Source organism: Pongo pygmaeus, chromosome 20 (assembly GCF_028885625.2).
Source record: "Pongo pygmaeus isolate AG05252 chromosome 20, NHGRI_mPonPyg2-v2.0_pri, whole genome shotgun sequence".
In the NCBI taxonomy this organism is placed as follows: Eukaryota; Metazoa; Chordata; class Mammalia; order Primates; family Hominidae; genus Pongo; species Pongo pygmaeus.
In genome coordinates, this window is record NC_072393.2 from 43,148,027 (window position 1) to 43,201,998 (window position 53,972).

Consider the following 53,972-nt stretch of genomic DNA (forward strand, 5'->3'; position numbering starts at 1 on the left):
GAGGCCGAGGCGGGCAGATCACCAAGTCAGGAGATCAAGACCATCCTGGCCAACATGGTGAAACCCCGTCTCTACTAAAAATACAAAAAAAAATTAGCTGGGTGTGGTGGCGTGCACCTGTAGTCCCAGCTACTCAGGAGGCTGAGGCAGAAGAATTGCTTGAACCCGGGAGGCGGAGGTTGCAGTGAGCCGAGATCATGCTATTGCACTCCAGCCTGGGTGAGAGAGTGAGGCTCCATCTCAAAAAAAAAAAAAAAAAAAAAGATAGCTTTGGGGTGGGGCACAGTGGCTCACACCTGTTAATTCCAGTACTTTGGGAGGCCGAGGTGGGAGGATCACTCGAAACCAGGAATTCATGACCAGCCTGGGCAATGTAGAGAGACCACGTGTCTCTAAAATATATATATAAACTAGCCAGGTGTGGTAGCACACACCTATAGTCCTAACTACTTGGGAGGCTGAAGCAGGAGAATTCTTGAGCCCAGGACATTGAGGCTGCAGTGAGTTATGATTGCACCATTGCACTCCAGCCTGGGTGACAAACGGAGACCCCATCTCAAATCTCAAAAAAAAAAAAAAAGTTTCTCCTTAATTTGTAACATGGAAAATCTTTTACCTCAATTTTCTAGTGAACAGAGAGCATTATTAAACAGAATAGTCATTGTCATCCTAGAGTTATCAAACAGAATAGTGATTGTCAACCACCTTTTAGCAGAAAACCCACATGTGTGTGGATATATATAAGATCTGGAAAGATTTTTCGTTGTTGTTGTACTATAGGTAATCTTTACTTTGTGATTTTCCATATTTTCTGAATTTTTGCATTGAGGATATACTATCTTTTACCATCATAAAAAACACCACTAAGCCCAGGCAACATGGTAAAACCTCATCTCTACAAACAATAGAAAAATTAGCTGGGCATGATGGTGCATGCCATAGTCCCAGCTACACAGGAGGCTGTGGCGGGAGGATGGCTTAAGCCCAGCAGGTCAACGCTGCAGTGAGCCATAATCGCACCACTGCATTCCAGCCTGGGAGACAGAGTGAGACCCCATTTCCAAAAAGAAGAGTCAAAAAGTTTTAAAAAATCAAGAAGTTCATAAAGTAAAAAAAGTTACAGTAAGCTAAAGTTAATATATTATCGAAGAAGAAAATTTTCACATATTTAGTGTAGCCTAAGTATACAGTGATTATAGTCTATAGTGGGGTGTGGTACTGTCCTAGCCTTCACATTCACTCACCATTCACTCACTGACTCACCTAGAGGAATTTCCAGTCCTGCAAGCTCCATTCATGGTAAATGCCCTGCACAGGTGTACCATTTTTTACTTTTTATACCTTTTTTTTTTTTGAGATGGAGTCTTGCTCTTGTCGCCCAGGCTGGAGTGCAATGGTACAATCTTGGCTCACTGCAACCTCCGCCACCCAGGTTCAGGCGATTCTCCTGCCTCAGCCTCCCAAGTAGCTGGGATTACAGGTACCTGCCACCACACCCAGCTGATTTTTGTATTTTTAGTAGACACGGGGTTTCGCCACATTGGCCAGGCTGGTCTCAAACTCCTGACCTCGTGATCCGCCTGCCTTGGCCTCCCAAAGTGTTGGGATTACAGGCGTGAGCCACTGCGCCTGGCCTATACCATATTTTTACTGTATCTTTTCTGTATTTAGATATATTTAGATACATAAAATCATTGTGTTGCAACTATCTACAGTATTCAGTACAGTAAAATTCTATACAGGTTGGTGGCCTAGGAGCTCTAGGCTATACCATATATCCTGGGTGTGTAGTAGGCTATCCCATCTAGGTGTATGTAAGTCCACCCTCTGATGTTCACACAATGATGACATCACCTAACAACAACATTACCTAACAACAGAAGAATGTATCCCTGTTCTTAGGTGACGTCTGACTGTACATCTAACATTAAAAGTTTATTTACAAAAATAAACTTTATTTACAAAAAAAGTTTATTTAAAAATTACATGGCATAAGGCCGGGTGGAGTGGCTCACATCTGTAATCCCAGCACTTTGGGAGGCCAAGGTGGGTGGATCACCTGAGGTTAGGAGTTCAAGACCAGCCTGGCCAACATGGTGAAATCCTGTCTCTACTAAAAATAGAAAAAAAATTAGCAGGGCATGGTGACGGGTGCCTGTAATCCCAGCTATTCGGGTGGCTGAGGTAGGGGAATTGCTTGAATCCAGCAGGTGGACGTTGCAGTGAGCTGAGATTGCACCACTGTACTCCAGCCTGGATGACAGAGAAAGACTTAGTCTCAAAAAAATAATAATAATAATACGTGGCATAACGCTCATGACACAAAATCTCTTTATCTCCAGAGTTTCTACGTATTCAAGATGGTTTTCTCATAAAATGGCAGAGGTTACTGTGGTCAGAATGTCACCTTCCCATGAGCCCACAAGGAAAAGCATCTGTGTTTCTCTAGTTCCTGTCACACTTTAATCTATTTCTGTATAGATTATATGTCCCTTGCTAGATTGAGAGAAACTGAACTAGGGCTTTCTAATCACTTCATTTCTCCCAAGTATTAGTATAGAGTCATTGATATTCCTGGCATTAATAAATGCTTAATATTTTACCTAAAAATTCTATACTTGGGAAGTTATCAATAAACGAAACCTAGAAAAGTGCAAAATTTAGTGAACACAAGAATATATCACAGAACAGTTACATGACAGATGACTGCACTACCATTAACAGCTATGACCAAACATTTTAAGTAAAAAGGAAAGATATACAAGACAAATTACTACGTTAAGGGGGCAGGTCTTTAAAAGAACCTATAATTTGACTGGGAGCGGTGGCTCACACCTGTAATCCCAGCACTTTGGGAGGCTAAGGCGGGTGGATCATGAAGTCAGGAGATCGAGACTATCCTGGCTAACACGGTGAAACCCCATCTCTACTAAAAATAAAAAAAAAATTAGCCAGGTGTGGTGGCGGGCACCTGTAGTCCCAGCCACTCCGGAGGCTGAGGCAGGAGAATGGCGTGAACCCAGGAGGCAGAGGTTGCAATGAGCTGAGATAGCACCACTGCACTCCAGCCTGGGTGACAGAGCGAGACTCCACCTCAAAAAAAAGAAAAAAAAAAAAAAAAAAAAAGAGATCGAGACCATCTTGGCCAACATGGTGAAACCCTGTCTCTACTAAAAATACAAAAATTAGCTGGGTGTGGTGGCATGCACCTGTAGCCCCAGCTACTCAGGAGGCTAAGGCAGGAGAATCACTTGAACCCGGGAGGTGGAGGTTGCAGTGAGATTGCGCCATTACACTCCAGCCTGGTGACAGAGTGAGACTCCGTCTCAAAAAAAACTATAATTTTAGAAGAGCATATAACACAATAATTTAAAATGCAGCTTGGAGGCCAGATGCATTGGCTCATGCCTGTAATCCCAGAATTTTGGGAGGCCAAGGGGGGCAGATTGTTTGAGCCCAAGAGTTTGAGACCAGCCTGGGCAACACAGTGAGACCCTGTCTCTACAAAAAAAATACAAAAATTAGCCATGTGCAGTGGTGCACACCTGTAGTCTTAGCTACTCGGGAGGCTGAGGTAGAAGTATCACTTGAACACAGGAGGTAGAGGCTGCAGTGAGCTGTGATTGTACCACTGCATTCCAGCCAGGGTAACAAAGCAAGACCCTGTCTCAAAAAAATAATAAATAAAATAATATAAAATAATATAAAATAAAATAGAATAAAATAAAATAAAATAAAATATAAAATAAAATAAAATAAAATAAAAAATATAAAAAATAAAATAAAATAAAATAAAATGCAGCTATGCTTATAGATGCCTGTGATGTGACTCTTGATAAGTGGATTTTTAGAAAGTCACCAAATGAAGAAACAGAGAGCACAGTGGGGAAGGGCTCGAGTGAAGCCAAACTGCCTGGTTTGCACTCCAGATCTGCTGTGCACCAGCTTAGGCAAGTTACTTCATATCTTTGTGTTAAATATTCTAGCACATGAATGGACAATAATTTTTCTAATTCTTTTCATTTGGGAGGCACAAATTTTTTGTAAGGTCACATCTATGGTTAAACCAGGCATCTTTTTAGGCCACAGAGGTATACCTTTGAAGTCAGAATAAATTCTACACCTCTTTCAGGAAAAAAATTTTCAAGGGATTTGTGGCCAATATATGAAGTAAATGACCTGCAGATTAAAAACTCCTGTTTTATACTACTTGAGCATCTAGCTCTTTTTCTTATTTGCAAATATCTATCACAATTAATTTTATATTTTTGTTTTTCCTGATCCATAGATAACTTAGTACAAAATATAATCATAACAGTTCATGTATTAATAAATTGAATATATTTTATGTGCCAATATACTTAAGGGCTGTACATGTATCAATGTAGTCATTCTAACAAACCTACAGGTGAGTGCTATCATTCCCTCCATTTTACACATGAGGAAACTGAGATGCAGAGAATTACATTTCTCTAGAACACACAGATATTAAGGTCCCCACATGGCCTAGGAGGTGCTTGAGTAAAAAAAGAAAAGCATACCACCTTTTATGGTCCAGGTAGATATATGGCCTAAAACAAATCATGCTGGCAAATCTCAAGCCAAACTTGATCATTATAACAAAGTGGAAAGTGCATTTCCAAGAAAAAACAAACAAGAAAGTAGTTAACAGAAGAAAGAAATCTCCCCTCACCTTGAACATGGCTTTTACATCCACAATAGCCATGCTTCCCTGCTCCTCAGGGCACCTCTGGAAAAACACAGAATGGAGAAGGAGAATGGAATTAGGAGAAACCAGTTTTGTGTCAACATAAACTGAGGCCTGCTCTCCAGGTCCTCTGCCTGTGTACACAGATAGAAGTCAGAGAGAGACCAGCATCTTTTACTTATCTTTGTGTCAAAAAGAAAAGTCAGGATGGAAGCTACCTGGAGCTGCCACTTCTCAGAGGTCTCAGATACCTAACTGAGATAGTCCAGGCATGGTCAGGCTTCTAGGAAGTGTAATTTTCTCCACAGAGCTTCCAGAAGGATTCATGACAAGGGAATTCCGATTTCTGGTGACTCTCAGGTGTCTCCCCTTCTTTTCTTTTCTTTTCTTTTTTTTTTTTTTTTTTTTTTTGAGATGGAGTCTTGCTCTGTCACCCAGGCTGGAGTGCAATGCACGATCTCGGCTCACTGCAACCTCTGGCTCCTGGGTTCAAGTGATTCTTCTGCCTCAGCCTCCCCAGTAGCTGGGATTACAGGCGCCTGCCACCACACCCGGCTGTTTTTTGTATTTCAGTAGAGATGGGGTTTCACCATGTTGGCCAGCCTGGTCTTGAACTCCTGACCTCAGGTGATCCACCTGCCTCAGCCTCCCAAAGTGCTGGAATTACAGGCGTGAGCCACCGCTCCCAGCGTTCTCCCCAAATCTCCTCCAGCTCTAAAATTCTAGCCCAAGACCAGAGCTGTGGGTCAGGGTTAATCAATCACTATTAGCTGTTTACTTTCACCCTGTAGATAATGATCTTGAGAGTCTCCCCTACCCCACAGCATCACCCTACCCGATATTAATCTATCCCCCAACCCTAACCACACCCTACACACCCATACCTCATCCCATGCCTCCCACCCCTACAGAGACAGTAATCTCAGGGTGCCACTGACTGTAGAGAGCTTTCAACATTACCCTAAGAGGTTTCTCTCTGGATTTGTCCACCTCATAGAAATAAAAAGGAGGACTGGATCTCCCTGCTGATTTCAGGTCCTACGGCCTCTGTAAACTATAAACTCACGCACATAGCACATAACAACTCTATCCAAACCCCTATGCTAAGAGACTTGCCCAAATTCTAGAATAGTTTCCAGCAGTTTAAGACCATGTTCCTAGGCTGACCCCAGTCCCCCTTGAAATGCCTGCCTGACAAAGTTTAATGCTGCCTGGAGAATTTACTATTTGTTCCAGCTAAAAACCTAGTGCTAGGCAGACAGGCCCCTAAACTCCCTTTTAAAAGTAACTGGTCTTGGCCTGGCGTGGTGGCTCATGCCTGTAATCCCAGCACTTTGGGAGGCTGAGGTGGGTGGATCACTTAAGGCAAGGAGTTCATGACCAGGCTGGCCAACATGGTGAAACACCATCTCTACTAAAAATACAAAAGTTAGCCAGGTGTGGTGGCGTGTGCCTGCAGTCCCAGCTACTCTGGAGGCTGAGGAGGGAGAATTGTTGAACCCAGGAGGCCGAGGTTGCAGTGAGCCGAGATTGTACCACTGCACTCCAGTCTGGTTGACAGAGCAAGACTCTGTCTAAAAAAAAAAGTAACTGCTTAAAGAGGGAGTTCAGGGGCCTGTCTGCCTACCACTAGGAAAGCTTATAATTATAAATGCTTTCTCTGCCCTTTGAGATGTATATCTACCATGTGCCACTCAAAACTATTTCCTCAAGGACCTGAGAGTCTCTTCCAAATGCAAACATTCAGAGACATAACTCCCAGACCCTCTGGAAGAATAACGGCCTAACTTTGGTGGGTGCAGCGTTCCAAGCTGCACCACTTGGCCTTCTGTCATAAAGATTTGAGAACTTTGCTTGATAATTATGAAAAAACAGACAAATAAATAAAAAATTAAAAAGATCTGAGAACTGGCTGGTGTGGTAGCTCATGCCTGTAATCCCAACACTTTAGAGAAGCCGAGGTGGGAGCATCGCTTGAGCTCAGGCGTTTGAGACCAGCCTGGGCAATATAGTGAGATTACCTCTACAAAAAAAAATTTTTAATTACCAGTTTAGTCACACTTACCTGTAGTCCTAGCTACTAGGGGGCTGACATGGGAGTATCACTTGAGCCCAGGGTCTTGAGGCTACGGGAAACCAAAATCACACCACCGCACTCCAGCCTAGACAACACAGCAAGACTCTGTCTTAAAAAAAAAAAAAGTGGGGGGGGAGCTGGGCATGGTGGCTCACTCCTGTAATCCCAGCACTTTAGGAGGCCGAGGCAGGCGGATCATGAGGTCAGGAGATTGAGACCACAGTGAAACCCCGTCTCTACTAAAAATACAAAAAATTAGCTGGGCACGGTGGTGGGCACCTGTAGTCCCAGCTACTTGGGAGGCTGAGACAGGAGAATGGTGGGAACCCGGGAGGCAGAGCTTGCAGTGAGCCGAGATCGTGCCACTGCACTCCAGCCTGGGCGACAGAGGGAGACTCCGTCTCAAAAAAAAAGAAAAAACCCTGTTTCTTTGTTTCTTCTCCAGATAAATGGCAATTAACAAACTAGTTACATGGACCAAACTCCCCTTTGCACCCTTCAGTGGCTTTTCCCTAGCACACCCCAGCCTTTAAAAGGTCTCCTTTTGGCTGGGCACAGTGGCTCACGCCTGTAATCCCCGCACTTTGGGAGGCCAAAGCGGGCGAATTCCCTCATGTTAGGAGTTCGAGAGCAGCCTGGCCAACACGGTGAATCCTGGTCTCTACTAAAAATACAAAAATTAGCCGGGCATAGTGTTGTACACCTGTAAGCCCAGCTACTCGGGAGGCTGAGGCAGGAGAATCGCTTGGACCCAGGAGGTGGAGGTTGCAGTGAGCCGAGATCATGCCACTGCACTCCAGTCCAGTTCAGTTCACTTCCCCATTGCAGTGGCTATTACAGGTTGAATTTCCCTTATCTGAAAGGCCTGGAATCAGAAGTGTTTCAGATTTCAGACTTTTTCAGATTTTGAGATATTTGCATTATACAGCAGTTAATCTTCCCTAATCCAAAACTCCAAAATCTGAAATGCTCTGAAAACTTTCCTTTGAGCATCACGTCAGTGCACATCAAGTTCTGGATTTTAGAGCATTTTGGATTTCAGATTTTTTTTATTAAGAATGCTCAATCTGTACTGAATAAAATCTCTTCTCAGCTGGGTGCGGTTGCTCACCCCTATAATCCCAACACTTTGGGAGGCTGAGGCGGGCGGATCACCTGAGGTCAGGAGTTCCAGACCAGCCTGGTCAACATGGCAAAATCTCCTCTACTAAAAGTACAAAAATTAGGTGGGTGTGGTGGCGAGCGCCTGTAATCCCAGCTTCTTGGAAGACTGTGGCAGGAGAATCAATTGAACCTGGGAGGTGGAAGTTGTAGTGAACGGAGATCGTGCCACTGTACTCCAGCCTGGGCAACAGAGCAAGACTCTGTCTCAAATAAAATAAAATAAAATCTCACTGTTTTAGTGTCTGTTTATCTTTGAATCACATAAACAGAATCATATACTATGTAGTATTTTGCATCTAGCTTCTTTCTCTTAGAATTTTTAATGTTCATCCATGTTGTAACATGCAGAATTGCTAAGTAATATTCTTTATTTAATGTTTTTAGAGACAGGGTCTCACTCTGTCACCCAAGTTGGAGTGCAGTGAGCTGGGACTACAGATGCATGCCACTGCACCTGGCTAAACTTTTTTTTTTTAAATTATTTTCTGTAGAGACAGGCTCTCGCCATGTTGCCCAGGGTGGTCTCAAACTCCTGGGCTCAAGCGATCCTCCCACCTCGGCCACCCAAAGTGCTGGGATTACATGTGTGAGCCACCGCATCCGGCTAAATATTGTCTTTCATTACATCTTTTAGTTGGCTTTAAAAAATACATAAATAAAAACTACAAATTTCCAGATCTTAATTTTGTACTCAATTTCTTAATAATTTTATCATTGGGCCGGGCGAGGTGGCTCATGCCTGTAATCTCAGCACTTAGGGAGGCCGAGGCAGACGGATCACGAGGTCAGGAGTTCAAGACCAGCCTGGCCAGTATGGTGAAACCCCGTCTCTACTAAAAATACAAAAAATTAGCCAGGCATGGTGGCACGCGCCCGTAGTCCCAGCTATTCAGGAGGCTGAGGTAGAAGAATCGCTTGAACACGTGAGGCTGAGGTTGCAGTGAACTGACTTCATGCCACTGCACTCCAGCCTGGGCAACAGAGTGAGACTCCACCTCAAAAAAAAAATTAATAATAATTTTATCATTTAAATTTATGTGCAAAGTCAATGTTTTGAAATACTTGGAGGATCTTTGAAAGAAGCATAGGCTTTTTTACATCCCAAAGACACTTTGGCCTGGGGAAACTGGAACAAATTAGCCGAATGAATCTGGTACTAGGCTCACTGAGGAATGGTGAAGCCTTAAAAGTCTCCAGGACTTCTCTGAGCCAAGGTTTGCTTTTCAGAAAGTGGAGTTATAGCGCCTCACCTGGAATCTTGAACCCCAAATTATGATCTCTCCACGGTAGTCAACAGGGCTTCATAAATTATTCCTTAATCCGAGGCTTCTCAAATCTGTTGTGTTCCCTAAACAACAGAATAAATGCCTACTCTGAGGGTCTGACACAAAAGCAGGAGTCCCACAAAATAAGTTCCTTTAAAATGTTTCTTCCTGTATTTAAAAGTCACACTGATTTGGTATTCTATACAATAATAAATTTATCTTTTATACAGAAATCCTGTTTTATAGTATTTATCAGATCAATTATTTAGCCTTTTCTTTTCCAAATTTTCGAGTAAACTGACGTCGTGGAAGAAGCACCCTTATTTTCACCATTTTACAGTCGAAGAAGGGAAGATAAGAGGCGGTGAATCCCAGACTTTCATTCAGGTGACGATCCCTCGCGGGCACTCACTCTCGCTCACACTACAATTAGATCCTCCATGCGGCTTTCATATACTCTGTCACACTCGCAGCCAGAATCCCCTCGGATGGACTCTTGCAAACTTCCAGCCCCATCCCGGGATCCGTGCGTCTTCTACAGCCACCACGCGGGCCAGCGTCCAGGACGCCCAAGCATAACCTCCCCACTCTAAACCGTTAGGAATCAGTGGCTGGACTCACCGCGTCACAAAAGCATAAACTGTGACTCGATGAGTCTGCGCACTCGGAAAACAAGAGAACGCTCCCACGTCTCCGGGCGCAGCTTGTGCCAGCGACTATTAGGTCAGGGGGCGCAGCTGAGAGAATTCAAGCAACCTCCCCTCAACCGGTTCCGCCATGTTTGTGGGCTCGTAGCCCGGAATACATTTCCCAGAGGCTTCGCAGCCGACGTGCTTCGCGCAGGAACGCAGCCGCCTCCCAACCGGAGGATGCGTTAGCGGAGCTGCTCAAAGCGCGGTGCTCAGCCCTGGGAGGCTCAGAGCTGCCCGAGGGGCTTAGTCTCAGAGCCAGTGCTGTCAGGAGCTGAGCCTGTGAATAGGGCAGTCGGAAGACCGTGTGTGTCCGTGGCTTTTAAATACACCCCGAACGTCTATCTCTTTTAACTGGAGTATTTAATTTATTTACATTTAATATAGCCACTGATAGATTTAAAGCTGCCATTTTATTATATTTTCTTTTTTGTGTGTGCTAAATACACAGCCTTTTATTTATCTTCTTCATATTCAATCTTTTTATGAATTTAAAGATGAGGAGGCCGGGGGCAATGGCTCACGCCTGTAATCCTAGCACTTTGGGAGGCCGAGGCGGGCGGATTGCCCAAGCTCAGGAGTTCGAGACCAGCCAGGGCAACACGGTGAAACCCTGTCTCTACTAAAATACAAAAAATTAGCTGGGCATGGCGGCGTGCGCCTGTAGTCCCAGCTACTCGGGAGGCTGAGGCAGGAGAATCGCTTGAACCCAGGAGGCGGAGGTTGTGGTGAGCCGAGATCACACCACTGCACTCGCCAGGGCGACAGAGTGAGACTGTCTCAAAACCACAACAACAACAACAACAACAAAAACTATATTAACACTTTAATACCCTAAAGATAATGAGACAAACGTGCATTTGTGGAACTGCATGTCAGTCAGGCCAGTTCCCTGCAGAGGGAATTCCCAGCATGACCTCATTCATCTGCGAGGACACAGAGCAGTCCTTGTTTAGACACACACTTTCATCTACTGCTCCAGCATGGTCAGCACTCCACTTCTTAATGGTTTCCTTCTGCTATGAATATGCATGTCCAGTTGCTTCTTAGAGCAGACATTTACCTTCCTCATCCACCAGCCATTGGAGGAGGACTGGGGCCACCCAGATGATTGATTGGACCCATTCTTCCGGGAGGGTTTCCCGGTGGCCCTCTTCCATCATCATCGTATCTGAAATCAGATGAGTTTCCATAGCTTCTTCTTTTTTTCAAATCTTGCTGAAGCAGAGTTTTGAAAAACAAAACCACAAACTCAGCTATTCCCCAGAAGAAATCTGTTATCAAAGATAATCTCCATGGAGACTGACTCCAGCTGTCCAACACTTGTGCGTTTGAGATGTAAACCATCTTGCCCCCATTCTCCGCTTCGGAGCCTTATTTATTACTTTTTAAAAACGGGGTCTCCCTATGTTGCCCAGGCTGGCCTTGAACTCCTGGGTTCAAACGATCCTTCCGCCTATGCCTCCCAAAGTGCTGGGATTACAGGCGTTAGCTCCTGGCATTTTAATTTGTTTTCTTTTTGTTGCATGTTTCCTTTTTCTCTCCTTTCTTTATGTTGGATTGATGTATTACTATTCCAATTTTCTCTTTAATAGCTTGTAGGTTGTTTTAGTCATTACTCCAGGAATTTTAATAAGTCCAAATTTATCAATACTCTGACTCTCCTCTCACAGAATGCATTCAATTTCATATACCCTCTTAGATTTAAAATACAAGATATCAGTTACATATTCGTTTTGTTTAAAAAATCTCTCTGGGCCGGGAGTGGTGGCTCACGCCTGTAATCTCAGTACTTTGGGAAGCTAAGGTGGGCGGATCACAAGGTCAGGAGATCAAGACCATTCTGGCCAACATGGTGAAACCCTGTCTCTACTAAAAATACAAAAATTAGCTGGGTGTGGTGGCACATGCCTCCACACCCAGCTAATACCAGTAGAATACCAGCTACACAGGAGGCTGAGGCAGGAGAATCGCTTGAACCAGGGAGTCAGAGGTTGCGGTGAGCTGAGATTGCACCACTGCATTCCAGCCTGGTGACAGAGTGAGACTCCATCTCAACAAACAAACAAAAATCTCTCTGATGTTATACTATTATTTTGTCAGTATTCATTTACATTTACTCAGAACATTAACATAAATATAAGTGGTGTTCAAATTAACAGAATGTTTAGGTTTTGTCAAAGAGAAATACAGTGGGGCTGGGCGCAGTGGCTCATGCCTGTAATCCAGTGCTTTGGGAAGTTAAGGCAGCTGGATTGCTTGAGGCCAGAAGTTTAAGAGCAGCCTGGGCAAAATAGTGAGACCCCATGCCTACAATTTTTTTTTTTTTTTTTTAATTAGCTGGGCCTGGTGGTCTACACCCATAATCCCAGCTACTCGGGAGGCTGAGGCCAGAGGATCACTTGAGCCCAAGAGCTATGATGACATGATTACACTGCAGCCTAGGCCACAGACCTAGACCCTGTCTTAAAAAAGAAACAAAAAGCCCAGACGCAGTGGCTAAAACCTGTAATCCCAGCATTTTGGGAGGCCGAGGTGGGCAGATCGCCTGAGGTCAGCAGTTCAAGACCAGCCTGGCCAACATGGTGAAACCCTGTGTCTACTAAACATACAAAAATTAGCCAGGCGTGGTGGTGTGCACCTGTAATCCCAGCTACTCAGGAGGCTGAGGCAGGAGAATGGCTTGAACCTGGGAGGCGGAGGTTGCAATGAGCTGAGATTGCACCATTGCACTCCAGCCTGGGTGACAAGAGCGAGACTCCATCTCAAAGAAAAGAGTCCAGGTGTGGTGGCGTACACCTGTAATCATAGCACTTTGGGAGGCCAAGATGGGTGGATTACCTGAGGTTATGAGTTCAAGCCTGGCCAACACAGTGAAAACCCATCTCTACTAAAAATACAAAAATTAGCAGGGTGTGGTGGCACATGCCTGTAATCCCAGCTACTCGGGAGGCTGAGGCAGGAGCATCACTTGAACCCAGGAGGCAGAGGTTGCAGTGAGCCGAGATCATGGCCACTGTACTCCAGCCTGGGCCACAGAACCAGACTGCATCTCAAAAAAAAAAAAAAAAAAAAGAAAGAAAGAAAAGAAAAGAAAAAGAAACAAAGTGAGACAATAGTAAAAGGCAGTAAAGACAGATTTTATTCAGTAACAACTACTGCATTAGGGAACAGAATCCAGTGTGAACTGAGCTCCACTTTGGGAAACAAAAATCAGGAGTTGTTGAAAATGCTGGGGTGTACTAAAGGAGACACTGAAAGGTGTTAAGGGGGAGTTTGGTCCATATGACTAAGGCATCAGGTTTTTTTTTTTTTTTTTAACTAATTGATATTTATCCAGAGTAGAAACAAACTTCTTGTATCTTTACGACTGAGGTAGTTGTGAAAGTTGGAGCAAGACAGCCACCAAAGTTAGGCCCTTACACTTCCACAGGAACTGAGAGGCTGGAGCAAGACCTGGCTCTCTGAATGTTTGCATTTCAAACTCAGCTCTCTGAGGAGACAGCTCTTGGTGGTAGATTTACATCTCAAAGGGGCAGAGAAATGGTTTATAATTGCAAGCTTTCTAAAGTAACTGCTTTAAGAGGGGGCTTAAGGACCTATCACAATTTACAGGTTTTGGCTGGAACAGTATGTTTTCAGAACAGTATTGAGCTTTCTCAGGCAGGTTTTTTTTTTGAGATGGAGTCTTGCTCTGTCACCCAGGCTAGAGTGCAGTGGCGTGACCTCGGCTCACCGCAATTGCCGCCTCCCGGGTTCAAACAATTATCCTGCCTCAGCCTCCTGAGTAGCTGGGATTATAGGCGCCTGCCACCACGCCCAGTTAATTTTTGCATTTTTAGTAGAGATGGGGTTTCACCATGTTGGTCAGGCTGTTCTTGAACTCCTGACCTCCAGTGATCCACCCACTTTGGCCTCCCAAAGTGCTGGGACTACAGGCGTGAGCCACACTGCCCAGCTTACATCTGAATTTCATTCCAGGATTAAGTGTCTGATTCACCTAAACAGATCGGAATGAAAGCCCTCTTACGGTTTTTACTTATTATCTGTTTACCCAGAATGAATTCAAATTTAAAAAGCGTAAAACTTTTTTGAATTCATTAAACTTGAATGGTTAATGGTTTTCATTTCATCAAAATGCACTAAAAATAACACAAGTAATGATATTATTATATACAGAAGCTAATGTTTATTGAACGTAACAGTATATTTCATGTAGTTTCCCGTAATTTTTTCATGTACTAACTCATGTAATTCTTTTTTTGTTTTTTAGAGATCTGAAGTGATTTTACCTTTACTTCCTTCACTTTAAGCCAATCATGAAATTTCAGTGATTTCTGGGGTGAGGGCGAAGGAAGGTGGTGTTACGAATCATCCGGGCTGTGGCCCAGTTGCCTCACGGAGGTGCAGGTAGGCTGGGCCCTCACTAGGGCAGCTGGAGGAGCATGGACTGCCCCGCCGGCAGGCAGGTGATGTTCCGAGAGCATGAGAGCTGGTATGCAATGTCTTCCGCAGCTTCCAGCTTGCACAGCTCGCTCTGGCCGTCCCCTGCAGTGGCCGAGTTGGCAAATCAGCTCAGCTGCCTTGGAGTCACCCTCAGCAGAGATGATGCCGCCTTTTTCTGCTGCTCAGCCTTTTCCACCACAAATCTGGCGCTCTCTGCTTCCTGGGAGGCCACCTGTTTGGCTTCCACCACTTCTGTTAACTCCTTCAAGGTCAGATGTGTCAAAGACACATCATCCAGAATGAACCCAAAGGTGGCTGCTCACTCCATAAGGTCGTTGCTCACCTGGCTGGAGACCAGCTCCCTCTGGGTGATTAGTTCTCCAGCATCAAAGCGAGCCACCAGTGACTTGAGGATCTCCGTGGTGATGAACAGCAGCACACACTCATCACAGTCCTCTCCAATGCCAGTGAAGATGCGAGGAAGCTGGCTAGTGACGGGCCAGAAGAGGATGCACAGTGTGATGTTGACATTCTGTAAATCTTTGCTACCAGTGATGACCGGCGCATTACGTGGTTGAGAACAGCAGTCAAAGACAATTGGTTTTCGTACCCATAGGATGAGAAAGTGAGTCCCTTCCCCTACCACAATGTTCTGTACTCCACGGAATCGGTCAAAGATGGCAGTTCTGTGCCCAGCATCCACATTACTTAAGGCAGAGTTCACCATGCCTCCTGCAACAGCTAAGGCCAGGCCAAACTTGCCGATGGACTCAAACACTTTGGCAGCCATGTTTTCTTCTGCGGGATCCTCTCACACCTGCTTCCACTCTGACCTCCACATCTAACTCATGTAATTCTAACAGCACTATACTGTAGGTACTACTATCATCATTTATATATGATCCCCAGAAGGGATAAATATCTTCCCCAATATCATCCCAGCTATAGGAAGCGGATGTTGATCATGAGCATTAAATATGCAGAGTAGCTAAATAGCCTTTCCCATCAGCGCTTATATTGACAGAGCTTTCCTGTGTAATGGCTTTTCCCACGTTTAACAATAAATGATTGTTGCTGGAAGATGTTTACATGCAAGTATAAAGAATGGTTTCCTACGTTCTCTGTTTTCCTCTACTATGAATATTTTGGCAATCCAAAACTAGAGGAATATCAGAAAAGTTTTATGTTATTAAAAAAATACATTATAAATTCTCTGAATCTGAGTTAACACAGGTCATACCAAAGAAACTGCATATATTATTTACATTTTGAAAAGTTCACACCAATACAAATTGATGCCTAATAAAAACTGAACTGTATCTCAAAGCCATTCCACATTGTCTTCGTTCAAATTGTTCAGTGGGATAAATCCATTGACACAATGTGCTTTCTTTACTACCTGTATATGCCACAATTTCTCTATCAAACATGAATTCTCTGATGTACTTCAAGGATGGATCTAAGCCTAAAGGACCTTCTGCATTTGTTACATTTAAAGGGTTTCTCACCAGTATGAACTCTATGATGTATACTAAGTTCATGGCTACTATTAAAAGCTTTCCCACACTCTTCACACATATAGGGATTTCTATCAGCATGAACGCTTTCATGTCTAACAAGATATGAGGCACAGTGAAATGCCTTCCCACATCTTTTACATTCATAGGGTTTATCACCGGTATGAATTCTCTCATGAATAATAAGATGTGAAGCATGACTAAAAGTTTCCCCACATTCTTTACATTCATAGGACTTTTCACCAGCATGAGTTCGGTCATGATATATGAGGCTTGTGGCATGACGAAAGGCCTTGCCACATTCCTTACATTCGTAGGGTTTCTCAGCACTATGAATATTCTGATGGGCTTTAAGTACAGAAATGAACTTAAAAGACTTCCCGCATTGGTTGCATTCAAAGGGTTTCTTACCACTGTGAATACTCAGATGCTGAGTAAGTTGTGCAGATACACTAAAGGCCTTCCCACATTCCTTACATTCATAAGGTTTCTCACCAGTATGAACTCTGCGATGTATAGTGAGTTTATGGCGATAACTAAAACCCTTCCCACACTCTTGACATACATAGGGTTTCTCTCCCGTATGAATTCTCTCATGTATAACAAGATATGAGGCACAACGAAAGGACTTCCCGCATTCTTTACATTCAAAGGGTTTGTAACCAGTGTGAATTCTGTTATGATGGGCAAGGTGTGCACGCTGACTGAAGGCCTTCCCACATTCCTTACATTTGTAGGGTTTCTCACCGGTATGAATATTTTGATGTATTTTAAGGGATGAATTGAGCCTAAAGGACTTCCCACATTTGTTACATTCATAGGGTTTCTTACCACTATGAATACCCTGATGTCGAGTAAGTCGTCCATGCACACTAAAGGCTTTCCCACATTCCTCACACTTATAAGGTTTCTCAACACTTTCAAATGTATGAGGTGCAGTAAGTTGATGGCCACTACTAAAAGCCTCCCCATTTTCTTTACATTCATAAGGTTTCTCCCCTGAATAAATTCTCTGATGCATGGTAAGTTGATACCTACATGTAAAGCCCTTCCCACATTCCTTGCATTCATAGGGTTTTTCTCCAGTATGAATTCTTTTATGACCCACAAGGTGGGCAAACTGACGAAAGGCCTTTCCACATTCCTTACATTCATGTGGCTTCTCTCCAGTATGAATACTCTGATGTACTTTAAGGCCTGCTTTGAGCCTAAAGGACTTCCCACATTTGTTACATTCAAAGGGCTTCTCACCAGTGTGAATACTCTGATGTCGACTAAGTCGTCCATACACACTAAAGGCCTTGCCACATTCCTTACATTCGTAGGGTTTCTCACCATAATGAAATCTATGATGTACAGTAAGTTGACGGCTAGTCCTAAAAGCTTCCCCACACTCTTTACATTCATAGGGTTTCTCAACATGAACCTTCCCATGTTGAGCAAGGTTTGCAGGATAACTGAAGACCTTCCCACATTCTTCACATTCATAAGGTTTCTCACGAGCATGAATTTTCTGATGCTTTCTAAGGTCTGTAAGATGGCTAAATGCCTTCCCAAACTCTTCACATTGATCAGGTTCCTCACTAGTATGAATTGTTTGATGTACCATGAGTTCTGTAAGATGACTAAAGGACTTCTGACACTCTTTACACTCATATGGTTTCTGTCCATTATGAATTCTCTGATGGAGAGTAACAGATGAGTGTTTCCTATAAAGCTGCATTTTCCCATCGCTGATTATTTCACATCTTGAATCCAAATCTAGAAGACATAAAATAAAAACATTTTGTTTATTGGATGAGAAAATGTCAATGTATTGTAGAATTAAGAGAAATTCTCACCTATTACAGATACTAACTTGAAAATACAGTTATAAAATATAAAAAATGAAAGGAGAGCTCAAAAAATGAGTTTGTGCAGTGGAGTGCAGCCTTACACACACATGCACACATACACAAAGACACACACACACACAGAGGCCTGTTTTGTAGTGTTTGCCAAGATCTCTAGTGTAAATACTTCCACTGAGGGCAATTTCAAGCTGTCAATTTAATGCAGATTTATTAATATACGTGCATAACTGGCTCTAGAATGACAGAACTGACCAGCTGTACCACACCCCCTGTATATAAATTTATATCCTATGCTAAGAAAACAGGCAAGTATCGATATGGAAATAGAAGAGTAAAATGGAAGAATTCCAGCAGATTGAACATCTGTAGGACCAGAAGTAATAAGAAAATGTCAGGGTAAGATAACTAAATAAAAACTCAGTATATTATTTAATATATAGAGAAAAGTAGTATATATGGTCATGCATAGAAAGGAATAAACTACAGTTGTGGGAACACCCATATTTCAGGGAAGATTGTCATTGAAGAATGATCAGGTTTACAGCATATGTCGATGTGATATACATGGAAATTATAACATAAAGGGTAAGCAAATCACGATGGAGAAAATGGGTACACATCATAATCATGGGCATTCAGTATCAGCAGGCAGGGAGTTCAGGGCGAATATTTATCTCAATAAAAAGGAAAGAAAATAAGTAAAAGATCACTACCCAACATTTAGGAATTTAAGAGCAAGGTACAGGAAAGCAGGAAAATAAAGATAAAAGCAGAATGTGATGGGTTAGGAAATAGAATAGTGTCAACACCTAAATCAAAGACATGGTGTTTACAAAAATCACTGGGTGAAATATGAGCTAAAGCAACCAAAAAAGAATAAAAAATAAAAATAAGAAACAAGGGAAAATAAGAAACAGAGATTGTATTTAAATTGCAAGAGTATATATACATATTTTGAAAGTATTAAAAACAATGAATGATTTTGCAGGAATATTCTTCAAAGGTGACCCTAAAAGTGAAAAGTCTAAATAGTCAATTGTCATAGATGAAATACAAAAAGCTGCTAAAAATACAGTTATAATGAGCACATTTTACCACCTATCTTATAATTTCTCAATATCTAAATTTTAAAAATATGCACATAAGATATTCCAGAGCAACAATTCAGGAAGGGAACAGGTAACATGAACCTGAAAATAAAATAAAAAAAAGAAAGGAAGTCTTCAAAGACTTAGAGTTGTGAGTAAACAAAACAATAAAAATAGTAGTGTTGAATATGAATTCTAAATTTCTCTTCAAAGAATTAATGTATCAGTATGTTCAATCTTTGCCTTCTACATTTAAACTTAACTTCCTCTAAAGCAACCTTTTTCGATTACCTACTCCACCCTAAATCATTCTGATCACCTGCTCCACCCTAACTCATTCCAGTTACCTACTACCTGCTCTGCCCTGACTCCCGGCAAAGCACTCATCCTGTCATTCTCTTTAAATTAGCCAATCAGAATTAATTTAGCCTGTGCGGTCTAACCCTAGCCAATAGGGGAATGACACAGCAGCAGGGGGACACACGCATCAGGGATAAGAACCCCTTCCCCTCCCTGGTCCAAATATGTGCCCACCATTGCTCCATCAGTGAGAGCGTACCCTTCTATACAAGTACCTTACCTTGCTGAGAATTTAAAAAAAAGAAAATTTTATATTTGAGTGCTATTTCTTTTGCAGCATCGAAACTTTATTTATAACAGTAGCATACAAAGGCTTGGAGCCAGGCTCAATGGCTAATGCCTGTCATGCTAGCTAATATGAGTGCAACATCAGAACATTAAGACAAAGCTTAGAAAAACACACTGGAAATGATGGACAACATAGGAGATACAACCATGAGGGGGGAGACAGAAAAGGATGAAAATGCAAATTATACAAATGAAACATATAATCACTAAGAGTCAGTAAACTTGATTGATCAATAGAAATTATTCAACTTGAAATGGAGTGAGAAAAATGGTTTAAAAAATTTTAGCCGGGTGTGAATCCCAGCACTTTGGGAGGCTGAGGCGGGTGGATCACCTGATGTCAGGAGTTTGAGACCAGCCTGGCCAACATAGTGAAATCCTGTCTCTACTAAAAATACAAAAAATTAGCTGGGCATGGGGGCAGGCACCTGTAATCCCAGATACTCGGCAGGCTGAGGCAAGGAAATCACTTGAACCTGGGAGGCAGAGGTTGCAGTGAGCAGAGATTGCACCATTGCACTCCAGCCTGGGCAACAACAGCGAAACTCCATCTCAAAAAAAAAAAAAAAAAAAAGAAACAAGAAAAAATTTGTAAACAGCTGTGGGAATAAATCAAAAGATATGATTGAAATTATAAACTAAAAAACAAAGATTTTGGCAGGAAAAATATCTCCGGAAATAGCAATTGAAAACATCTCAAATTTAGTGAAAGAAATAAATTTGTAGAATTAAGATGCTCATTTAATGCCAAGTAAGATATGTTACATTTACTGATAAAAGCAAATTAAAATAGTTTGTTGCCATCAGACTTACTATACAAAAAATGCTAACAAGTTATTTAGGCCCAAAGAAAATAATATCAGAGAAATCTGAATCTGAATCAGAATATAAGAAATCTGAATATAAGAATCTGAATATAAGAATCTTATATTCTGAATCTGAATATAAGAATCTGCATCTGAATCTGAATCAGAATATAAGAAATCTGAATCGGAATCAGAATATAAGAAAAGCATCACAAAAGATGATGTAAATACATAAAATAATTTTTGGCTCCTTAAGTTCTTTAATATGACTGTTAAAAGTAAAACTAATAACACTGCCTAGTGAGGTTTACAACATATGAAGATGTGATATACATGGAAATTATAACATGAAGGGTAAGGTGGATATAAACCTATAAAAATACAAGGTTTATACATTTGTTGAGAAGGAACACCTCTAGCTGGTGAAACGTGATGTATATTGTGTACTATAATACCTATAACACTCCCTAAAATAAATTACTCAAGGAGATACAACCCAAAAGTCAACAGGTAAATTTATTTATTTACTTTTATTTTTATTTTTTTTGAGACGGAGTTTTGCTCTTGTTGCCCAGGCTGGAGTGCAATGGTGCGATCTCGGCTCACTGCAACCTCCGCCTCCCAGGTTCAAGCAATTCTCCTGCCTCAGCCCGTCAAGTAGCTGGAATTACAGGAATGCACCACCACGCCTGGCTAATTTTGTATTTTTAGTAGAGACGGGGTTTCTCCATGTTGAGGCTGGTCTCGAACTCCTAACCTCAGGTGATCCGCTCGCCTCGGCCTCCCAGAGTGATGGGATTACAGGCGTGAGCTACCATGCCCTGGCAACAGGTAAATTTAAATAAATAGAAAAAAAATTGAAATAATCAAAATTACAAAAGGAATGGACAGAGAAACTAAATAGAGAAAAAAAGTAAAGTAGCAGACCTAAATGTAATCATGTTAATAATTACATAAAATGTTTAGGGTCAAAACACTTTAATTAAAAGGCAAAGATTAACATAGTGAATGACCCATCACCTCACACCCATCAGGATGGCTACTGGTAAAAACAAAAACAAAAACAAACGGAAAATAACTAATGTTGAAGAGGATGCAGAGAAATTGGAACCCTTATGCACTATGTAATGGCTACAAGGAACATACTTTAAAGACACAAAATATTAAAAGTAAAAGGATGGAATCAATATAACAAGCCAAAAAAATGGTGGGCTATATTAATATCAGACAACATAGATTTCAGGACAAAGAAAAACAGGAGGACTCAAGAAGGTGCATGTCATAACATAAAAGGGATCAGTCTATCAAGAAAACATAAAAATCCCAAACACGCACCTGATAACAGACTCTCAAAGTACATAAAACAAAAACTGATTGAAATGCAATGAAAAATAGGTAAGTTAAAACATAACTGGAAATTGGCCAGGCGTGGTGGCTCACACCTGTAATCCCAACACTTTGGGAGGCCGAGGTGGGCAGATCACGAGGTCAGGAGATTGAGACCAGCCTGGCCAACATAGTGAAACCCCATCTTTAATAAAAATACAAAAATTAGCTGGGTGTGGTGGTGCGCATCTGTAGTCCCAGCTACTCGGAGGCTGAAGCAGGAGAATCACTTGAACACCGAAGGCGGAGGTTGCAGTGGGCCGAGACCACGCCATTGCACTCTAGCCTGGGTGACAGAGTGAGACTCCATCTGAAAAAATAAAATAAAGAAAAAAATATATAACTGGAAATGGAAATATTTTTCTAGAAACAATTCCCAGAACAAGTACACAAAAACACGGTAAAAATATACAAGATTTGCACAGTATTAACCAAGAAACTACATGACATATTCACAGAACATTCCACCCAACACCAACATATACAATATTCTCAAGCACATGTGGAATATTTGCCAAGAGGGCCCATACAGTACATAAAACAAATCTCAATTATTATTTAAAATGATTCAAGTCATAAAAAGCATGTTCTCTGATCATAATGGCACTAATTATAAATCACTAACCAACACTGAAACATCCTTAACTGTTTGGAAAACAAACCAACATACTTCTAAATAAACCACAGGTCAAAGAAGAAATCAAGAAGGAAATTAGAAAGCAATCTGAACTGAATCAAAATGGAAACACAATGTATCAACTTTTATGGAATACTAACTAATAAAGAACTACCTAGGGGAAATTTACAACACTAACACCTATGTTAGCATAAAAAAACAACAAAAAAAGACCTCAGTTGGCCGGGTGCGGTGGCTAACGCCGCCTGTAAGCCGCCTGTAAGCCGCCTGTAATCCCAGCACCGGGAGGCCGAGCGGGCGGATCACGAGGTCAGGAGATAGAGACCATCCTGGCTAACACGGTGAAAACCCGTCTCTACTAAAAGTACAAAAAATTAGCCGGGCGTGGTGGCAGGCGCCTGTAGTCCCAGCTATTCAAGAGGCTGAGGCAGGAGAATGGCGTGAACCCAGAAGGCGGAGCTTGCAGTGAGCCGAGATTGCGCCACTACACTCCAGCCTGGGCAACAGAGCAAGACTCTGTCTTAAAAACAAACAAACAAACAAAACAAAACAAAACTCAGTCTTCGCCTTAACAGAAAAAGAGGAGCAAATCAAACCCAAAGCAAGAAGAATAAAAATAATAATCATCAGAAAAAATAATAAAATAGAAAACTGAAAATCAATAGAGAAAAAAATCAATGAAACCAAAAGCCGACTCTTTGAAAAGATCAATGAAATTGATAAACCTCCACCCAAAGAGAAGAAAAGGGAGAGAAGGCATAAATGACCCATTTCAGGAATAAAAAAGGGATGATCACTATAAATCATAAAGTATTATGAACAACCCCATGCCAATCAATTTGACAACTTGGATGAAATGAACAAATTCCTTGAAAGAAGCAGACCACCAAAGCTTGACCAAGAAGTAGATAAAGCAACGAACACTACCATCCAGTAAATAATTTAAGCTGGTCAGGCCCTTCAGAAAACAGTTTGCCAGGGCCAGGCATGGTGGCTCACGCCCCAGCACTTTGGGAGGCTGAGGCAGGCAGATCATCTGAGGTCAGGCGTTTGAAACCAGCCTGGCCAACATGGTGAGACCCTGTCTCTACTAAAAATACAAAAGTTAGCCAGGCAGATCATCTGAGGTCAGGCGTTTGAAACCAGCCTGGCCAACATGGTGAGACCCTGTCTCTACTAAAAATACAAAAGTTAGCCAGGCATCGTGGCAGGTGCTTATAGTCTCAGCCGCTCAGGAGGCTGAGGCAGGAGACTCACTTGAACTTGGGAGGTGGAAGTTACAGTGAGCTGCAATCGTGCCACTGCACTCCAGCCTGGGCAAGAGAGGAAGTCTCTGTCTCCAAAAAAAAAAAAAAAAAAAAAACTTAGATGAATGTTCAACTTCCAAGAAAAATACAAACCACCAATTTTTACTTAAGAAGAAATTGAAAATCTGAAAAAGAAAAAAATCTATATTTCTTTCTCTTCCTCTCTTTCTCTCCCCCACCCCTGCTCCCTTCTCTCTCTTTCTCTCTCTTTTGTTCTCATAAAGTGATTAAATCAATAACCCAAACACTTCCTATAAAAACAGGTTGATGCCAGGCATGGTGGCTTACATCTGTAATCCCAGCACTTTGGGAGGCCGAGGTGGGCAGATCACCCGAGGTCAGGAATTTGAGACCAGCCAGGCCAACATGGTGAAACCCTGTCTCTACTAAAAATACAAAAATTAGCTGGGCAGCACACCCATAGTTCCAGCTGCTCGAGAGGCGGAGGCAGGAGAATTGCTTGAACCCAGGAGGTGGAGGTTGCAGTGAGCCAAAATGTCGCCACTTTTCTCCAGCGTGGGCAACAGAGCAAGACTCTGTCTCGAAAGATGGAAAGGAAAGGAGAGGAAAGGGGAGGAGAGGAGAAAGGAGGGGAAAAAGGAAAGGAAAGGAAAGGAGGGGGAAAGGGGAAGGGGGAAGGGAAAAAGAAAAGAAAAGAAAGAAGAAAGAAATAGCTGGACATGTGTCCTGTAATAGGAACTGAGGTGAATACACCTTCAGTGCAAAGTTTGAGGTTTGTCTGCGTAGGAGTTAGGCCGTGTTCATTGTGTGCTGTAGCTGTGTTTGTGTTGCAGCTTCAATTCTTCCAGTCTTTATTTATGTCTTCTCTTTTGTCTTTGGGTTTCCCTAGCAATTCTTTCTTAAATGGAGACATGTCTTGCAGGTCTCTCAGTTGGAATCCACAATTTTTACTCTGTAGCTCTGTTGATGAGGAGGCAAGGTATTGCAGAGGGGACGCTTTCTGTAATCTTATGATTAGCACTCTCTTCCCCACCGTGGCCAGACGGCTTGGGTTGTAACCTTGACGAGAATTTCTTAATTTTTTTTTTTTGAGACAGGGTCCCATTCTGTCACCCAGGTTGGAGTGTGGTATTGTGATCTCAGCTCACTGCAACCTCTGCCTCCAAGGCTCAAGCGATCCTCCCACCTTAGCCTCCCAAGTAACTGGGATTATAGGCAGTGCCACCACACCTAGCTAATTTTTCATATTTAGGTTGGAGTGTGGTGTTGTGATCTCAGCTCACTGCAACCTCTGCCTCCAAGGCTCAAGTGATCCTCCCACCTTAGCCTCCCAAGTAACTGGGATTATAGGCACTGCCACCACACCTAGTTAATTTTTCATAGTTTTTGTAGAGACGGGGTTACGCCATGTTGGCCAGAGTGGTCTTGACCTCCTGTCTTCAAGTGATCTGCCCGCCTCGGCCTACCAAAGTGCTGGGATTACAGGTGTGAGCCACTGAGCCCAGCCAAAATTCACTTTTCTTGATATACAGTTCTATGAGATTTGGAAAATGCATATGGTTGTTCATAACCACAATGAGGATATAGAACAGGCCGGGCGAGATGGCTCACACTTGTAATCCTGGCACTTTGGGAGGCTGAGATGGGTGGATCACTTGAGCCCAGAAGTTCAAGACCAGCCTGGGCAACACAGTGAGACCCTGTCTCTACAAAAATACAAAAATTAGCTGGGTGTAGTGGTGCACACTTGTGGTCCCAGATACTTCAGAGGATAAGACTGTGCCACTGCACTCCTGCTCTGGGTGACAGAGTGAGACCTTATCTCAAAAACAAAAAAAAGGTTGGGCAGGGGGATATAGAACAATTCTGGGCCAGGCATGGTGGTTCACACCTATAATCCCAGCACTTTGAGAGTCTGAGGCAGGAGGAACACTTGAGCCCAGGAGTTTGACAACAGCCTGGGCAATGTAGGGAGAACTCATCTCTAAAGAAAAAAAAATTAGCCAGGTGTGGTGGTATGCACTTGGGGTCCCAGCTACTGTGGTGGATCACCTCAGGTGATCTGCCCACCTCGGCCTCCCAAAGTGCTGGGATTACAAGCGTGAGCCACCGCGCTGGGCCTTCACTGGCTATTTCATGCTGAGATACCCATTTCTTCTCCACATCAGAAGCCTCCTCGCTGAGAAGGGAACTTTATGACCAGTGTTTCAAGGATGCGTTTACCAAATGAGATGACCACTTCCACGAGGGCTATTTACATACAAAAATGGCTGCCCCTCCCTGAATTGCTCTTACCTGTACACTCTCCTCTTGTTTCTTCCCTCACAATCATCCATGGCTCTTTTCCTTGCTCCAATAAGGTGATTAAATCTGGCTTAGATTTGGAATGTCCTGCTTACAAAGAAAAGAAGTGCCACAAAATATGGAAATCAACTTTGAAGGTCAAATTTAAAATTACAATTGCAATAAATGAAAGGTCAAAGTGATACTGAATAAGAATTTAGAGAAGAGGGAGGGAAATAAAGAAAAAGATCACCCAGGGAGAGTCAATGTTTTTGTTTGCTGGTTTTCAAAAAAAATTTTTTTTTTTTTTGCGATGGAGTCTGGCTCTGTCACCCAGGCTGGAGTGCAATGGCGCCATTTCGGCACACCGCAACCTCTGACTCCCAGGTTAAAGTGATTCTCCTGCCTCAGTCTCCTGAGTAGCTAGGATTATAGGCGTGCACCACCACGCCTGGCTAATTTTTGTATTTTTAGTAGAAATGGGGTTTCACCATGTTGGCCAGGCTGGTCTCGAACTCCTGACCTTGTGATCTGCTCATCTGGGCCTCCCAAAGCACTGGGATTACAGGCGTGAGCCACCGTGCCCAGTCTCAAAAGAAATTTAAACTTATATGTCCTCTAACTGTAGAAAGCAAGCATAAATTGGTTGAAAACACACACTCTAAAGCCTGGGATTGGCTGGGTGTGGTGGCTCACGCCTGTAACCCCAGCACTTTGGGAGGCCGATGTGGACGGATCACCTGAGGTCAGGAGTTGGAGACCAGCCTGGCCAATATGGCAAAACCCTGTCTGTACTAAAAATATAAAAATTATCTGTAGGTGTGGTGGTAGTGCCTCTAATCCCAGCTACTAAGGAGGGTGAGGCAGGAGAATCACTTTAACCCGGGAGGCGGAGGTTGCAGTGAGCTAGGATCGCACCACAGCACTCCAGCCTGGGTGACAGAAGACTCCGTCTTAAAAAAAAAAAAAAAGCCTGGGATCAATTCCTGACTCTGTCACCTTCCAGCTGTGTGTGACCTTGGGCAAGTTACTTACACTGCTGCTCAGTATTCTCACTTATAAAATTGGGAAAATAATAAAGCTGTTGAGAGTATTAAATTACTTGATATATGAGTAAAGTAATTAGAAAAATGTCAGTGTGGAAATCACAATGCTAGCTGTTCACATTACGCTACTGCAATTATTTTACTAAGAGTATACAAGAAGAGATATCTATAGCATATTCATCCCATTTTACATGTGATTTTCATGGATTATAAGCTTCAACCGTAAATCAAATGAATTCTGTCTCAGGAAATGGACTGCTTTCTCCTCAATTTTAAGTAAGTTTCATTTATCCAATCCACCACTCTATGCCTATATGAACAGTCTATCTCTTTCTATAACAATGGCAATTCAGCACCCTCTTTCAAACTAATATCTCTGCAAATGGATCAGATAATAAAATGGAGCACTATAGCAATTCTGTGCACAAAATAAATAAGAAACCTGAATGCCCTGACAATGGTTCTACAATGAACACCAGAAAATTCAAAGCTAAACCACTGGTTCAACCCACTTACTGGGTTAAAGAGACAAATAAAATAAGTATCAGAGGAAGGTGTGAATGTCACTGAAAGAGAAGATGAAAGTGTTGAAAGGACATGCCATTACTGACTCAAAGCTGAAACCACCTCAATAGAAATAGAGAAAATAAATTTAGTTTCTTAAAAGGCAGCCCTGAAAATCATAACAGAAAAAGAATGTATCCTACAATACAGATGATTCTAAATTATTCTAAATCATTCCAGGTCGATAAACATACCCAATAAGACTAAGTTATCGTAGTTCTCCATCATCACCTCCTGGTACAAGGTCTTCTGAACCAGGTTGAGATATTCCCACTCCTGATGAGAGAAGTCTATGGCCACATCCCTGAATGTTATTGATCCCTGAAACAGCAAACCCATGTATTACTGGGGAAGTTACAAAATGGAGTGGAGGGGCCGGGCGCTGTGGCTCACGCCTGTAATCCCAGCACATTGGGAGGCCGAGGCGGGCGGATCATGAGGTCAAGAGATGAAGACCATCATGGCCAACATGGTGAAACCCCGTCTCTACTAAAATACGAAAAATTAGCTGGGTGTGGTGGCGCATGCCTGCACTCCCAGCTACTTGGGAGGCTGAGATGGGGGAATCACTTAAACCTGGGAGGCGGAGGTTGCAGTGAGCCGAGATCGCGCCACTGCACTCCAGCCTGGGCGACAGAGTGAGACTCCCTCTCAAAAAAATTAAAAGAAAATGGAGTGGATGGCCGGGTGCGGTGGCTCACGCCTGTAATTCCAGAACTTTGGGAGGCCGAGGCGGGCAGATTACCTGAGGTCGGGAGTTCAAGACCAGCCTGACCAAGATGGAGAAACCCTGTCTCTACTGAAAAAACCACAAAATTAGCCGGCGTGGTGGCACATGCCTGTAATCCCAGCTACTCAGGAGGCTGAGGCACGAGAATCGCTTGAGCCTAGGAGGCAGAGGTTACGGTGACCTGAGAATGCTCCATTGCACTCCAGCCTGGGCAACAAGAGCGAAACTCCATCTCAAAAAAAAAAAAGAAAAGAAAAACAAAAATGGAGTGGAGGAGGTGAAGGACTGCATTGCAGCAGAAGAGCAATATAACCAGCACACAGACCAGAAATCTATGCTATCAGGGAGGGGAATGAAGCAGAATTTATACATATTTTCGAAGAAGCTTGAAACACAAACGAAACTTTCTGCCTGTTCTGGGACACTTCTTAGGTATCTGACCTTTTTGAAAATGACAAAATAATAATGTATTTCTATTAAACTAAATCATTATTATGCACATAATGCCCTGGTGGTGCCTGCCTCATAACTTCTCAATCAATGCGTGTTAACTGAGGAATATTTTGACTTGGAAAAGAATTTAAACCTTTAATCAAGAGATGTTTTATGCAAAATATGGTACAGATTCTCAATTTTAGAAAACTAGGTTTCCTGTGATCTCGTGGTGCAACAATAGCACATCTGACTCACGCATCTGACTCCAGAAAACTAGGTTTCCTTAAAATTAATAATTTCTTCAAGCATCAAGTACTTCATTACATTAAATCTTACCATAAGCATTTTTGTTTGTTTTGACAAAGGATTTTATCATGACATCATTATTTTATGGTATTTGTTTTTCAGGACTTTCTATCCAAATCCACGACTTCTGTGTTTACAAGTTCCAATCCAATAGACTAATTCACACGAAACATGAGATTTTACCCTACCTGAAGATTTAGATCCTTCAATGCCAATTTCCACCTTATCTAGCTGAAAAATTCAGATGTCTGGAAAATTTCAAAGACTTCCCATGGATGGTCAAATGGAACTGTTGTCTCAATCACAACAAATGACAAAACCAACCTGAAATGCATATTATCTATACTCAAAGAACTTGACTCCTTTCCTCTGTATCACTGCCCAAAATAGAAGAATGGGCACCTAGAGGACATTGAGTAATGTGGTCAATAACAACATGAATGCTGGTGAATTTGCAGTGGCCACCTAGTGAGGATGCTGGGCGATGTGGTACATATTTTACAGGAAGAATGAGAACTGGAGATTAGGTTAACTGAGCACCGTCTCACGAAGGTAACTTCAGGAAAAATGATGAAAAGACATACATGACCTAAAAAATCACACACAAACCTCAACATGGCGAGAAATATCAACTTACACAGGCCATGGTTTGAGACTGGCAAGAGTTGATCAGTCCTCAGCGTTTCTCTACCAGAAGAGCAAAGTCAAAAGAACCAAGACCTGAAAGAAGAGAAGACCTTGAGACCAGCTGTGCTTTAGTGGTCCCCATAGGACTCAAGGTAATAGTACTGTTTTCCTCTTCCATTCCAAGTTACAAACTACCTCCTCTCACATACAATTTGGGAAGATTAAGATTCCGGATAAACCCATTTCCTCCCCCACTACCCAAGGGCCTTACCTACAGAGTCATACATTAGAAACATACTGTCATGGAAACCAGACCCAGATAATTCAGTAGGAAATTTTCTGGCCAATGTACGATGTTGGTGAGGCAGACGGGGACCTCAGATTAGGCAGCCCTGTCCTGCTTTGAGCAGAACTACCTCTTTCCATTCCCTCCTTTAAGGGTAAAAACAGGGAACATCATCCATACCAGAACCTCTTTTTAGTCTTGAAATTGGGGAAATTGGTCAAGATATTGGAGACAGATGGCGAGTGTTCAGCATTCTAAGTCTAGCAAAGCTTCCTAGTTAAATATATAACAGACTATCATTGTCCTAGAATACAAAGTAGTCATTAAATGTGAAATTGAGAAAAATTCAAGGACATGAAAAATATCAGAAACAATGTCAACAGAAAGATCAGACTGACCAATACATTTATTTTTGTAAAATATATAAATACATATCCATCAATACAGAGAGAAAGGCTGGCAGACAGATAATCATAAAATAGGCAAGGTGGCATGCACCTGTAGTCCCAGCTACCCAGGAGGCTGAGGCGAGAGGATCACTTGAGCCCAGGAGTTCAAGGTTGCAGTGAGCCATGATTGTGCTACTGAACTCCAGCCTGGGTGACAGAGCAAGACTCTGTCTCCAAGAAACAAAAAAGTGCTTATAGTCATAGTGCTTATATCTCACCATGTATTCCATTTTGGCTGAATACATGAAACAACTAAATAAAACTAAAGGAAAAGTAAATAAACCTTTGCTTAGCAACTTCCCATAATCAGAGTTTGATAAATAGCATTCCCTATACTTTTGTGTGGCTCTTGATTTTTTCATTATTAATACTTCCTTCACGATTATTGTAAGCACGGACATATTAACTTGAAATGTGTATGTGTTTCCAATTTGTTAAGGTGGGAATTTCAACAAAATTATTTTTTCTCTAAATTTAAAATCGTCTTACTGAATGGCTTATCTTCTGTGGGTTCCTTTGGGTCCCCAAACCTAAATTCACTTCATCACCGGTTCTCAGATATGTTAGAATTGTGTCTCCAACAACATGGGGAACTGTCCCTGAGTAATCTCCTCTGTGAATGGATGATGGTCTCAATACAGCATTATTTCAGGTCTTCTTAACAGAAGGGTTTATTTCGTTCCTAAATCTGGCAGGTAGGTCAGGATATCCTCTAGATAGCTGCTGAATTTCCTCATGCAATTAATTTTGCTTTCTATCTAGTATCCTTACAGTGAAAACTACAAGGTTTAAAAGATGTAGTATAAAACCTGTTTATCACCATACATAGCCCATAGACTCAGTGTAATTTGTTCATAGCCTGACTATTGCTATAGTCAGACTGATGTCTCTGTTATGTGACATCACCAAGTAGTTCACCTGAATCTCTCCAAACAGACTCTATCACACACTGCCTTAAACTTCCTCCTATTCAGATTTGACTTTCCTTCATAGATTGTAAAAGTATTTCAAAGGAAGCAACTCATCTTTTCAGTGATTGTCCCATTTCAAATACTGCAATTTTCAGGTGTGGCGTAGTAGAAGCATTTAATAAAAGTCTGATTTTTTTTTTTTTTTTTTTTTTTTAGACAAAGTTTTACTCTTTTGCCCAGGCTGGAGTGCAGTGGCATGATCTTGGCTCACTGCAACCTCCGCCTTCCGGTTTCAAGCGGTTCTCCTGCTTCAGCCTCCCAAGTAGCTAGCTGGGATTACAGGCACCTGCCACCATACCCACCTAATTTTTGTATTTTTAGTAGAGATGGGGTTATCACTATGTTGGCCAGGCTGGTCTCAAACTCCTGACCTCGTGATCTGCCAGCCTCAGCCTCCCACAGTGCTGGGATTACAGGCGTGAACCACCACGCCCGGCCCAAAAGTCTGATTTTTTTACCACAAAATTCACAGGTACACTTGTAGGAATTTTTAAAAAGGAAGTAACGATAGAAGTACACAACCAATATGTACAATACATTCATCAAAGATAATTTTTGATTATCGAAATTAAAAACACAAATATTAAAAGCACAATAGGGAGTAGGTTAAACATATTATTCTCCGGACTATGGTAACATCCTATGCCATGATTACTAAGATTGATCTTAAATCATATAATCAAAGGAAAATAGTACCAAGGATGAGTTAGTAAATAAGACAGGTTTAAAAACGTATGCACCCGGTCGGGCGCAGTGGCTCATGCCTGTAATCCCAGCACTTTGGGAGGCCGAGGAGGGCGGATCACGAGGTCAGGAGATCCAGACCATCCTGGCTAACACAGTAAAACCCCGTCTCTACTAAAGATACAAAAAAATTGGCTAAGCGTGGTGGCGGGTGCCTGTAGTCCCAGCCACTTGGGACGCTGGGGCAGGAGAATGGCGTGAACCCGGGAGGCGGAGCTTGCAGTGAGCCAAGATCGCGCCACTGCACTCCAGAGCAAGACTCCGTCTCAAAACAACAACAACAACAACAACAGCAGCAGCAGCAACAACAAACATATGCACCCTGTCTCCAGTAAAAATAATTTTAAAAAAAATTAGCTGGGCATGGTGGCGGGTGCCTGTAATCCCAGCTACTTGGGAGGCTGAGGCACCAGATTCGCTTGAACCAGGAGACCGCGGCTGCAGTCAGCCAAGATCATGCCACTGCACTCCAGCCTGGACAGCAGAGTGAGACCCCATCTCAAAAAAAAAAAAAAAAAAAAGTATGCAAAAATTAGTTACGTGGTATCCTGCTGAAATTAAGAAGACAGGCTGTCTTCTCACTCTCAAAAGTGATACTGAGTTTTGCCTTATGAGAGATGCTAACGTATCAGTGCCTGTCTCCCCATCGGCAAATAAGGGATAGGAATATATCCTACTTAACGAGACAGTTCTGAAGATTAATCAAGATGATCTATAAAACACTAAAAAAGTAAAATATGATAGCTACTGTAATAACATTATCATCAAATGTTAAAAGATAAAAAATACCACATGCTCATTAATCCATTATTATAAAAGGAACTTAATTCTGTTGCTTCCTGTTTTTCTTTCTTTCTTTTTTTGAAATGGAGTCGCGCTCTGTCGCCCAGGCTGGAGTGCAGTGGCACAATCTTGGCTCACTGCAACCTCCACCTCCCAGGTTCAAGCTATTCTCCTGCCTCAGCTCTCCGAGTAGCTGGAACTACAGGCGTGTGCCACCATGCCCAGCTAATTTTTTGTACTTTTAGAAGAGATGGGGTTTCACTATGTTGACCAGGCTGGTCTAGAACTCCTGACTTAGTGATCTGCCTACCTCAGCCTCCCAAAGTGCTGGGATTACAGGCATGAGCCACTGCACCCAGCCACTTCCTGTTTCTTAAAGTTTGTGCTTCATGGGCTTTCTCCTACTCATAATTCCGAATTTACAAATTTCATGGCCCACCTTTAAGAAAATACAAGTCTTCTTTAAAAAAAAAAATTAGGTTTTTTTGGCTGGGTGTGGTGGCTCACGCCTGTAATCTCAGCACTACGGGAGGCTGAGGCGGGCGGATAATCTGAGGTCAGGAGTTCAAGACCAGCCTGACCAACGTGGTAAAACCCCATCTCTACTAAAAATACAGAATTAGCTGGCCATGGTGATGCATGCCTGTAATCCCAGCTACTCAGGAGGCTGAGGCATGAGAATCGCTGAACCCAGGAGGCGGAGGTTGCAGTGAGCTGAGATCGTGCCATTGCACTCCAGCCTGGGCCACAGAATGAAACTCCATCTAAAAAAAAAAAAGATGACCAGATAAGTAAGGAGAAAATGCCCCTTTCCTTACTCCCCAGCAGGTACAGAAAACAAGGAAGATACTACTCAGCCTCACATACATTCAAAGAACTGGATCTAATAAAGTGCTAGGTCAAGAATATTAAGGAGAGTGAATCTTATTTTCCTGCCAAATACAAACATTTATGTGAGTATTTGTAAATATCACAATACCTATTTGTTATTATTACTGAACTATCTTTGGAAATATTACCATACTTGCAAGACATCTGGAAATCATAGATTACCATGCTTTTCTCTGCAGTAACTTTGCATTTCTAAATTACTAATTCTGAGAGGATGTCTTCATCATTTGTGCCCTGTTAAGTTTTAAATCCCATTTTTAATACCTAAAAGGTGTAAAAACTTGGATTGTTTTTCACCTCTGAAGGAGGTCCCTCTCCTCTTAAAATGCAGAGATATATGAAAGCCCATGTCAAAAGACCTAGTTGCAACACATTGACTTACAGATCTGATGGGCTTTGTGATTCATGAAAGGGGTAGCCTCCATTGTACAAAATAGCATAAGAGCTCCTACTGAGCAATGGAGAAACAGTGGATTTTGTAAGGTGGAAACAAATAACAGAACTATAGAAAAAAAAATTGATTGGTGACCATCAGGCTACTTCAGTTTACTTTTTTCTGCAAGGGTTAAGCAGAGGTCATTTCCTCATTATGCTGACTCGGGTAGACTGGAGTCTCCTGTTTTCAGGAAAAACTGATCTGTTTGGCACTCTACCTGCTCCCTTAAAGTTTCAGTTTTGTAATGTGGCTTTTAGCATGAGTGACTTCATTTTGGTTTAGTCTGGTCTGTTGGAGCCTAGTGCAGAAGCTCAGTCCAAAGTAACGGTGTCTCATCATACTGGTTTTATACCCATGGTTGGGTTAGATTCCTTTTTCTAACTAAAAGTTGGAGTCTGTCTATTTCATTAATTCTCTTCTGTAAAGACAAAACCACACACAAGTGCTCACGCATGAAAACTGAAAACATATACACCCAAATTTGTAAAGTGATTATCTCTGGGCAGGGAGGTTTGGGTAATTCTAAATTTCTTCTTCGAAACTATCTTAGGGAATGAAATTTTTGTGATGAACCTGCCTTAATTCCATCATCATAAATATAACTTCAAGATATTTCAAAGTAGTAATAAACTATTTCGAAAAGTATCCTTATGGGGAGAGGGTACATGTGTCATTAAAAGAAATCTAAATATTAGGCCTAGAATGAAAAATCAGCATGACTAAAACATGTAACTCTTTGTCTTCTTGAACAGCCTTTAGCTGTGTTTCTTCTACATAACTAGAAACAATTCACTGTAAAGATTCTTTCCTTAATGGACAGAGAAATGGCTTCTGCAAATTTAATGGGAACAGGTACACAAAATAGGTCCAATAATTTGGGGCACACATTATATACTCAGTAAATGTGGCCACAACCCTTTCATTCTTCTCTGAAAAACCAATTAAATAATCATTTTGGATACAATCCTTGCAAAAGTTTTTGCAAAATTCCATTTGTTTAATTTTAATTTTTATTTTTTTGAGACGGAGTCTTGCGCTGTCGCCCAGGCTGGCGTGCAGTGGCTCGATCTCGGCTCACTGCAAGCTCCGCCTTCCAGGTTCTCGCCATTCTCCTGCCTCAATCTCCCAAGTAGCTGGGACTACAGGCGCCCACCACCACGCCCGGCTAATTTTTTGTATTTTTAGTAGAGACGGGTTTTCACCTTGTTAGCCAGGATGGTCTCGATCTCCTGACCTCATGATCTGCCCGCCTCGGCCTCCAAAGTGCTGGGATTACAGGCGTAAGCCACTGTGCCGGGCCCAAAATTCCATTTTTAAAAAATGAGCTGCGGCCGGGTGTGGTGGCTCACGCCTGTAATCCCAACACTTTGGGAGGCCGAGGTGGGTGGATCACCTGAGGTTGGGAGTTCAAGACCAGCCTGACCCACATGGAGAAACCCCGTCTCTACTAAAAATACAAAAAAAAAAAAATAGCCGGGCATGGTGGCCCATGCTTGTAATCTCAGCTACTCAGGAGGCTGAGGCAGGAGAATAGCTTGAACCCGGGAGGCGGAGGTTGCAGTGAGCAGAGATCGCACCATTGCACTCCGGCCTGGGCAACAAGAGCGAAACTCCGTCTCAAAAAAAAAAAAAAAAAAAAAAAAAAAGAAAGAAAAAGAGCTGCATGTATAGTTTGAGAACTGTGATCCACCACTATAACTCTAAATAGTGTTAAACATTAGATCACAGCTATTTATCCTGTGACAGATTCTTTACAAACATAAATCTTATTATCTGTATAATATCCAATCCCTTGGACGTTGTATAATTTTCTTAACCATTCCCATAATCTCGATCATTAGTTTTCTGCAAAACCATTCAAAGGTATAAAACCCTTTGATTCCAGATCTAAAACCTGAGTCTAAATAATTTGGATTATGGACATCCTAGAAAAATGCAAATTAACAAACATGTACAGGAATTCTTTATAGAATTTCAGGGGGTTTGTGATGTCCCTTATGCCCATAAGGGCATTGGTCTACAGACAGTACACCAATGACCGAGAATTCCTATTTTGGAAAACTTAAATTCTGGCTCACTTCCTTCACATCACGGCTAAGTTCATATTCTTGTTGCTTTTGATCTACAGAAATCCAAAACGGAATATCCAAAATTGCCTCATAATACTTAGCGCTTATGTTTCCCCCCTCCAAGGCTGCAGGCGCGTGATTTCATACACACAACCAGAAGGAAGTATGTTGGATGGAACCTGCAATCATCCTTCACTGCAGGTTCTTGGGGTCAGAATTCAAGGCCGTGTTTGTTAAACAGGTAAATGAAACTCCAAGAACCGGGAGGTGGGGGCGGAGTAACAACCCTTTTCAGGAGGGAATCCTACACTTGAAACTGACAAACCCTGCCAGACCAAACTTTAGTCAGGCTATTACACCTTCAGCTAGGCCCATCTGTACACTTCACTGTAAAATCTGGCTACAGCAAAGAACTATTCTAAGTCAGTTTAGCAAGACCCTTTCGCCTCCGTATCTTCATCCTCCACCGTCCCCCAGGTGATAAAGTCTTATCACCCAGGTCTCTCTCTCCAGAAATAATCCTGTTAGGTGCGTTTAGTCAGAATCTTCCTTAACCCAGACATTTCCTCTTAGTAATTTCTCATCCAGTGATCCCTAACCTTCTTGGCTATAAATTCCCACTTGTTCATGCTGAATTCGGAGTTGAGCCCAATGTCTGTTACCCACTGCAAAATCTCACAGCCGGGATCCCAATACCTACCACTATGGTCCTGAATAAAGGCTTCTTTGCATGCTTTAACAAGTGTCACTGAATACTTCTTTATTTAACAGAATCTATCACATCTGTCTTAAAGGCAAATTACTCTTCTAAGCTTCCCATCCTATCTGTTTCTTCTCACTGGAAATCTTCATCTAAGACTCAGTATCTGATTTCCCACTGGGACCATTTCTCTGTTGTAGTCGTACTAGGCTGAGGAAGGCACAGGAAGCAGCAGGGAACCTGGAGCCAAGGGTCAATAGACCCCACAGAACCCAGCGAAGCACGCTTTGCAAAGGACACACACGGCATGTACAGGTCACACAAGGTCGACTACGCACCCCTCACAGACCCACAACTGCACCCACGTCACACAGGCAAGCCGGTCCTGTCGCCGCTGCGCGGTCTCTCAGGCTCCCCGCCTGTCTCCTAGAGACGGGCTCCTCCTCCGCAGCTCCAGCACCCTAGGGCCAGAGGAGGCGGGAGACTCGCCCGGCCTGCCTGGGAGCCTCCGCGCTCTGAGCGCCTCCTGCAGCGCCACTCTCACCGCCACGCAGGGTACCACGCGGACGGCGGGCTGGGGCTGCAGAGGCTCCCGCAGTGACCTCCGCCGCCTTCTTCAGGTGGAACCAAAAGGTCCCGGAACCGGAGCCAGGGGTCCAAGTTTTCTCCGTTGCCTGTGGAATATGTAGTCCAAGCCAGAACAGTCAGGACCGCAGGTACTGGTGAGAAATGGAGTCCAGAATCCTAAAAAACCTACGAGAAATACGGCGGCGACCACTGGGACCGCACCTCCCACCCACGGCCGGAGCCCCGGAGACTTCTGGGAGTGGCCGCCTTGCCTATGAGTGCGCATGCGCACATCGGCCACTACTGGGCCCGTGGCCTAAGGCCTAGGGTGGAGTTAGTGCGTTCTCAGGGCCAGTAGGAGGCGAGTCTGAGTAGAAACTGATCCAGGTAGCCTCGGAAGGGATCACCTGCTGGATGGGTGTGAGCTCCTCAGGGTGGGGCGCCAAAACCTTCATGGCCCCTGAGGTAGCGCCGGCCTCCTTGGTAACACATGGAACCCGGACTTTTAATACCACCCGACAGGCCCAGCTTGTCTCGTCAAGCGCTAGGTAAATGGACTCACGTCCTATATGAGGGTTTGAAGTTCCATCACATTCTTCAATACATGACATTATGTTCTTCATCTTTGGACACGAATATATTTGACTAAAAATTTGACTCAAAAATCATCTGAAGAAATAACTGCTAAATAGTTTTATTATTTTTGTTCTGGAATAGGCTTCTTAAAGATAAAATAAGAAATTTAAAAAATTTTTTTGATCCTTCATGTAATACTTTGTAAATCTTGATAGTTATTTATAAGCATCCAAAATTTCCAAATGGTAAAAAATGAATAAGAAAAATTTTTAGGTAAGTAAATTTGGGGGAAATATTTACAACAGCTAAAACGGACAAATATTTAATAGTCCGAATTTCCTGTTTCTTTGGCTTAATAAAATATTGATGAATACAGGCTGGGCACGGTGGCTCACGCCCTTAATCCCAGCATTTTCGGAGGCCAAGGCAGGAGGATCAGTTGAGGCCAGAAGTTCAAGACCAGCCTAAGAAACATAGCGAGACACCCCTCTCCTCCCAAACTCTACCAAAAACGAAAGTTAGCCTGGTGTAGTGGCACACACCTGTGGGCCCAGCTATTCCAAAGGCAAAGGTAGGAGGATCAGTTGAGCCCGGGAGTTCAGGCTTCAGTGAGGTAAGATGGTGTCACTGCACTCCAGCCTGAGCAACAGAGCAAGACCTTGTCTCAAAAAATAAATAGGTAAAATTAATTTAAACATAAAAAGTATTTGTCTATACCCTAAGAGGAAAAGGAACAAAAACTAAAAATTCACCATTCAAAAATACAAATAGTCAAGGAAAAAAAAAACTATTAAAGTTACAATCGAAGAACTTATTGATCACTTATTTCTTCTCTTAATTAGTTCTTGGATTTGTTGCTCCTGAATCTCCTGAGTAATCCCTCAGAAATACCACATATAGATCAATGGATTAAATTGACTCCACATATTTTCTTTTTCTTTTTTCTTTTTTTGAGACGGAGTTTTGCTCTGGTTGCCCAGGCTGGAGTGCAATGGCATAATCTTGGCTCACTGCAACCTCCACCTCCCAGGTTCAAGCGATTTTCCTGCCTCAGCCTCCTGAGTAGCTGGAATTACAGGTATGCACCACCATGCCCAGCTAATTTTGTATTTTTAGTAGAGACAGGGTTTTACCATGTTGGTCAGGCTGGTCTCGAACTCCCGACCTCAGATGATCCGCCCGCCTCGCCCTCCCAAAGTGCTGGGATTATAGGCATGAGCTACTGCGCCCGGCTCCACATATTATTTTCAGCAAGGATACCAAGGCATTTTAAGGAAGGGAAGAGTAGTCTTTTCAACAAAGACTGGAACTAGAGATGCACATAGAAAAGAATGAATTGAGTTCCCTGCCTCTCACCATATACAAAATCAACTCAAAATGGATCAAACACCTAAGTGTAAGACTTAAAACAGTAAAACATTTAGAAGGAAATGTAGGCATAAATCTTCTGGACTCTATAGTCAGCAATTGTTTCTTAACTGTGACATCAGAATCACAAGCAACAACATCAAAAAAGGAAATTGGACATAAATTGTAAAACATTGTGCTTCAAAACGCACCAAGAATGTGAGAAGCTACCCAAAGAATGAGAAAAATTGTTTGTAAACTAGGTATCCAATAAGGGGTTTGTATCTAGAATATATAAAGAAGTCTTGCAACTCAATAATAAAAAGCCCAACAAAAATGGGCAAAGTAACTGAATAAGTATTTCTCAAAAAAAAAAAAGTATACACATGGCTACTAAATACTTGAAAACATGTTCTATATTAATCATTAAGAATATGCAAATCAGCCAGGAGCAGTGGCTCATGCCTGTAATCTCAGCACTTTGGGAGATCGAGGCAGGAGGATTGCTTGAGCCTAGGAGTTCGAACCCAGCCTGGGAAACAAAGAAAAAAGACTATGTAAATCAAAACCCCAATGAGATATCAACTCATACTACTTAGGATGACTAAAATCAAATAAATATACAATAACAAATTTTGGATAGGATTTGGAGAAACAGAACCCTATATACATTGATGGTGGCACTGGAAAATGGTAGAACTACTGTATAAACAGTCTGGCAGTTCCTCAGAAGAATGTAGAGTTACCATGTGATGTAGCAATTTTAGTCCTAGGTATATTCTCAAGACAAAACCATATGTTCTCACAAAGCTTGTACGCAAATATTTACAGCAGCATGATTCATGATAGCCAAAAACTGGAAAGAAAACCCAATTGTTCTTCATTTCATAAGTAGATAAGTAAAATGTGGCATATCTACACAATAGACTATTATTTGGTAATATAAGGAAATGAAGATCTGATGCAAGCTACAACATAGATCAACCTTGAACACTATGCTAAGTGAATGAAGCTGGTACAAAAGACCACATATTTAAGATTCCTTCTATGTGAAATTTCTTCTCATATAAAATTTCCAATGTGGGCTAATTTATAGAGGCTGAAAGTAAATAGTTTCCTAAGTTGAAGGGTGGCAGGAGGAATTGGGGATGGTGGCTAAAGGCTTTCATGCTGGCGTGATGAAAATGTTCTAAAACTGTGTTGAAGGTTTCACAACTTTGTGACTACGTTAAAAACTACTGAATTTTACACTTTAAATGAGTGAATTGGATGGAATGTGAATTATATACAAAGTTGTTACCAAAAGATATAAAAAAGAAATATAGACATTTCAACAGGTAAAAACTGAGAGCATTTGTTGCTAGCAGATCTTCTTTATAAGAAATGTTAAAGAAAATTCTTGAGACAGAGAAAGAATAGGACAGAATCAGAAATTTGTATCTAAACAAGAAATGAAGAGTCAGAATTAAAGTTAATGGAAGTAAAACCATTTTTTTCTCATATTTAGTTTCTCTGAAAGATAGTAATAATGTTATTATTATTATTCTTAAAATTTTTTGAGATACGGTCTTGCTTTGTCGCCCAAGCTGGAGTGCAGTGGTGTGATCTCAGCTCACTGCAACCTCCGCCTCCCAGATTCAAGCAATTCTCCTGCCTCAGTCTCCCAAGTAGCTGGGATTACAGGCACGCGCCACCAGGCCCGGCTAATTTTGTATTTTTAGTAGAGACAGGGTTTCACCATGTTGATCAGGCTGGTCTTGAACTCCTAACTTCAAGTGATCCACCAACCTTGGCTTCCCAAAGTGTTGGGATTACAGGTGTGGGCCACTGCGCCCAGACTATCTTATTGTTTTTTTAAAGACAGGGTCTTGCTCCGTTGCCCAGGCAGGTGTGCAGTGGTGCAATCACAGCTCACAGCAGCCTCAACTGGTGCAATCACAGCTTACAGCAGCCTCAACCTCCCAGGCTCAAGAAATCCTCCTACCTCAGCCTCCTGAGTAGCTGGGATTATAGGTGCGCACCACCACACCTGGCTAATTTTTAAATTTTTTTGAAGAGACAGGGCCTCACTATGTTGTCCAGGTTGGTCTCAAACTCCGGGGCTCAAGTGATCCTCCCACCTCAGCCTCAAAGTGTTGAGATTACAGGTGTGAGCCACTACACCCAGCTCAATCATCTTTTAAGCAATTTAAATAATAAGATATATTTACCCACATATTAGCCATTTCCTGTGTAGGTCCAAATTTCCATCTGATATCACTTTCCATTTGTCTGAAGAACCTTAACATTTCTTAGAGTGTAGGAAAGCATCAATCAATTCTCTCATCTTTTAGATGCCTAAAAAATCAGACATCCACAAATTTTCACCTTTGTACAAAAGTATTTTCACATTGTATAGAATTCAAGGTAACATTTTTTATTTCTGCACTATATAAGAATTTTGCTCAACTGTCTTCTAGGTTATGTTGGTTTCAACAAGAAACACTTTTATTCTTGCATTCGTTCCTCTCTATGTAGTCTCCTTTCTCTGCTGACTTATTCTTTATCACTATTTTAAAGCAATTAGATTATGATCAATCTTTGTTTAGATTTCTACATTTCTTATGATTAGAATTCATTGAGTTTCTTCAATTTGTAAGTCTACAGTTTTCACCAATTGGGAAAATTTTTAAGCTTACTAATCCTTTTCCTGCAATGTCTAATCATTTCTCCAGAGTATTTTACATCTCAGACATTGTAGCTTTCATTTGTAGATGTTTAATGTGGTTTAAAAAAAATCTCCCATGATTCTCCTAAAAGTGCTTATATTTTGGCCAGGTGCAGTGGCTTACACATGTAATCCCAGCAGTTTGAGAGGCTAAGGCAAGACCCTGTCTCTACTAGAAAATACAAAAAATTAGCCGGGCATGGTGGTGCATGCCTGCAGTCCCAGCTACTAGGGAGGCTGAGGTGGGAAGATCAACTGAGCTCAAGAGGTTGAGGCTGCAGTGAGCCATGACTGGGCCACTGCACTTCAGTCTGGGCCAAAGAGTGATATCCTGTCTTTTAAAAAACAAAAAAAAAGTGCTTATATTTTGGTCTACCTTTGTCAACATATGAAATATCATCATAATTATTCTGATAACCTATCAATTCTAATACATGAGACAATTTTGATTAATTAATTTTGCTCCTCATTGTGTATCATGTTTTCCTGGTCCTTTGCATGTCTTGTAACCTTTTTTTTTTCTTTTGTTTGAGACAGAGTCTCGATCTTGTTGCCCAGGCTGGATTGCAGTGGTGAGATCTCTGCTCACTGCAACTTCCACCTCCCGGGTTCAAGTGATTCTCCTGCCTCAGCCTCCTGAGTAGCTGGAATTACAGGCATGCACCACCACGCCCGACTAATTTTTTGTATTTTTAGTAGAAACGGGGTTTCTTCATTTTGGTCAGGTTGGTCTGGAACTCCCGACCTCAGGTGATCTGCCCACCTCGGCCTCCCAAAGTGCTGGGATTACAGGCGTGAGCCACTGCACCCACCCGTCTTGTAACTTTTGATTGGATGCTAAACATTGAAATATTACCTTGCCAGGTATTCTGGTATATTTTTCAGTATTTTTGAGCTTTGTTTTGAAATATAGTTCATGTACTTGAAAGCAGTTTGATCTTTTTCATGGGTTCTTTTTCAGCTTTGATAAGGCAGGACCAGACCAAGACTAATTAGTCCAAAGCTGATTTTTCCTCTCTGTTAAGACAGTATCCTTCTGAGTACCCAAGGTCTTGTGAATTATGAGGGTTTTTCCACTTTGGCTATTGGTTAACACCTGCTATTCCTGGACTTGTTTGAGCTATGAGGATTATTCCCTCTATTCATTTCAAGTGAGTTTTTCCACAGCTTCGGGTGTTTTCACATATGAGCTAACTGGTCAGTACTTTCAGCTGAAGATTCAAGGGAATTCCCTGGCAGCTCTCCAGAGATCTCTTCGTGGAGATTGTTCCTGTCTAGTACTTTGTTCCACATACCCTGGCTTCTGCAAATCCTCAAGTTTGTGTCTCAATTCGGGAAGAACACTGGGCTCTGCTTCTGTTAACTCTCCCTGAGCAATGGACTGAAAATACTCCAGATGTTAAGTTGGGAGAAATAATAGAGCTCACCTTGGTGGTTTCTACAATTGGGGATCGTGGTCTGCTTATTGTTCAGTATCTGAAAACTGTCATTCTATATATTTTTAAAAATTATTGAGATGGGAGGGTACATCCTACCCTGTTATTATATCTTAAAAGTAAGCAAAACTTTAATTTTTTTTTGAGATAGGGTCTTGCTTTGTAGTCCAGGCTAACATGCAGTGGTGCCCTCATGGCAGCCTCGAACTCCTGGCTCAAGCGATCCTCTTGCCTCAGCTTCCCGAGTAACTGGGACTACAGGTGCATGCCACCATGCCTGGCAAATTTTTTTTTTTATTTTTTGTAGAGATGAGTCTTGCTTTGTTACCCAGGCTGGTCTCAAACTCCTGGGCTCAAAGGATCCTCCCACCTTGGCTTCCCAAAGTGTGGGGATTACAGGAGTGAGCCACTGTGTTCAGCCTAAAATTATATCTTGCTTTATCTCAATAATGCTTATTTAAGAAGAAAAAGCTAAAAGAAAAACACTTAATGATCTCTTCCATAAGATCACCAAGACCAAGGCCCTGGTCAAGAAATACATGGTTGAAACACCGCATATTCTCACTCATAGGTGGGAATTGAACAATGAGAACACATGGACACAGGAAGGGGAACATCACACTTCGGGGACTGTTGTGGGGTGGGGGGAGGGGGGAGGGATAGCATTGGGAGATATACCTAATGCTAGATGACGAGTTGGTGGGTGCAGCGCACCAGCATGGCACATGTATACATATGTAACTTACCTGCACATTGCGCACATGTACCATAAAACCTAAAGTATAATAATAATAATAATAATAATAAAAGAAAAAAAAAGAAATATATGGTTGATAATCCACATGGTAAAGCTTTCACTTTTTGTGATTATATCTTTGCATGCGTGTGTGTCAGTGAAGACCATGGAAACTAGAGGAGTATCTAAAAATTGCTCAATTACCATTAACCGTAGAGAGAAAAATGGGAAGGAATAAGAACATAAGTGCATAAAAATACTAAGAATAGCCGGGCGCAGTGGCTCACGCCTGTAACCCCAGCACTTTGGGAGGCCGAGGCGGGTGGATCACAAGGCCAGGAGTTCAAGACCAGCCTGGCCAAGATGGTGAAACCCTGTCTCTACTAAAAATACAAAAAATTATCCAGGTGTGGTGGTGGGTGCCTATAATCCAGCTACTCGGGAGGCTGAGGCAGAGAATTGCTTGAACCCGGGAGGTGGAGGTTGCAGTGAGCCAAGATCGTGCCACTGCACTCCAGTCTGGGCAACAGAGTGAGACTCCGTCTCAAAAAAAGAAAATAGTAAGAATAAAATATAAATCAATATTACAACTTTTTTGCATATTGTTTCCACTTTAAAATATTTAAGATGCTTTCAAGTATCTGCTAAAAATTAATGACTTTTCTTTTCTTTTTTAGAGACAGGGTCTCACTCTATTGCCCAGGATAGAGTGCAGTGGTGCCATCATAGCTCACTGCAATCTAAAACTCCTAGGATCAAGCAATCCTCCTGCCTTGGCCTCCAGAGTAGCTGGGACTACAGGCATGCACCAGTATGCCTAATTAAAAAAAAATTTTTTTTTTTTTTGTAGACACAGGGTCTCACTATGTTGCCAGGGCTGTCCTTGAACTCCTGACTTCAAGTAATCCTCCCTCTTCGGCCTCCCAAAGTGCTGAAATTAAAGGCATGAGCCACCACACCCAGCCTGTGATTTTTAATATATACCTAAAATTGCTCAATTAATTTTGCAAATGATAATTAAGTGCTTGGCAATATTTGTTAAATCCATAAGATTATTTTTTATGTGAATAGAATGTAAGTATTCAGAATATTCCTATCTAATAGAAAGTTTTCTAATAATGGAAACATTGTATACAGTAGTCTCCCTCTTATCTGCAGGGGTTGTGTTCCAAGACCCCCAGGGGAAGCCTGAAACCAAGGATGGCACCAAACCATCCTACTGTTTTACTAAATATATGTACTTATGATAAAGTTTAATTTATAAATTAGGCACAGCAAGAGATTAACAACAAGCAAACATTAGATAAACAGGGGACTACTGTTATCTGTAAAGTCCAATACACATGGCTATTGAACACTTAATTGTGACTAGTCCTACTGAACTCAATTTTATGCCTTACTAAATTTAAATTAATTTAAAATGGCCACATGTAGCTGGTGGCTAATGTATCTATCTGACAGTGCAGATCTAGAGGAAAGTCAATTGCTTAATATTTAATGCAATCAATGCTAATTATGTGACAAATTATAACTTTAACATGAGGCAATAAAATAAAACTATTAGTGGATATTTGTGGATATTTACTCACCCTGCATTAAAATTTTTCACACATTAAAGAATCTATCATTGTCATGAGGGCTGCTGGTAAGTATCCAAACATGTCTAAGCAGCAATGCATTTTATATTCTTTTTTTTGAGATGAAGTTTCGTTCTTGTTGCCCAGGCTGGAGTGCAATGGCCTGATCTTGGCTCACTGCAACCTCTGCCTCCCGGGTTCAAGCAATTCTCCTGCCTCAGCCTCCCGAGTAGCTGGGATTACAGGCATGCGTCAACACACCCCACTAATTTTGTATTTTTTTTTTTTTTAGTAGAGATGGGGTTTCTCCATGTTGGTCAGGCTGGTCTCAAACTCCTGACCGCAGGTGATCCATGCACCCTGGCCTCCCAAAGTGCTGGGATTACAGGCGTGAGCCACCGTGCCTGGCCCGCATCTTATATTCTTGCTAAAGAGTTCTGAGCTCCTAGCATCGTATTGCCAAGAACACATAATGCTTGATTTTCATTGAGGGGTTCATGTGGGGATGCTTCTTTTATGTGGAACCCAGTGGTAATACCAAAATGTGCAGTGCTCAAAGGCACTTTGTGCCTGGGGAAGGTACTCAGCTCAGTTAATCTGTTGCTTTCATATAAAGTAGAAATTCAAATAGAGTATCAGGTGATTTTGGAAGTGTTTAACAATCCAATATTAAAACTGTAAGAAGGAAAACAAAATAAAGAAAAAACAGGACCATATGGGTTTAAAGCCAAATTTTATCTAACCTTTAATAAACAAATAATGGCAATAACAAAAATTTAAAAATATTCTTAATTTTGAATGTTAATATATGAATGCTAATAATATTAATATCAATTTTGAATATCAATATTAATATCAATTTTGAATATTTGGACAAAAATCCCAAACAAAATATTCATAAGATAAATTAAGCAGCTTATCAAAACAATAATATACCACAGCTAGGCATATTATATTTCAGAAATGGTTTAAAACAAGAAATCAGTATGAATTATAACATTAAAATAGCAGAGGAGAATGATATATGAACAAAGCAAAATAAGTGATGGGATTTGAAAAAATATAAGAAGTTAGCCCTAATTATAGAGCATACTTGCATACAACAAAGTAAATATTAGTTGAATGGTAAAATATTTTACTGATTTCCATTAAACTGGTTAAACAACTAAGACACTGGCTATTACCCCAATACTTGACATAATCATATTTATTGTAATAAAAGTAAAGAATAATGATTTTAAAAGAAAATTCATTTCCATTCATAGATAATCTGATTGAATACATAGAAATCTCACGTACTATTAAAAATATAAATAGATTACCAGTTTATGGTTAGACTGATAATGGCAACATCCAAATATAATATGATAGTATGTGGGAAAACTATCAGTATCAGAAAAATCATGAATGCACTTTAAAAAGTTACTCTCCAGGAAAAGGATATTATATATAAAATAACAAAAGAATCAAGATCTAGAGTATGTGTGTGTATTCATAAGTCAGCAGGTTGAGAAAATGAGCAAAAGAAACAAACAGGAAAGTCACAGTAAATAACATGATTGGCCAATAAATACATATAAAAAATACTTAATGGGTTAATTAAAATATATATATATATTTTTAGGTGGACAAGTGGAGTTACTGGATACTTTTATTTCCAGCTGACCAGACTAGAAATTACAAGAGTAGAAGAGCATTTAGAAAAGATCCAAGTATATACATCAGCTATGACTGCAATTATAGAGTTTTGTTACTTACAGACTCCTCTGAAACAATATTCTAAGTAGAGTTTTAAAAAATTATCTATAACCTAAATACTGATCAGGGTGAGAGTTTAAAAACATTTAGGCCCGGCGTGGTGGCTCACGCCTGTAATCCCAACACTTTGGGAGGCTGAGGTGGGCGGATCACCTGAGGTCAGGAGTTAGAGACCAGCCTGACCAACATGAAGAAACCCTGTCTCTACTAAAAATACAAAAAAAATTAGCCAGGCGTGGTGATGCATGCCTGTAGTCCCAGCTACTCGGGAGGGTGAGGCAGGAGAATCGCTTGAACCTGGGAGGCGGAGGTTGCGGTGAGTCAAGATCGGACCATTGCACTCCAGCCTGGGCAACAAGAGCGAAACTCCGTCTCAGAAAAAAAAAAAACAAACCCCAAAAAACAAAACAAAAAACCCCCCACATTTAGGTTTTTCATTTTGTAGAAAAGTAACAGTAGTATGAGTAAAGAAAAAGTGGTTACTCGCCTATCATCATGTGAGCTGACTGCACCCTCCCAGGGATTAATCACGTGACAGAATGCTGAAATTCCAGTTTGAGGGTCATTCCTTTAGGTCTTGGCAGCATTTCAGCTTATGGTTTCATGTCCCAATTTTTTTTTTTTGAGACAGAGTCTCACTTTGTCACCCAGGCTGGAATGCAGTGGCACAATCTCGGCTCACTGCAGCCTACGCCTCTGGGTTCAAGTGATTCTCCTGCCTCAGGCTCCAGAGCAGCTGGGATTACAGGCATGCACCACCACACCTGGCTCATTTTTGTATTTTTAGTAGAGATGGGGTTTTACCGTGTTGGCCAGGCTGGTCTTGAACTCCTGACCTCAAGTGATCCGACCACCTCGGCCTTATCCAAAGTGCTGGGATTACAGGCATGAGCCACCACACTCAGACTTAAGTGTTAGTAGGTAATATTAATAGAAATGGAAGTTCCGAGGTAATTCTTAGATACACTGGGTTATGGAAAGACAAACAAACTTTCTACACCACAGTGCATGCCAATCTTGTGAGAGGCTAATCATGTGGTTTTTGTTTAGAGCAGGAGATTGCTTCATTGGCTTGTCTAAGAACACAAACCACGTTTCAATTATCAAGTACAGTGGTCATCTAACCTATAGCCAAATCATTCTGCATTGTGTTTTATTTCATTATCAAAACTTAAAATTGCATAGGGGAAATTATGTTAATATTTAATGGTGAATTATTCCCTTTGTGGACAAAAGGGATATGAGCATGCAGATCACAACGAATGATCACGCTGACACTACAAGCACAACGAATGATCACGCTGACACTACAAGCACAACGAATGATCACGCTGACACTACAAGCACAACGAATGATCACGGTGACACTACAAGCACAACGAATGATCACGGTGACACTACAGACACAACGAATGATCACGGTGACACTACAAGCACAACGAATGATCACGCTGACACTACAAGCACAACGAATGATCACGCTGACACTACAAGCACAACGAATGATCACGGTGACACTACAGACACAACGAATGATCACGCTGACACTACAGACACAACGAATGATCACGGTGACACTACAGACACAACGAATGATCACGGTGACACTACAGACACAACGAATGATCACGGTGACACTACAAGCACAACGAATGATCACGGTGACACTACAGACACAACGAATGATCACGGTGACACTACAGACACAACGAATGATCACGCTGACACTACAGACACAACGAATGATCACGGTGACACTACAGACACAACGAATGATCACGGTGACACTACAGACACAACGAATGATCACGCTGACACTACAGACACAACGAATGATCACGGTGACACTACAAGCACAACGAATGATCACGCTCACACTACAGACACAACGAATGATCACGGTGACACTACACACACAACGAATGATCACGCTCACACTACAGACACAACGAATGATCACGGTGACACTACAGACACAACGAATGATCACGCTCACACTACAGACACAACGAATGATCACGGTGACACTACAGACACAACGAATGATCACGCTGACACTACAGACACAACGAATGATCACGGTGACACTACAAGCACAACGAATGATCACGCTCACACTACAGACACAACGAATGATCACGCTGACACTACAGACAACGAATGATCACGGTGACACTACAGACACAACGAACGATCACGGTGACACTACAGACACAACGAATGATCACGGTGACACTACAGACACAACGAATGATCACGGTGACACTACAGACACAACGAATGATCACGGTGACACTACAGACACAACGAATGATCACGGTGACACTACACACAACGAATGATCACGGTGACACTACAGACACAACGAATGATCACGCTGACACTACAGACACAACGAATGATCACGGTGACACTACAGACACAACGAATGATCACGCTGACACTACAGACACAACGAATGATCACGCTGACACTACAGACACAACGAATGATCACGGTGACACTACAGACACAACGAATGATCACGGTGACACTACAAGCACAACGAATGATCACGCTCACACTACAGACACAACGAATGATCACGCTGACACTACAGACAACGAATGATCACGGTGACACTACAGACACAACGAACGATCACGGTGACACTACAGACACAACGAACGATCACGGTGACACTACAGACACAACGAACGATCACGGTGACACTACAGACACAACGAACGATCACGGTGACACTACAGACACAACGAACGATCACGGTGACACTACAGACACAACGAACGATCACGGTGACACTACAGACACAACGAACGATCACGGTGACACTACAGACACAACGAACGATCACGGTGACACTACAGACACAACGAATGATCACGGTGACACTACAGACACAACGAATGATCACGGTGACACTACAGACACAACGAATGATCACGGTGACACTACAGACACAACGAATGATCACGGTGACACTACAGACACAACGAATGATCACGGTGACACTACAGACACAACGAATGATCACGGTGACACTACAAGCACAACGAATGATCACGGTGACACTACAAGCACAACGAATGATCACGCTCACACTACAGACACAACGAATGATCACGGTGACACTACAGACACAACGAATGATCACGCTCACACTACAGACACAACGAATGATCACGCTCACACTACAGACACAACGAATGATCACGCTGACACTACAGACACAACGAATGATCACGCTCACACTACAGACACAACGAATGATCACGGTGACACTACAGACACAACGAATGATCACGCTGACACTACAGACACAACGAATGATCACGCTCACACTACAGACACAACGAACGATCACGGTGACACTACAGACACAACGAATGATCACGCTGACACTACAGACACAACGAATGATCACGGTGACACTACAGACACAACGAATGATCACGCTCACACTACAGACACAACGAATGATCACGGTGACACTACAGACACAACGAATGATCACGGTGACACTAGACACAACGAATGATCACGGTGACACTACAGACACAACGAATGATCACGCTGACACTACAGACACAACGAATGATCACGCTGACACTACAGACACAACGAATGATCACGGTGACACTACAGACACAACGAATGATCACGCTGACACTACAAGCACAACGAATGATCACGGTGACACTACAGACACAACGAATGATCACGCTGACACTACAGACACAACGAATGATCACGGTGACACTACAGACACAACGAATGATCACGGTGACACTACAGACACAACGAATGATCACGCTCACACTACAGACACAACGAATGATCACGCTCACACTACAGACACAACGAATGATCACGGTGACACTACAGACACAACGAATGATCACGGTGACACTACAGACACAACGAATGATCACGCTGACACTACAAGCACAACGAATGATCACGGTGACACTACAGACACAACGAATGATCACGCTGACACTACAGACACAACGAATGATCACGCTCACACTACAGACCTTTGGCTGACAATGCATAATGCGTGATGCTCCTTAGTTTGGAAAAGTAATTTTTATAGGGCTGGAAGTGAGTTTAGGTAGTTAACAACTGCAATCCTGATTTCCAAAAGGTTTTTAAAAATGTAGTTTTCAGAATTGATGGTATCATGTGCACATAATTCATCCCATTTGCAAAACTGTATATAAAGCTTAGAAAAATTACAAGGATAAACATAGATCAACATTCCTTTTCTTTCATTTGTCTAGAATATAGTGAACCAGAAGAATGAATTGACTCTGCCAGAAAAATGACTATTGCACAATTATTTTAAAAGAATCTTAGCTCCCTCTCCCTCTCCCTCTCCCTCTCCCTCTCCCTCTCCCTCTCCCTCTCCCTCTCCCTCTCCCTCTCCCTCTCCCTCTCCCTCTCCCTCTCCCTCTCCCTCTCCCTCTCCCTCTCCCCTCTTTTTTCGGTCTCCCTCTCCTTCTTTTTTCGGTCTCCCTCTGTTGCCGAAGCTGGACTGTACTGCCGGGATCTCGGCTTGCTGCAACCTCCCTGCCTCGGGCTCCTGTGACTCTCCTGCCTTGGCCTGCCGAGTGCCTGGGATTGCAGGCGCGCGCCGCCACGCCTGAATGGTTTTTGTATTTTTGGTGGAGACGGGGTTTCGCGGTGTTGACCGGGCTGGTCTCCAGCTCCTGGCCTCGAGTGATCTGCCTGCCGCGGCCTCCCGAGGTGCTGGGATTGCAGACGGAGTCTCGCTAACTCAATGCTCAATGGTGCTCAGGCTGGAGTGCAGTGGTGTGATCTCGGCTCTCTGCAACCTCCACCTACCAGCCTCCTGCCTTGGCCTCTTAAAGTGCTAAGATTACAGCCTCTGCCCCACCGCCACCCCGTCTAGGAAGTGAGGAGCGTCTCTGCCTGGCCGCCCATCGTCTGGGATGTGAGGAGCCCCTCTGCCCGGCCGCCCTATCTGGGAGGTGAGGAGCGCCTCTGCCCGGCTGCCACCCCGTCTGGGAGGAAGTGAGGAGCGCCTCTGCCCGGCTGCCCCGTCTGGGAGATGAGGAGCACCTCTGCCCGGCCGCCCCGTCTGGGAGGAAGTGAGGAGCGCCTCTGCCCTGTTGCCCTATCTGGGAAGTGAGGAGCGCCTCTGCCTGGCCGCCACCCCGTCTGGGAAGTGAGGAGCGCCTCTGCCCGGCTGCCACCCCATATGGGAAGTGAGGAGCGCCTCTGCCCAGCCGCCCCTTCTGGGAGGTGAGGAGCGCCTCTGCCCAGCCGCCCCGTCTGGGAGGTGAGGAGCGCCTCTGCCTGGCCGCCACCCCGTCTGGGAGGAAGTGAGGAGCACCTCTGCCCAGCTGCCCCATCTGGGAAGTGAGGAGCGCCTCTGCCCGGCTGCCACCCCCTACGGGAAGTGAGGAGCGCCTCTGCCCGGCCGCCCACTCTGGGAAGTGAGGAGCGCCTCTGCCCGGCCGCCCACTCTGGGAAGTGAGGAGCGCCTCTGCCCGGCCGCCCACTCTGGGAGGTGAGGAGTGCCTCTGCCCGGCCGCCCCGTCTGGGAGGTGAGGAGCGCCTCTGCCTGGCCGCCACCCCGTCTGGGAGGAAGTGAGGAGCGCCTCTGCCTGGCCGCCACCCCGTCTGGGAGGAAGTGAGGAGCACCTCTGCCCAGCTGCCCCATCTGGGAAGTGAGGAGCGCCTCTGCCCGGCTGCCACCCCCTATGGGAAGTGAGGAGCGCCTCTGCCCGGCCGCCCACTCTGGGAAGTGAGGAGCGCCTCTGCCCGGCCGCCCACTCTGGGAAGTGAGGAGCGCCTCTGCCCGGCCGCCCACTCTGGGAGGTGAGGAGTGCCTCTGCCCGGCCGCCCCGTCTGGGAGGTGAGGAGCGCCTCTGCCTGGCCACTCCGTCTGGGAAGGGAGGAGCGCCTCTGCCCGGCCACCCCGTCTGGGAGGTGAGGAGCGCCTCTGCCCAGCTGCCACCCCGTCTGGGAGGAAGTGAGGAGCACCTCTGCCCGGCTGCCCCATCTGGGAAGTGAGGAGCGCCTCTGCCCGGCCGCCACCCCATATGGGAAGTGAGGAGCGCCTCTGCCTGACCACTCCGTCTGGGAGGTGAGGAGCGCCTCTGCCCGGCCGCCCCGTCTGGGAGGTGAGGAGTGCCTCTGCCCGGCCGTCACCCCGTCTGGGAGGAAGTGAGGAGCACCTCTGCCCGGCTGCCCCGTCTGGGAGATGAGGAGCACCTCTGCCCGGCCGCCCCGTCTGGGAGATGAGGAGCACCTCTGCCCGGCCGCCCCGTCTGGGAGGTGAGGAGTGCCTCTGCCCGGCTGCCACCCCGTCTGGGAGGAAGTGAGGAGCACCTCTGCCCGGCCGCCCCCTCTGGGAAGTGAGGAGCG

At 43.0% G+C, this 53,972-nt stretch overlaps 1 protein-coding gene and 2 pseudogenes across 4 annotated transcripts; all 3 read right to left on the reverse strand.

Annotated features, from left to right (window-relative positions):
* Window positions 1-10,956: 10,956 nt before the first annotated feature.
* On the reverse strand, window positions 10,957-11,252 carry LOC129019599 (selenoprotein K-like; annotated as a pseudogene).
* Window positions 11,253-14,066: 2,814 nt separating this feature from the next.
* LOC129019598 (prohibitin 1-like) lies at window positions 14,067-15,139 on the reverse strand (annotated as a pseudogene).
* ZNF607 (zinc finger protein 607) lies at window positions 14,067-39,722 on the reverse strand. Of its 4 annotated transcripts, none has more exons than XM_054462510.2 (5): window positions 37,211-39,722; window positions 29,554-29,636; window positions 27,640-27,766; window positions 25,848-25,943; window positions 14,067-17,627 (listed from the first exon to the last, which is right to left on the reverse strand). In XM_054462510.2, the coding sequence occupies exons 2-5, from the start codon at window positions 29,560-29,562 to the stop codon at window positions 15,772-15,774; spliced, it is 2,088 nt and encodes a 695-aa protein (XP_054318485.2). In that variant the 5' UTR covers window positions 29,563-29,636; window positions 37,211-39,722; the 3' UTR covers window positions 14,067-15,771. The 4 variants fall into 4 exon arrangements, with proteins under 4 accessions (XP_054318485.2, XP_054318484.2, XP_063513724.1 ...); XM_054462509.2 differs by having other exon boundaries at window positions 25,848-25,946; XM_063657654.1 differs by lacking the exon at window positions 27,640-27,766.
* Between the last annotated feature and the right edge of the window lie 14,250 nt (window positions 39,723-53,972).

Coding starts and splice junctions, on each gene's coding strand:
- ZNF607 (XM_054462509.2), bottom strand. Junction 25,947..27,639: donor CGATAACTTAGTCTTATTGG/GTATGTTTATCG, acceptor TTTCTTTGTAAG/CAGGACATTCCAAATCTAAG. Junction 17,628..25,847: donor AACAAGAGGAGAGTGTACAG/GTAAGAGCAATT, acceptor TATGTCTTCTAG/ATTTGGATTCAAGATGTGAA.